Genomic DNA, 72089 nt, shown 5'->3' on the forward strand with positions numbered 1-72089 from the left:
ACTAACCACTTCCCACAGCCCAGACTTGAAGCCTCTGTACTTACTCTCATCCCTATGGCAGGTATGGCAATTACTGCACTTAAACAACTTGTCTGCCTCCCACAGTAATTTCCTTGAAGGCAGAGACTTTGTCATATTCTTCATTGTGTTTTGAGCATCCTGCATAATCCTAGTGGTGAGTAAGTGCTCAGATTAGCTGTTGAATGACTATTGAGTCTGCAAGTTAACTATGTTTATGTACATAGACAAGTTTAAATTTTTTAAACTTCTTTTATGTTTTACAACTAACAGAGGATAGTACTGTTCAGAATCTGCTTTTAATTGTAGGCTGGACTTTAAGCTTTTTTTCCCCTAAAGTGGCTTCATCCTTGATATGTATTCTCTCATTTTCCTCTTATAGGTGTTATACATACCTGAGTAGAAAAAAGAGCTATTAATGAGGTACAATAGGGATTAAAGCTTCAAATAAAAGTCAATTTACATTTCTTAGGAATTTCTAGGCTAGCTATTTTGATACCCAACAAAATCATCTCAGATCATTTCATTACACATTCACATGAATTGTCAGTTTGAGATTTGCTTTAGATACTTTTACTCTTCAGAAATAATCTTAGGATGAGAGATTTTTTAAAATGATAAAATGACACAAAGTATATTACACACATAAAATTAAGTGGAAATTTTGAATAGAAATTTAAATTATTATCCTCTTTATTTTTATGTCCCTGTACAAAGCACCTGTTGAGTTTGAAATTAGCATCTTCTTTATAGGCAAGATGTAAGCAACTAAGATTGAACCCTGATGTTGCAGTTAACGGCATTTATCTCTGTTCATGGTTAAGTTTTTCACATACTCTGATATTTAAAGGAAAGATACTGAAGGTAATACGTTAAACTATATATGGCATTTTAAAGAATTGCAACTGCACATCACGGAAGAGTGCATCTCAAAACACAATGTGGCTATTTACAATCAGAGCCTAATGTGGAATGTGATGGCCCATAAAATATAAATACAAATCTTAGTGGATAAATGTGCAATCTCTTCAGTACTAAATTTCCACTCTGAAAAATTAGTGGCTGTTCAGAAAACTGGTTCTCTTCCAGGAGTGGGAGTTTTCAGTTATTAGAGGATAGATCAAATCCTGTGATAATTTAGCATCAGCACATTTCTGATTGAAGGGTCTCTCCCATAAAGCATCTGACAAGGTCAAGAGGTTTCGTTCTGTGCTGTTTACTCACAATTGATTTCTTCCCTCACTTCGCATTTTCAAGCAATTAATATTTTTCCTGCACTAAATGTATTCTACTCCCCATTGTTCCCCTATCAAATTCTCTATTTCATGAGTGAAGAAGAAAGAGAAAAGAAAAAAAAAGGAAATGGCAGGCTTAATATGTTGAAGTGGAAAAAAACATGAAGCTTCTGTTTAAGGAAAATACTTTTGTATATCTAAGTTAGTCAGGCAATGTTGTTTTAAAATTACTTAAGCAATTTCTTCAGTTCTCCTAATTAATTTGGGTATATGTTCTCATGTTTTAATTACCTAAAGACTTTCTGAGTTATAACTTTAAAGCAACCTTAAATCTTGTGTTTGTGCATTTTATTACTTAAAAAATCCTTTAAAGATCATGCACCCTTAAACTCTAACAAGCATTAATGTCTGGAGGTGAAAGATCTACAGGATGAAACACTTATGAGAAAAATTTCAAGGACATGTAATTAAGTAATTAATAGGGGATTGGTGGTTTTCATTGTGTCTGTTCTATAAATAGATCTAGAGAGAGAGAGGGAAATTGAGAGAGAGAAATATTTTTAACTGAACCCATCGGTCAAAGCGTATAGAAATTTTGTCTAGGACTTCCCTGGTGGCTCAGTGGTTAAGAATCGGCCTGCCAATGCAGGGGACACGGGTTTGAGCCCTGGTCTGGGAAGATCCCACATGCCATGGAGCAGCTAAGCCCGTGCGCCACAACTACTGAGCCTGCACTCTAGAGCCCGCGAACCACAACTACTGAGCCTGCGTGCCACAACTACTGAAGCCCGCATGCCTAGAGCCCATGCGCCGCAACAAGAGAAGCCATTGCAATGAGAAGCCCGCGCACCACAACGAAGAGTAGCCCCCGCTCACTGCAACTAGAGAAAGCCCCCGCTAAGTAACGAAGACCCAAGGCAGCCAAAAAATAAATAAATTTATTTTTTAAAAAAAAGAAATTTTGACTAGAAAAGAAGTTACCTGTAATCTGCTCACCCATATTTTAATCTCAGAGACTGATTTTTGTTCATTATGATGAGAAATCTCAGGATATCAAATCTTTTACAAATGACAGAAAGCAAGTAGGTTATCTTGTCCTGATATTTTCCCCTATAAGAGAGTGTTAGAAATATAGCCAATGTATGACAGTCTCTGTTCGTTCTGATGTTTTTCCATGAAAAGCCCTGTGATAAACTGACGACAGAGCAGATTATGGAAAGGTTTTTCGTAAATGTTTTATGTTGTGAAATTGATTTCCATAATTAAAAAAACACTAAATATTTAAAATTTTCTTTTTGAAGGAATGTTTTCTTCCAGACATTCATGCTATTATATAATACATTCAATGTTTATATCAAATTTTGATTAAATATGAAAAATTAGTTACAAAAATTTAATTACATTTTATTCAAGATGGTGACCCACTTGAATAGCCAATTATTTTCATTTTGGAACAAAGTACATTTTTAAAAAAATTATGCAGCCCCTTTCACCATGTGAGGATAACAACAGACGTGTGCAGTCTGGAAGAGAGCCCTCACCCAATCATGCTGGCACCCTGACATCAGGCTTCCAGCCTCTAGAACTATGAGAAATAAATGTCTGTTTTATATAAGCTTAAATAGATAGATAGATAGATAATTTATGACAGATTATTTCTGACACTTTAGTAGAATAGACTTGGCTCACTTCCGTCTTCTCCAGCATTTAGATGTGCTCCTGTCCCCAGATGAATTAGAGGAAATTTATATACTAAGGAAAAATATTTGAGCACTTGCTTTTGTGTTTCTTTATAATTGCCTTGTCCTTAGGTGTCAAAGTGTCTGTCAGTGAATCTTGACTTAATACTCTTAACCATTTTCATGGCAGTTCTGGTTATTTATCATCTAATGTGGTAGATCAATGAGAGACATGATAACAATTCTTTATGTTTTTACAGAGGTCAGGGTAGAAATCCTCTTCTTCTCACTGGAATCTATAGTGGTCACTCAAAGTCTCTGCTGTCATATTCCCAAATTCACCTAGACTAAACCCTCTTCCTCCATTCTGAGAATGACTATTCTTTTCATGGACTTAAATGCTCACCCTTGCTTATAAAATATCTATTGTTTATCATGGAAGTAGAGTTGAAAAACATTGATTGGTATATAATCAACAATGGGATAAAAAATAAAGTAAATCAGCAAAAGAAAACCACATACTATTCAACACACACACACACACACACACACACACACACACACCAGCATTCTCCTTTAACCCAACACCTAAAGGGCTTATGTGCCTTGGAAGTCCCACTATCCTGTAAAATCAGTAGGACTTCTGTGCTTGAATTAACGCTTCCAGGTCTGAGACAAGTGAAAAAACCACCCACATTTTTTCTGGATGCTTTTCTAGTATACAACTCTAACTGCTTCAGTACTGTCTTTTGCTGAATATAGCCCACCATTTCTTTTTCTTAGGATATCCCCATAAAAGAGAGAATACAAAGCATTTCTGAAGAAGACAGTGGGTGTTTCAGAAAGGAGGTAAGCAATTTCACAGAAGGTGGAAAATACTTAGGCAAGCAAATGATTGGATCAATGCCTGGGACTGTAAGGGCCCTGCTGGAGGTTAATATGAATGAGATGTTATGCTTCATTGACTAAGTTTACCTAATTCTTTTATACATCAATATTGCTTTTTATGATGCAGTTGCCTAACTTTGTTGCAAGTTGCTACCTAATCTATAATGCTATTATTACCCCAACAGTGATTGGGAAAGCAGCAGGAGAATGCTCTGATTAAACCTTAATTATTATACCGCCATTACTATATGTACAGTGAGAATGTATGATCTCTACCACCCCTATTACTCTCAGCTTCTTACTTCAAAGGAGCAGCTAAAGCCACCACATCTGTTTAAAAGCAAATCTGCTGTTAGTTTTTATAATGAACTGCAAAATCACAGAGGTTTTTTTATCCCCTCTTACCTTAGGCTCAAGAGAAACCCTTAGTTAACCACTAATATATTACACAATGTCATAGAAAGTAGAAGCTTCATAAATGCAAAATGTTCTGGTTTGTTTATTTTAAGATATAGCTAAAAGCTTGATTTTGTATTCTGTCAGTTTCTATAGTTAAAAGCTGTATTAATGTGGCTGAAATACTTTGAAGTAAGTAGAGCTAAAACAAATCAGCAGGTATTTAAACTGAGGGCTATGAGGTGGAAAAATCACCACTTTCCCTTCAGGTAGAGGCCTGAAAATATATCTTTTTTTTTTTTTTTTAAAGGAAAGCCAATTTTGGGGGAAGATGTGGAATTTTTTTTTTTTTTTTTAATTATTTTTGGCTGTGTTGGGTCTTCGTTTCTGTGCGAGGGCTTTCTCTAGTTGCGGCAAGCAGGGGCCACTCTTCATTGCGGTGCGCGGGCCTCTATCATAGCCTCTCTTGTTGCGGAGCACAGGCTTCAGACGCGCAGGCTCAGTTGTGGCACACAGGCTTAGTTGCTCCGCGGCATGTGGCATCTTCCCAGACCAGGGCTTGAACCCGTGTCCCCTCCATTAGCAGGCAGATTCTCAACCACTGCGCCACCAGGGAAGCCCTGAAAATATATCTTTCTTAATGAGGTTTCATGCTGTCCTACTGGATCCTTAATCATTTAAAATGCAAATTCCAAAGAATGAAGTAAGAGCTATCACATATATAAGAAGGTGGCTAAGTTTTTAATAAAAGATTATGCCATCTGCTTCCCTCATCATTCTACTGACTGTGAAACTCCACCTATGCAATTAAATGAACTTGTAAACTATAAACAGCATACCTCAGAAGTCAACAAATGGAATATCACTTTTCCTGGATTCCCTGCCTCCTCCCATAGTTTAGAGTTTGTTCATATTGTCAGGCACACAGGAGGGTAAGAATTACCTTTTCTGAACACTGGACATTCTGCTATTTATGATACTTATTATTTTTTAATCAGTAATTTCTGAATGAATTAGAAGAATTATTTCAAAGTGACCTACTTGAGATATCTTGAATACTTAGAAAGCCTAGCTGTGCCTGAAAAATTTTTCAGGTAATTTTGTATGAAATCAGGAATGCAGGAAGAGAACTTTCTGTTTTCAGAGGGGGATTTTTTTTTTTCTCAAGGAGAACTCGGGGTTGACTTACACTCCACTTTCAATGTCACCTGCCTCTAATGTACTTGACGAGTTTCTTTTTATTTCCTGTTTTCTTCTTTTGTTTTTTAATCCCACTCCTGACTCAATCCATGCTGCAATCTCCTTCTCTCTTGTTACCTTGCTCTTAACAGCTACTCTTGGGTCTGTTTTGAGTCTCCCCTTATCTCCCTGCTGCCCTCACCTTGAACTCTGGAACCACCATATTTTCATCCTCATTCTGACCCTAGCAAGGGCTGAGTAGGCTGTCTTTACTGTCATCGGCAAATCTCTTAATTCTTCTCAATATCACTAACACACATTCAACAACAAAGCAAAGCAATATGAAGCAAAGAAATAAACTAAGCAATAAAACCATTCTAGAGTTGAGAAGGAAATAAACACCAAGTCTTCACAAGACAATAGCTCTGGATGCATTCGATTTGTTATCTGACAACTAAGTACAAATTCTTTGTCCTCCTTAGAGACCTGGTTTCTTAAGAACTGTTTGTTTGGTCTTGGAATCCTAAAGGCTCACTTGTGCTTGAGTTATCGTATGTCTTTAATATGTATTTATAAAATAATTGAATGATTGAGTTTGCATTTAAATTTTTTATTATGCTTTGTCCCAACATAAAATGGTGAGGTTTTTAAAAAAATCTATCATAAGTTAATGTGTTAATGAACTCCCCAAGAGATATGTATTTTTGAACTGCTTAAATAAAATCAAAGAGGGAGTGTTGAAAATTGAAGCTGGGTAATGTAGGGTAAGACTGAGGTCATGAAAGGCCTTGTATTCCAGGATGAATTTGGAGTTTATTTTGATGAAAATGGACATTTATAAAAATACTTGATATAAGAAAAAGTCTATCACATTTGCAATATTGAATAATCACTTATAATGGCAGTAGCTGGGTGTAAGATAGGTTAGGAAGCTATTTGGGTCATACTGGTAAGAATAATGACCATCTGTTTATGACAATATGTGTTGGTGAGTGGGAGGATATCTTAAGGAAGCAGCTGAAGAGAGAAGATTTTGATTTAAAATTCTCAGAATGTAAGTAACAAGATTTTGCCTAACTTTTCAAATTAAGAAACACTCAAAAATGTCCCATATATGATGCTATCCTGCATATAATGTTCAGCTCCTAAGTCTCAGTCTAATACCTAAATAAGTGTTCAATCAAGGCAACTTCCGTTGTTTTCTTTTCTCTGGTATTTAAATCACATCATATTTGATTTCAGTGTTTCCCTGTCCAAACTGACTTTCAACATTCTGGGTAAATGTCAATAAAATAAATCTGATTCCCTCCCGAAGTTATATAGCTTTACATTATTTCAAATCTCCATATCATGCAATATAATTCAAAAACACTTATTATATATGTAGGCTATTATATGCAATTTAATATTATTATTTAAAATACAATGTTTCAAGTAATTTGCATAAACTAATAGTGTGTGTGTGTGTGTGTATGTGTATCTATGTGTGTATTGGTGGTCTATTTTACTTTTCATCAGTGTTCCTAAATTAAAATAGGATGGCCGGCTTTTTGTTTATTAACTTTTTAATTTGTCACAAGAAGTGTCTTGTCTTAAAAACTAATGTGATAGGGCTTCCCTGGTGGTGCAGTGGTTGAGAATCTGCCTGCCAATGCAGGGGATATGGGTTCGAGCCCTGGTCTGGGAAGATCCCACGTGCCGCGGAGCAACTAGGCCCGTAAGCTACAATTACTGAGCCTGCGCATCTGGAGCCTGTGCTCCGCAACAAGAGAGGCCGCGATAGTGAGAGGCCCGCACACCGCGATGAAGAGTGGCCCCCACTTGCCGCAACTAGAGAAAGCTCTCGCATAGAAACGAAGACCCAACACAGCCATAAATGAATAAATAAATAAATAAACCCAAAGTTAAAAAAAAAAAAGTCCTTTCCTACTTCAAGTTTAAAAATACATTCTTAAAAAAAAATGTGATAAATCTATTATAAATATGAAAAACAGTAACCTATTTTAAGTATTTCTAAGAAAAAGCAGATAAAAGGAATTAACACAAATGTACAATTATGTAGTGTATAAAATGGTATTTTAAAATCTGCTCATGCATTGATTTTGTCATATAATCCCCAATACAATTTTCTACATAAATCTGAAAACTTTAAACTCTGATTTATAATGAAAGCTCAGAATTCTATAAAGTAGATTATGTGAAGTAATAAGAAAAAGCCTATGGACGAATTATTTCTTAGATAGAAAATTGCAAAACTGCTTCAAGCTAGTCTCTGTAGAATGTCAGAGGTAAAAAAAAAAGTTAGAAAGAAGACTGAATATGACGTTGTTTTCATGTTTTTAATAAATAGAAAATAGTTTCTTTCTCTAGAATGATTCACGAATGTGTATTCAATCAATAATAATTTTGTGTCTACTCAGTCTATGTCACGATGCTAGCTAGCACTGTGGGGACACAAACATAAACACTGTCTCTCCTTCCTCAGCCTGTAGCATAGCAGGGGACACAAAATAATTATTAAACAAGAGAGATTGTCACATGCCATAAGAGACACTGAAATACGTCTTTAAAACTTCAGAGGAAAAATAAATCACTCCTGGTGAGGGTGATGGGGAAAGAAATCTAAAGGAGGTAACATTTGAGGTGATTTGTGAAGAATGAACAGGAGTCAACAGTGGGGAGATGGAGAAGAAAAGACATTGTAAAATAAACAACATAAGAAAATGTGTGTCAGTGAAAGAATATGGAGAAAAGAACTTTACAAACGCTATACGATGCCTAGGGCAATGGAAAGGTGATAGAATTGTGGTGACGAGGATGACCTTGAGTGATGAAGTAAAGAATTTGGACTAAATTTTTTAGTCAAAAGAAACTGGACTAAGGAAGTGGAGGGACTGATAGGGAGCCATTGAAAATAGTAAAAAGAGGAACATGGAAGTGAAAGAATTAGAATAATGTTTTAGGATGAATTAGTGAGCATTAAGGAGAGACGTTAGATAAGTTAAAAAGTCAGAAATTTACTGTATTATCTAGATGAGAGCTATTAAGGATATAAACAGCATAGGTGTTTATATTAATTTTTAATAAGAAAATATCACCTTTTGGAGGAATTACTTTGGTACGTAGAGTCTAAAATGAAGGAAATGTTGCCTTATATTTTATTTTGAAGAAAGCAATAGAAAAGAGAATGGCAAATCTATTGATGGCCCATATCTTATTGTGTACTGGGAGTTGCTAATTCATATTAAGTTTTGCTAGTGAATTATCTATGCAAACAGGCTTCTATGAAAAGTACTTCCTATTAAATTGCCGTGTATTCTGAGTGGAAAAGTCAAGCAAGTTTGGGGAAGATGCAACATTTATTCAACATTTTCAAATCATCCACTTTATTTAGCACGTTTCATATGAGATTTGAGATATATTATTTAAATATCAAAATCACCAAATTTGAAAATGACTGTTTCATATTTATCTAAAAGATTGCAGGTATTTTAAACTAATAAAAACAGATATTTTCTGAGCCCCATAATGTTATCAAGTAATGGCCAAATTAAAGTTTCTAGAAAAGAAATTACATGCTATTATATGCCATCCATATTTGTCATCTCATCTTAGTTTCTAGAGGCTCCAAATATCAGTGATAAAAAGAAAAGTATCCAATTTTTCCAGAAAACTATGCATATTTCTGGTGCTATTTGTATGCAACTCCCGGGATGTTTATTTTATATTGCTAGATGTAAAGTTCAGTTCTCTCCAGATAGATAGGTAGATAGATAATAGAGCGATAGATATAGATATGTAGATATAGATAGATAGAAAGATAAAGTTAGATATCTATATATATGTATCTCCTCATGTGTTAAAATATTATGAGTGGCTCTCTCAATCTCTATGTATCTTTTATTTGGAGGTTTTGGAATGCTGAAACCTACATTTTCTAAACTCCCTTGCAGCGAGAATTCTACATATGAATTAGTGCTCACCAATTAAGTGTGCTCCCATAAAATGTGAAAGTCAAAGTCCAGGAAGGCCCTCTTCCTTCAACTCTGGCTACACCTGCTATTTAGGAAATTCATGGCTGTCTTGCATGGGGTGCCCAGTGCTTATTCTTCAGCTTTCTGAAAGAGGCAGTAACCTCTTGATGTTACTGCTTACTCCTTGGGTTACAGCTTTGTGTGTCATTTCAGTTTTTTGCTATTCAGAGCTTCTCTGGAAGTAGAAAAGGCATTATGGCCCAACCTAGAGCAGCCTAGCTTCAAAAGCGGGCTGGTTCTAGATTCTTCTTTGTACCACCCTGGAACCCCAGCCTTGAACTGGCTCCTTTAGCCTTTTCAACAATTTTGTAAGCAACTAATTCTAATACTAAATTCTTTTTTCCTTAGAGTGAGTGGTTTCTGTTTTCTGTCTTGGGCACTACATGGTACAGCCAGTATTGTATTGAAATTATATAAGTATGATTATCTCCAACTTTACCTCTTGATATTTTCTGAATTTTTATAACAAATTTCTTCAAGTGAGTGCTATTCACCCCAGACTAAGTATCTATGGAATGGGGAAATATGCTTTGTAGGAATGCTTTGTCTGAAACAAGTTATCAAAGCTAAAAAAGGTATGGTTAATTCTATTGGGCATGTGTTTTTGTGTGGATGGCCATCCTTGTGTGTTCCTTGCTTTTGGACTTAGAGTTTGCTATGTTTTCTTTCCTTCTTTCCTGTGTTCCTCCTTTAAGCATTCTCGCTTCCTCTCTTCTGCCCTCTTCTTTTTTTATTACTCTGTTTTCTCATATTTCTATTATTTTTCAGTCAGTCTTTCCATCCCTGTCACAATTCTCCCTCACAGTAGTCCAATCAGTAATTTTTATTTTGCACTGAGAGAACAGGTTCTTTTGGTTCAAGGCCTGAAAGAGCTGTCAAAAATCACAGATATTCTCTAAATGTATCCTCAAATTTACTGATTTGTAGGGTGCCAGAATCATTGCTTTCTCTTAAGGTTCCTTTCCTCTAATAGAATAAAATTCTGAGATTGTGTTCAGTTTTTTCATTGTGTAAAAAAGAAGTTGATATGTGCACAAATAAAAATGGCAATAACGATTGCTTTAAAGAATGTGGGAAGAAGTAATATAGAAGCAGCTATCTAGACATAATTGAACTTTAGAAGCCTCATGAAAGATTTAAGATGGCTATTGAAATGATCTTGCTTGCTGCGGGAATTCACTGATTAGTTTTACGAGAGGGGTCAGGAAATTTTGGCCATTTTCTCATATTGCTACAGAAGACCTGTTGTGATTCAAAGGAAAGGGATAATTAGGTCAATGGGGAAACCTAACAACATATATTTGTCAGATGAAAGGAAGTGCCTTGAAGTTTCATAATATGCTTTCTAGATATATACTCAGTTCACAGAGTTAGAAAACTTACCATGTAAACTCAAGGCTTATGGAGAAAATCTTCCCTATAAATGTTGGCAATATAACGAACAAAACTCATAGACTTACCTTGCCATTGGTTTGTATAAAATATTTTTATTTTCATTACTAGAACTGTGCGTATCACAGTTATATTAAGCAGACATGAGAAAGAGTAGATACACGATTATGATAGTAAAATGACATGAAAAAGGATAACATGTGATGTACATCTTAATGAAAACAACCCTTATGAAACAGCTAAATAAGGCTTTTTCTGATTTAATTGTGCAAAATTTGTCTGTTCATACCAATGTGATCAATCTAGTATTTGAGATATGTTCATGATTATTATTTTATTTTCTGAAAGTTTTCTTTGACATTTAATTAAAATCCTCAGTGCAATTAGCAAGAAATTGATCAACACGGTGATGGTTAATTTTATGTGTCAACTTGACTGGGCTAAGAGACACACATAGCTGGTGAAACATTATTTCTGGGTGAGTCTGTGAGAGTGTTTCTGGAAGAGACTAGCATTTGAATTGGTAGAGTGACAAAAGAAGTTCGCCTTTACCAATACAGGTGGGCATCATCCAATCCATTGAGGGCCTGAACAGAATAAAAAGGTAGAACAAGGCTCTCTTTGCTTTTTTTCACTTGAGCTGGGACACTGATTTTCTGCTCTTCGACATTGGTGCTCCTGGTTCTCAGGCTTTTGGACTTGGAATGAGACTTACACTAGCAGCCTCCCCAATTCTTGGGCCTTTGAACTTGGACTGAATTACACCACCAGCTTTCCGGTTCGCCAGCTTGCAGATGGCAGATTGTGGGACTTCTCAAGTCTCCATAATCTGTTCATGATAATTTTAATTCTCAGTACCTGTTTTATCAATGAGTTAATAATTATCCTAATTGCTAACATAGATTATATTATTTCTAATAGGGGAAAATAATTCTATGTATTGAGTATTTTTAATTTAAAAATCATGTAAAAGTTGGGAAAAAAGCTATATCATATATCTCTGCATGGAACAACATCTGGCAAACACATGATGGTAATATTCCTTTAGTCCTAGACATCACATGCAGGTTCAAACCTTTAGCGTAAATTCTCTGGAGCAAGAACACAGAAGAAAATGTTAATGGGATTATTGCATCTAACTGGACATTTTCCTTTCTCCCCATTCCTTTCTCTTGTTACCTATAATGAGACACTGGAGCTCACCGCAGTTCTTAAGGCTACATGGTTTACAGTCCTCAGAGCTGGTTCAGCCATTTGCCCATAGGAAGCCTCTGCACTTCCAGCTGGAAACTATCATGCTAATGATGACACTAAGTACTAATTAAACTAGTCCATGGCTTTTTTCCTCTTCTTCTTTCAACTGTCTTTGTGATGCCTCCTGATGAACAGAATTTCTTAAAATTAAGAGGTTATTTTTTTAAATATATTATTGGCAAGCAATAAAGCGTACCTATTTAAAGTATAAAATTTAAAAAAATTACATATGTATACACGGAGAAACCATCAACAAAATTAAGGTAATTAACATATTAATCACCCTAAATTTTCTTCATGCCCTTGGTAGTTCCCCAGGAAAACACTGATCTAATTTCTCTCATTAGAGATTAGGTTTCATTTTGTAGAAATGAACAATATATAAAGAGACTAATAGAGTAAGTCTCCTTTTTTCCTTTTTTTTGGTTTGGTTTCTATTTTTAAATTTTTGTTTATTTTTAACATCTTTATTGGAGTATAATTGCTTTACAATGGTGTGTTAGTTTCTGCTTTATAACAAAGTGAATCAGCAATACATATACATATATATCCCCATATCTCCTCCCTTTTGCGTCTCCTTCTCACCCTCCCTATTCCAGCTGTCTAGGTGGTCACAAAGCACTGAGCTGATCTCCCAGTGCTATGCGTCTGCTTCCCACTAGCTATCTATTTTACTTCTGGTAGTATATATAAGTCCATGTCACTCTCTCACTTCGTCCCAGCTTACCCTTCCCCCTCCCTGTGTCCTCAAGTCGATTCTCTACGTCTGCATCTTTATTCCTGTCCTGCCCCTAGGTTCTTCAGAACCATCTCTTTTTTTTTTTTTTTTTAAATTCCATATATATGTGTTAGCATACAGTATTTGTTTTTCTCTTTCTGACTTACTACACTCTGTATGACAATCTCTAGTTCCATCCATCTCACTACAAATAACTCAGTTTCGTTTCTTTTTATGGCTGAGTAATATTCCATTGTGTATATGTGCCACATCTTCGTTATCCATTCATCTGTCAATGGACATTTAGGTTGCTTCCATGTCCTGGCTATTGTAAAAAGAGTTGCAGTGAACATTGTGGTACATGACTCTTTTTGAATTATGGTTTTCTCAGGGTATATGCCCAGCAGTGGGATTGCTGAGTCATATGGTATTTTTAGTTTTTTAAGGAACCTCCATACTGTTCTCCACAGAGGCTGTATCAATTTACATTCCCACCAACAGTGCAAGAGGGTTCCCTTTTCTCCACATCCTCTCCAGCATTTATTGTTTGTAGATTTTTTGATGATGGCCATTCTGACTGGTGTGAGGTGGTACCTCATTGTAGTTGTGATTTGCGTTTCTCTAATGATTAGTGATGTTGAGCATCCCTTCGTGTGTTTGTTGGCAATCTGTATCTCTTCTTTGGAGAAATGTCTATTTAGATCTGCTGCCCATTTTTGGATTGGGTTGTTTGTTTTACTGATATTGAGCTGCATGAGCTGCTTGTAAATTTTGGAGATTAATCCTATCTCAGTTGCTTCATTTGCAAATATTTTCTCCCGTTCTGAGGGTTGTCTTTTCATCTTGTTTATGGTTTCCTTTGCTGTGCAAATGCTTTTAAGTTTTACCAAGTCCCATTTGTTTATTTTCGTTTTTATTTCCATTTCTCTAGGAGGTGGGTCAAAAAGGATGTTGCTCTGATTTACATCATAGAGTGTTCTGCCTATGTTTTCCTCTAAGAGTTTTATAGTGTCTGGCCTTACATTTAGATGTTTAATCCATTTTGAGTTTATTTTTGTGTATGTGTTAAGGAGTGTTCTAATTTCATTCTTTTACATGCAGCTGTCCAGTTTTCCCAGCACCACTTATTGAAGAGCCTGTCTTTTCTCCATTGTATATTTTTGCCTCCTTTGTCAAAGATAAGGTGACCATATGTGCATGGGTTTATCTCTGGGCTTTCTATCCTGTTCCATTGATTCATATTTCTGTTTTTGTGCCACTACCATACTGTCTTGATTACTGTAGCTTTGTAGTATAGTCTGAAAGCTGGGAGCCTGATTCCTCCAGCTCCATTCTTCTTTCTCAAGATTGCTTTGGCTATTCAGTGTCTTTTGTGTTTCAAACAAGTTGTGAACTTTTTTGTTCTAGTTCTGTGAACAATGCCATTGGTTGTTTGATAGGGATTGCGTTGAATCTGTAGATTGCTTTGGGTAGTATAGTCATTTTCACAATATTGATTCTTCCAATCTAAGAACATGGTATATCTCTACATCTGTTTGTATCATCTTTGTTTTCTTTCACCAGTGCCTTATAGATTTCTGCATACAGGTCTTTTGTCTACTTAGGTAGTTTTATTCCTAGGTATTTTATTCTTTTTATTGTATTAGTAAATGGGAGTGTTTCCTTAATTTCTCTTTCAGATTTTTCATCATTAGTGTATAGGAATGCAAGAGGTTTCTGTGCATTAATTTTGTATTCTGCTACTTTACCAAATTCATTGATTGGCTTTAGTAGTTTTCTGGTAGCATCTTTACGATTCTCTGTATATAGTATCATGTCATCTGCAAACAGTGACAGTTTTACTTCTTCTTTTCCAATTTGGCTTCCTTTTATTTCTTTTTCTTCTCTGATTGCTGTGGCTAAAACTTCCAAAACTATGTTGGATAATAGTGGTGAGAGTGGGCAACCTTGTCTTTTTCCTGATCTTAGAGGAAATGGTTTCTGTTTTTCACCATTGAGAACGATGTTGGCTGTGGGTTTGTCATATATGGCCTGTATTATGTTGAGGTAAGTTCCCTCTGTGCCTACTTTCTGGAGGGTTTTTATCATAAATAGGTATTGAAATTTGTTGAAAGCTTTTTCTGCAGTATTGAGATGATCATATGGTTTTTCTCCTTCAATTGGTTAATATGGTTTATCACATTGATTGATTTGCATATGTTGAAGAATCCTTGCATTCCTGGGATAAACCCCACTTGATCATAGTATATGATCCTTTCAATGTGCTGTTGGATTCTGTTTGCTAGTATTTTGTTGAGGATTTTTGCATCTATGTTCATCAGTGATATTGGCCTGTAGTTTTCTTTCTTTGTGACATCTTTGTCTGGTTTTGGTATTGGGGTGATAGTTGCCTTGAGAATGATTTTGGGAGTGTTCCTCCCTCTGCTATATTTTGGAAGAGTTTGAGAAGGATAGGTGTTAGTTCTTCTCTAAATGTTTGATAGAATTCTCCTGTGAAGCCATCTGGTCCTGGGGTTTTGTTTGTTGGAGGATTTTTAATCACAGTATCAATTTCAGTGCTTGTGATTATTCTGTTTATATTTTCTATTTCTTCCTGGTTCAGGCTCGGAAAGTTGTGCTTTTCTAAGAATTTGTCCATTTCTTGCAGGTTGTCCATTTTATTGGCATTGAGTTGCTTGTAGTAGTCTCTTAGGATGCTTTGTATTTCTGTGGTGTCAGTTGTCACTTCTCCTTTTTCTTTTCTAATTCTACTGATTTGAGTCTTCTCCCTTTTTTTCTTGGTGAGTCTGGCTAATGGTTTATAAATTTTGTTTATCTTCTCAAAGAACCAGCTTTTAGTTTTATTGATCTTTGCTATCGTTTCCTTCATTTCTTTTTCACTTATTTCTCATCTGATCTTTATGATTTCTTTCCTTCTGCTAACTTTGGGGTTTTTTTGTTCTTTTTCCTCTAATTGATTTAGGTGTAATTTAGGTTGTTTATTTGAGATGTTTCTTGTTTCTTGAGGTAGGATTATATTGCTATAAACTTCCCTCTTAGAACTGCTTTTGCTGCATCCCATAGGTTTTGGGTCATTGTGTTTTCATTGTCATTTGTTTCTAGGTGTTTGTTGATTACCTCTTTGATTTCTTCAGTGATCTCTTGGTTATTAAGTACTGTATTTTTAGCCTCCATGTGTTTCTATTTTTTTACAGATTTTTTCCTTTAGTTGATATCTAGTCTTATAGCATTGTGGTCAGAAAAGATGCTTGATAGGATTCAGTTTTCCTAAATTTACTGAGACTTGATTTGTGACACAAGATGTGATCTATCCTGGAGAATGTTCCGTGAGCACTTGAGAAGAAAGTGTGATCTGCTGTTTTTGGATAGAATGTCCTAAAAATATCAATTAAGTCTATCCGGTCTATTGTGTCATTTAAAGCTTCTGTTTCCTTATTTATTTTCATTTTGGATGATCTGTCCATTGGTGAAAGTGGGGTGTTAAAGTCCTCTACTATGATTGTGGTACTGTTGATTTCCCCTTTTATGGCTGTTAGCATTTGCCTTATGTATTGAGGTGCTCCTATGTTGGGTGCCTAAATATTTACAATTGTTATATCTTCTTCTTGGATCGATCCCTTGATCATTATGTAGTGTCTTTCTTTGTGTCTTGTAATTGTCTTTATTTTGAAGTCTATATTGTCTGATACGAGAATTGCTACTCCAGCTTTCTTTTTATTTCTGTTGGCAGGGAATATCTTTTTCCATCCCCTCACTTTCAGCCTGTATGTGTCCCTTGGTCTGAAGTGGGTCTCTTGTAGACAGCATAGATATGGATCTTGTTTTTGTATCCATTCAGATTGTCTGTGTCTTTTGGTTGGAGCATTCAATCCATTTACATTTAAGGTAGCTATTGATATGTATGGTCCTATTACCATTTTCTTAATTGTTTTTGGTTTGTTATTATAGGTCTTTTCCTTCTCTTGTGTTTCCTGCCTAGAGAAGTTCCTTTAGCATTTGTTGTGAGGCTTGTTTGGTGGTGCTGAATTCTCTTAGCTTTTGCTTGTCTGTCAAGGTTTTAATTTCTCTGTCGAATCTGAATGAGATCCTTGCTGGGTAGAGTAATCTTGGTTGTAGGTTTTTCCCGTTCATCACTTTAAGTATGTCTTGCCACTCCCTTCTGGCTTGCAGAGTTTCTTCTGAAAGATCAGCTGTTAACCTTATGGGGATTCCCTTGTGTGTTATTTGTTGTTTTTCCCTTGCTGCTTTTAATATGTTTTCTTTATATTTAATTTTTGACAGTTTGATTAATATGGGTCTTGGCGTGTTCCTCCTTGGATTTATCCTGTATGGGACTCTCTGTGCTTCCAGGACTTGATTAACTATTTCCTTTCCCATATTAGGGAAGTTTTCCACTATAATCTCTTCAAATATTTTCTCAGTCCCTTTCTTTTTCTCTTCTTCTTCTGGGACTCCTATAATTCGAATGTTGGTGTGTTTAATGTTGTCCCAGAGGTCTCTGAGACTGTCCTCAGTTCTTTTCATTCTTTTTTCTTTATCCTGCTCTGTAGTAGTTATTTCCACCATTTTATCTTCCAGGTCACTTATCCGTTCTTCTGCCTCAGTTATTCTGCTATTGATCCCATCTAGAGTATTTTTAATTTCATTTATTGTGTTTTTCATCGTTGCTTGGTTCCTCTTTAGTTCTTCTACGTCCTTGTTAAATGTTTCTTGCATTTTGTCTATTCTATTTCCAAGATTTTGGATCATCCTTACTATCATTATTCTGAATTCTTTTTCAGGTAGACTACCTATTTCCTCTTCATTTGTTAAGTCTGATGTGTTTTGACCCTGCTCCTTCATCTGCTGTGTGTTTTTCTGTCGTCTCATTTTGCTTATCTTACTGTGTTTGCTGTCTCCTTTTCACAGGCCGCAGGTTTGTAGTTCCTGTTGTTTTTGGTATCTGTCCCCAGTGGCTAAGGTTGGTTCAGTGGGTTGTGTAGGCTTCCTGGTGGAGGGAACTAGTGCCTGTGTTCTTGTGGATGAGGCTGGATCTTGTCTTTCCGGTGGGCACGTCCACATCTGGTGGTGTATTTTGGGGTGTCTGTGGCCTTATTATGATTTTAGGCAGCCTCTCTACTAATGGATGGGGCTGTGTTCCTGTCTTGCTAGTTGTTTAGCATAGGGTGTCCAGCACTGTAGCTTGCTGGTTGTTGAGTGAAGCTGGGTCTTGATGTTGAGATGGAGATCTCTGAGAGATTTTCGCTGTTTGGTATTACGTGGAGCTGGGAGGTCTCTTGTGGACCAGTGTCCTGAAGTTGGCTCTCCCACCTCAGAGGCACGGCCCTGATGCCTGGCTGGAGCACCAAGAGCCTTTCATCCACACGGCTCAGAGTAAAAGGGAGAAAAAATAGAAAGAAAGAGGATAAAATATAGTGAAGTAAAATAAAGCTATCATAAAGCAAAGCTATACAGACAAAATCTCACCCAGAAGCATATACATATACACTCACAAAAAAAGGAAAAGGGGAAAAATTAATATATCCTGCTCCCAAAGTCCACCTCCTGAATTTGGGATGATTTGTTGTCTATTCAGGTATTCAACAGATGCAGGCACATCAAGTTGTTTGTGGAGTTTTAATCCGCTGCTTCTGAGGCTGCTGGGAGAGATTTCCCTTTCTCTTCTTTGTTCGCACAGCTCCCAGGGTTCAGCTTTGGATTTGGACCCGCCTCTGCTTGTAGGTCGCCTGAGGGTGTCTGTTCCCCGCTCTGACGGAGGGGTATGGATGCGGGGCGAGCCTGCGGGTGGCAGAGGCCGGCGTGACGTTGCACCAACCGGATGCGCGCCGTGCGTTCTCCCGGGGAAGTTGTCCCTGGATCACGGGAGCCTGGCCGTGGCGGGCTGCACCGGCTCCCGGGAGGGGCGGCGTGGAGAGTGACCTGTGCTCGCACACAGGCTTCTTGGTGGCGGCAGCAGCAGCCTTAGCATCTCATGCCCATCTCTGGGGTCCGCGCTGATCGCCGCGGCTCGCGCCCGTCTCTGAAGTTCGTTTAGGCGGCGCTCTGAGTCCCGTCTCCTTGCGCGCTGCGAAACAAAGAGGGAAGAAAAAGTCTCTTGCCTCTTAGGCAGCTGCAGACTTTTTCCCAGACTCCCTCCCAGCCAGCTGTGGTGCGCTAACCCCTTCAGGCTGTGTTCACGCCGCCAACCCCAGTCCTCTCCCTGCGATCCAACCGAGGCCCGAGCCTCAGCTCCCAGCCCCAGCCCGCCCCGGCGGGTGAGCAGACAAGCCTCTCGGGCTGGTGAGTGCTGGTCAGCACCAATCCTCTGTGCTGGAATCTCTCCGCTTTTCCCTCTGCGCCCCTGTTGCTGTGGGGTCCGCGCTGATTGCCGCGGCTCGCACCCGTCTCTGGAGCTCGTTTAGGCGGCGCTCTGAATCCCCTCTCCTCGTGCACCAGGAAACAAAGAGGGAAGAAAAAGTCTCTTGCCTCTTCGACAGCTGCAGACTTTTTCCGGACTCCCTCCCGGCTAGCTGTGGTGCACTAACCCTTTCAGGCTGTGTTCACACCGCCAACCCCAGTCCTCTCCCTGCGACCGAAGCCCGAGCCTCAGCTCCCAGTCCCGCCCGCCCCGGCAGGTGAGCAGACAAGCCTCTCGGGCTGGTGAGTGCTGCTCGGCGCCGATCCTCTGTGCGAGAGTCTCTCCGCTTTGCCCTCCGCACCCCTGTGGCTGCGCTCTCCTCCGTGGCTCCGAAGCTTCCCCCCTCTGCCACCCGCAGTCTCCGCCTGTGAAGGGGCTTCGTAGTGGTGGAAACCTTTCCTCCTTCACGGCTCCCTCCCACTGGTGCAGGTCCCGTCCCTATTCTTTTGTCTCTGTTATTTCTTTTTTCTTTTGCCCTACCCAAGTACGTGGGGAGTTTCTTGCCTTTTGGGAGGTCTGATGTTTTCTGCCAGCGTTCAGTGGGTGTTCTGTAGGAGCAGTTCCACGTGTAGATGTATTTCTAATGTACCTGTGGGAAGGAAGTTGATCTCCACGTCTTACTCTTCCGCCATCTTCTTCTCGATTGGATCAAGAGTGAAGTTTGATAATGTTGAACTCATAACCTTATTTGTTTTCCATCTCTTCTCCCATAAATAATTGAGAGAGGGCTATTGAAATACCTGCTTATATATTTTGATTTATATATTTCTCCTTGCAGTTATATCAGTTTTTGCTTTATATATTTTGAAGCTCTGCTGTTAGGTGCACAAACACTTAATATCTGTTGTACTCTTGATAAATTAGCAGAGTTATTGCTATGAAGGAGTCTTCTTTAACCTCAGTAATATTCTTTGCTCTGAAATCAAGTTTGTCTTACATTAACATAGCTACTCCTGCTTTCTTTTGACCAGTGTTAGTATATTTTCTCTATTTAATCTATTTGAGTCTTTATAATTAGAGTGTATTTCATTTAATTTATTTTCTTTTTATTGTGGTAAGAACACAACATGAGATCAACAATCTTAACAATTTTTAAGTGCACAATACAGTATTGTTACCTATAGGTATAATGTTGTATAGCAGAGCTCTAGTTCTTATTCATCTTAGGTAACTGAATAGCACCTCTCATTTCTTTCTCCCTCAGCCCCTGGAAACCACCATTCTACTCTCTGTTCCTATGAGTTTGACTAATTTATATACCTTATATAAGTGGAATCATGCAGTGTTTGTCCTTCTGTGACTGGCTTACTGCACTTAACATAATGTCCTCCAGGCTTATCCATGTTGCCCCATATGGCAGGATTTCCTTCTTTTTAAAGACTGAATAATAATATTCCATTATATGTATATACCATATTTTCTTTAGCCATCATTCATTGATGGAAATTTATGTTGCTTCCACATCTTGGCTGTTATGAATAATGCTGCAGTATTCATGGGAATGCAGCTATCTCTTCAAATCATGATTTCAGTTCTTTTGAATATATACCCAGAAGTAGAATTGCTGGATCATGTATTCATCCTATTTTTAATCTTTTGAGGAATTTTCATACTGTTCTCTGTAGCGGCCACACCATTTTATATTCCCACCAATAGTGTACAAGGGCTCTGATTTCTCCACATCCTCTACAAGAACTTATTATCTTTTGTTCTTTGGATAATGGTCATCCTAACTGGTGTGAGGTGTTATCTCTTTGTGGTTTAGATTTGAATTTCCCTGATGAGTAGCAGTGTTGATCATCTTTTCATATACCTGTTGGCCACTTGTATGTCTTCTTTGGAGAAATATATATTCAAGCCCTTTGTCCAGTTTTAATTGGATCATTTATATTTTTTGCTATTGAGTAGTTTTAGTTCCTTATATATTTTGGATATTAACCCCTTTTCAGTTATGTGGTTTGCAAATATTTTCTGCTATCCAATTTTTTTTTTACATAAATAGTAAAAATAATCCTGAAATGCATATAGAAGCATGAAAGACCCTGAATAGTCAATGCAGTCTTGAAACAGAAGAGCAAAGCTAGAGGCATTGCAAAATATATTACAAATCCACAGTAATTAAGACAGTATGGTACTGGCATAAAAACAGACATATAGAACAAAGGAACAGGATAAGAATCCAAGAAATAAATTCATACGTATATGTTCAACTGATCTTTGACAAAGGTTTCAAGAATACACAACGGGGGAAGAATAGTCTCTTTAACAAATGACATCTGCATGTCAAAAGAAAATTGACATCTGCATGCAAAATAATGAAATTGGATCCTTATCTTACACAGTACACAGATATCAACTGAAAATAGATTAAAGATTTAAACATAAGATATGAAACTATAAAACTTTTACAGAAAACATAGGAGAAAATTTTCATGACATTGGTGTTAGCAGTGATTTCTTAAATATTACAACAAAAGCACAAGCAACAACAGCAAAAATGGACAAGTTAGAGTACATCAAACTAAAAAGCTCTGCATAACAAAGAAACCATATGCAGAGTAAAAAAAATCTATGAAATGGAAGAAAATATTTACAATTGTGTATATGATAAGGGGTTAGTATCTAAAGCGTGTTTCATGTAGGCAGCATATAGTTGAGTCCTGGTTTATTGTCCAGTCTGAAAATCTGTCCCTCATAATTGGTGTGCTTAGACCATTTGCATTTTACTTTTTGGTTATTATTTATGTGATTAATTTTAAATGTACTATCTACATCTTACTTGTTTACCACCTTTCCAATCTATTTTTGCTACTTTTTCCTCCTTTTCTCTATTTTTTGAATTAATTAATTTGTTATTCCATTTTATTTCCTTTTTTGACTTACTAATTATACTGTTTTGTTATTTTAGAGGTTTCTTCAGAGGATATATATATATGATATATACATATATATATCATATATATACAAGAGAGATTTTATATATATAGGAAAATATGTGTATACAAATATATAAAATCTTTATGTTTACAGGCATACTTTGTCCTATTGCGCTTTGCTTTATTGCACTTCACAGTTGGGTTTTTTACAAATTGAAAGTTTGTGGCAACCCTGCATCAAGCAAGTCTATCGGCACCATTTTTCCAACAGAATTTTCTCACTTCGAGCCTCTGTGTCACATTTTGGTAATTCTCACAATATTTTAAACTTTTATTGTTATTGTATTTGTTACAGTGATCTGTGATCAGTGATCTTTGATGTTACTATTGCAAAAAGATTACAACTCACAGAAGGCTGAGATGATGGTTAGCATTTTTTTAGGAATAAAGTACTTTTTAATTAAGGTATATACATTGCTTTTTTAGACATAATGCTATTACTCACTTAATAGACTACAGTATCGTATAAATACTCAAAGGGGAAACTCTCCAGATTCCTGGAATTTTCTCTCTGTTCTCTTCCCTTCTATCTGTAGTCTTTCCTGTGGACAATAGCTATCTTATTCTTTCTGTAATCTCAGCTCTGTCTCTATAATTCAGGGAATACATTGGAGTCTGTCTGATTTCTTGCTCTTTGGACCACACCTGTAAACCATCTACATCTATAAGTTTTAATGTCCACAGAGCTCATCTTATTTTCTCATCTCTCAGGGATCACTAAACATACCTAAAGTCCAGTGACTTTAAAACCATTGTTTCATGTTGTCTGTTTTTTTGTTGTTTAAGCAGGAAGGTAAATCTGATCCTTGTTACTCCATCTTGAACAGAAGTAGAACTGCTATCCATAGGTTTTTGACCTTAGTGATTTTCAAAATCAGAATATATTGGAAACAATGGCATTTTTCTTATCTCCTCAACGTTCAACTGTTTTCTGTTCTAACTCATTTTGAACCATGAGTTACATTTCTGGAGGACATGTTTAACCTCAAAAGTGATTGCTCAGCCCTTAAGTTAACAGGCTATTTTCCAGATATATCATTATCATTATTAATTACTATCAATGCTATTGCAATGGCAACACCATCGACCTCATTAGGCATGTCAGTAAGCTAGGTGTCAGCATTGACATCTCCTTTCCGTCATCCTTTTTCATTTATTACCAAGTTCAGTCAATTTACATCATAAATTTTTCTAAAATCTTTGACTCCTATCAATATCCACAACCAAAATCTACCACCATCTGTAGGCTGATGTATTGCAATCATTTGATAATTGGCCTCTCCTCAGCCACTCTTAGACTCTTTTTAGCTGTTTTCTCAGGCTGTGATCAGGGCAACTTTCTGACACAAATATTTGATCATATTAACACTTTATTTTAAACAAATTATTGACCTCTCTTGCTTTTAGGAAAATTATTAAGATCCTTAATAAGACCTATAAAACTCCTGTTTTAAAGTTAACTTAATTTTAACTTTAGTATAAAGACTCAGTTCCTTAACATGATGTATTTCTCCTTAACACTAATCACAACTGTAATTTTTTACAGTACTTTGTATGATTATTTGATTGATATTTACCTCCCCCACAGGCTTATAAACAAAGTATTTGCTTATTTTCAAATTCCCAGAACTTAGTACAGTGCTTGAAACATTTTAGCAATAAATAAAGATGTGTTGATTTAAACATACAACTTAGTTATTACATTAATGCAATTATAAATATATGTAATATTACTATAATAAAGCTATTTTGAATACTTTAAAAGGCATTATGCTAAATAATTTACATAAAGCATCTCATTTTGTACTTAAATTCACCCACTGTGCTGTTATTTAAACTATATATAAAGAGGAAAAAGGTTCAGAGATTAAGACACTTGCTCAGTGTCAAACAGCCAGTAGAAAGCAGAATGCAATTTAAATGAAGATTTGTCCAACTCAAATATACACCAGCTCCAACACTATTATACATTGTTAATTTCTCCTCTATAAAATCTGAATAAACTGACAACCAGCTTTTATAAATAAAAATCTTTGCCACAGATTTCTAGTTCATCTATGGGCAAAGTTCTTTTTTTTTTTTTTTTGAATTTTATTTTATTTATATTTTTATACAGCACATTTTTATTAGTCATCAGTTTGATACACATCAGTGTATACATGTCAGTCTCAATTGCCCAATTCATCACACCACCACCCCCACCCCCCTGCGCCTTTCCCCCCTTGGTGTCCATACGTTTGTTCTCTACATCTGAGTCTCTAATTCTGCCCTGCAAACCGGTTCATCTGTACCATTTTTCTAGGTTGCACATATATGCATTAATGTACGATATTTGTTTTTCTCTTTCTGACTTACTTTGTATGACAGTCTCTAGATCCATCCACGTCTCAATAAATGACCCAATATCATTCCTTTTCATGGCTAGTAATATTCCATTGTATATATGTACCACATCTTCTTTATCCATTCATCTGTCCATGGGCATTTAGGTTGCTTCCATGACCTGGCTATTGTAAATGGTGCTGCAATGAACATTGGGGTGCATGTGTCTTTTTGAATTATGGTTTTCTCTGGGTATATGCCCAGTAGTGGGATTGCTGGATCATATGGTAATTCTATTTTTAGTTTTTTAAGGAACCTCCATACTGTTCTCCATCGTGGATGTATCAATTTACATTCCCACCAACAGTGCAAGAGGGTTCCCTTTTCTCCACACCCTCTCCAGCATTTGTTGTTTGTAGATTTCCTGATGATTCCCATTCTGACTGGTGTGAGGTGATACCTCATTGTAGTTTTGATTTGCATTTCTCTAATAATTAGTGATGTTGAGCAGCTTTTCATGTGCTTCTTGGCCATCTGTATATCTTCTTTGGAGAAATGTCTGGGTCTTCTGCCCATTTTTGGATTGGGTTGTTTGTTTTTTTTAATATTGAGCTGCATGAGCTGTTTGTATATTTTGGAGATTAATCCTTTGTCCGTTGATTCACTTGCAAATATTTTCTCCCATTCTGAGGGTTGTCTTTTCATCTTGTTTATGGTTTCCTTTGCTGTGCAAAAGCTTTGAAGTTTCATTAGGTCCCATTTGTTTATTTTTGGTTTTTTTTCCATTACTATAGAAGGTGGATCAAAAAAGATCTTGCTGTGATTTATGTCAAAGAGTGTTCTTCCTATGTTTTCCTCTAAGAGTTCTGTAGTGTCCGGTGTTACATTTAGGTCTCGAATCCATTTTGAGTTTATTTTTGTGTGTGGACTTAGGGAGTGTTCTAATTTCATTCTTTTACATGTAGCTGTCCAGTTTTCCCAGCACCACTTATTGAAGAGACTGCCTTTCTCCATTGTATATTCTTGCCTCCTTTGTCATAGATTAGTTGACCATAGGTGTGTGGGTTTATCTCTGGGCTTTCTATCTTGTTCCATTGATCTATGTTTCTGCTTTTTTGCCAGTACCATATTGTCTTGATTACTGTAGCTTTGTAGTATAGTCTGAAGTCAGGGATTCTGATTCCTCCAGCTCCACTTTTTTTCCCTCAAGACTGCTTTGGCTATTCGGGGTCTTTTGTGTCTCCATACAAATTTTAAGAATTTTTTGTTCTAGTTCCATTGGTAATTTGATAGGGATTGCATTGAATCTGTAGATTGCTTTGGGTAGTATAGTCTTTTTCACAATATTGATTCTTCAAATCCAAGAACATGGTATATCTCTCCATCTGTTGGTATCATCTTTAATTTCTTTCATCAGTATCTTATAGTTTTCTGCATACACGTCTTTTGTCTTCCTATGTAGGTTTATTCCTAGGTATTTAATTCTTTTTGTTGCAGTGGTAAATGTGAGTGTATCCTTAAATTCTCTTTCAGATTTTTCATCATTAGTGTATAAGGATGCAGGAGATTTCTGTGCATTAATTTTGTGTCCTGCCACTTTACCAAATTCATTGATTAGCTCTAGTAGTTTTCTGGTGGCAGTTTTAGGATTCTCTATGTATAGCATCATGTCATCTGCAAACAGTGACAGTTTTACTTCTTCTTTTCCAATGTGTGTTCCTTTTATTTCTTTTTCTTCTCTGATTGCCATGGCTAGGACTTCCAAAACTATGTTGAATAATAGTGGTGAGAGTCGACGTCTTTGTCTTTTTCCTGATCTTAGAGGAAATGCTTTCAGTTTTTCACCATTGAGAATGATGTTTGCTGTGGGTTTGTCGTATATGGCCTTTATTATGTTGAGGTACGTTCCCTGTATGCCCACTTTCTGGACAGTCTTTATCATAAACGGGTGTTAAATTTTGTCAGAAGCTTTTTCTGCATCTATTGAGATGATCATATGGTTTTTATTCTTCAATTTGTTAATATGGTGTATCACATTGATTGATTTGCGTATATTGAAGAATCCTCGCATCCCTGGGATAAATCCCACTTGATCATGGTGTATGATCCTTTTAAAGTGTTGTTGGATTCTGTTTGCTAGTATTTTGTTGAGGATTCTTGCATCTATATTCATCAGTGATATTGGTCTGTAATTTTCTTTTTTTGTAGTGTCTTTGTCTGGTTTTGGTATCAGGGTGATGGTGGCCTCATAGAATGAGTTTGGGAGTGTTCCTTCCTCCACAATTTTTTGGAAGAGTTTGAGAAGGATGGGTGTTAGCTCTTCTCTAAATGTTTGATAGAATTCACCTGTGAAGCCATCTGGTCCTGGACTTTTGTTTGTTGGAAGACTTATAATCACAGTTTCAATTTCATTACTTGTGATTGGTCTGTTCATATTTTCTATTTCTTCCTGGTTCAGTCTTGGAAGGCTATACCTTTCTAAGAATTTGTCCATTTCTTCCAGGTTGTCCATTTTATTGGCATAGAGTTGCTTGTAGTAGTCTCTTAGGATGCTTTGTATTTCTGTGGTGTCTGTTGTAACTTCTCCTTTCTCATACCGAATTTTATTGATTTGAGTCCTCTCCCTCTTTTTCTTGATGAGTCCGGCTGATAGTTTATCAATTTTGTTTATCTTGTCAAAGAACCAGTTTTTAGTTTTATTGATCTTTGCTATTGTTTTCTTTGTTTCTACTTCTTTTATTTCTGCTCTGATCTTTATGATTTCTTTCCTTCTGCTAACTTTGGGTTTTGTTTGTTCTTCTTTCTCTAGTTCCTTTAGGTGAAGGTTAGATTGTTTATTTGAGATTTTTCTTGTTTCTTGAGGTAGGCTTGTATAGCTGTAAACTTCCCTCTTAGAATTGCTTTTGCTGCATCCCATAGGTGTTGGATCATCGTGTTTTCATTGTCATTTGTCTCTAGGTATTTTTTGATTTCCTCCTTGATTTCTTCAGTGATCTCTTGGTTATTTAGTAACATATTGTTTAGCCTCCATGTGTTTGTGTTTTTTACGTTTTCTTCCCTGTAATTCATTTCTAATCTCATAGCATTGTGGTCAGAAAAGATGCTTGATAGGATTTCAGTTTTCTTAAATTTACTGAGGCTTGATTTGTGACCCAAGAGGTGATCTATCCTGGAGAATGTTCCGTGAGCACTTGAGAAGAAAGTGTAATCTTCTGTTTTTAGATGGAATGTCCTATAAATATCAATTAAATCTGTCTGGTCTATTGTGTCATTTAAAGCTTCTGTTTCCTTATTTATTTTCATTTTGGATGATCTGTCCATTGGTGTAAGTGAGGTGTTAAAGTCCCCCACTATTATTGTGTTAATGTTGATTTCCTCTTTTAGAGCTGTTAGCAGTTGCCTTATGTATTGAGGTGCTCCTATGTTGGGTGCATATATATTTATAATTGTTATATCTTCTTCTTGGATTGATCTCTTGATCATTATGTAGTGTCCTTCCTTGTCTCTGGTAACATTCTTTATTTTAAAGTCTATTTTATCTGATATGAGTATTGCTACTCCAGCTTTCTTTTGATTTCCATTTGCATGGAATATCTTTTTCCATCCCCTCACTTTCAGTCTGTATGTGTCCCTAGGTCTGAAGTGGGTCTCTTGTAGACAGCATATATATGGGTCTAGTTTTTGTATCCATTCAGACAGTCTATGTCTTTTGGTTGGAGCATTTAATCCATTCACGTTTAAGGTAATTGTTGATATGTTTGTTCCTATGACCATTTTCTTAATTGTTTTGGTTTTGTTTTTTTAAGTCCTTTTCTTCTCTTGTGTTTCCCACTTAGAGAAGTTCCTTTAGCATTTGTTGTAGAGCTGGTTTAGTGGTGCTGAATTCTCTTAGCTTTTGCTTTATCTGTAAAGCTTTTGATTTCTCCATGGAATCTGAATGAGATCCTTGCTGGGTAGAGGAATCTTGGTTGTAGGTTCTTCCCTTTCATCCCTTTAAGTATATCATGCTACTCCCTTCTGGCTTGTAGAGTTTCTGCTGAGAAATCGGCTGTTAACCTTATGGGAGTTCACTTGTATGTTATTTCTCGTTTTTCCCTTGCTGCTTTCAATAATTTTTCTTTGTCTTTAATTTTTGACAATTTGATATCTATGTGTCTTGGTGTGTTTCTCCTTGGGTTTATTCTGTATGGGACTCTCTGCGCTTTTTGGACTTGGATGGCTATTTCCTTTCCCAATGTAGGGAGTTTTCGACTATAATGTCTTCAAATATTTTCTCTGGTCCTTCCTCTCTCTCTTCTTTTGGGACCCCTATAATGCAAATGTTGTTGCGTTTAATGTTGTCCCATAGGTCTCTTAGGCTGTCTTCATTTCTTTTCATTCTTTTTTCTTTATTCTCTTCCGCAGCAGTAAATTCCACCATTCTGTCTTCCAGGTCACTTATCTGTTCTTCTGCCTCAGTTATTCTGCTATTGATTCCTTCTAGTGTAGTTTTCATTTCAGTTATTGTATTGTTCATCTCTGTTTGTTTGTTCTTTAATTCTTCTAAGTCTTTGTTAATATTTCTTGCATCTTCTCGTCTTTGCCTCCATTCTTTTTCTGAGGTCCTGGATCATCTTCACTATCATTATTCTGAATTCTTTTTCTGGAAGGTTGCCTATCTCCACTTCACTTAGTTGTTTTTCTGGGGTTTTATCTTGTTCCTTCATCTGGTACATAGCCCTCTGCCTTTTCATCTTGTCTGTCTTTCTGTGAATGTGGTTTTTGTTCCACAGGCTGCAGGATTGTAGTTCTTCTTGCTTCTGCTGTCTGCCCTCTGGTGTATGAGGCTATCTAAGAGGTTTGTGCAGGTTTCTTAATGGGAGGCACTGGTGGTAGGTAGAGCTGACTGTTGCTCTGGTGGGCAGAGCTCAGTAAAACTTTAATCCGTTTTACTGCTGATGGGTAGGGCTGGGTACCCTCCCTGTTGGTTGTTTGGCCTTAGGCAACCCAACACTGGAGCCTTCCTGGGCTCTTTTGTGGGGCTAATGGCAGACTCTGAGAGGGCTCACGCCAAGGAGTGTTTCCCAGAACTTCTGCTGCCAGTGTCCTTGTCCCCACGGTGAGCCACTGCCCCCCCCCACCTCTGCAGGAGACCTTCCAACACTAGCAGTTAGGTCTGGTTCAGTCTCCCCTGGGGTCACTGCTCCTTCCCCTGTGTCCCGAAGCGCACACTAATTTGTGTGTGCCCTCCAAGAGTGGAGTCTCTGTTTCCCCCGGTCCTGCCAAAGTCCTGCAATCAAATCCCACTAGCCTTCAAAGTCTGATTCTCTAGGAATTCCTCCTCCCGTTGCCGGACCCCCAGGTTGGGAAGCTTGACGTGGGGCTCAGAACCTTCACTCCAGTGGGTGGACTTCTGTGGTATAAGTGTTCGCCAGTCTGTGAGTCACCTACCCAGCAGTTATGGGATTTTATTTTACTGCGATTGCACCCCTCCTACCATCTCATTATGGCTTCTCCTTTGTCTTTGGATGTGGGGTATCTTTTTTGCTGAGTTCCAGTGTCTTCCTGTTGATGATTGTCCAGCAGCTAGTTGTGATTCTGGTGTTCTCACAAGAAGGAGTGAGAGCACGTCCTTCTACTCCGTCATCTTGTTTCCGATCTCTCCAGTTTTAAGTGTACACTTTCCTTCTGGCTATTAGGAATTGTATGTTAAGAAGTCCAAGACTGGACTTCAGAAGAAACTGAATCAGGCACTCTCTGCCCCTCAATCAGAGTTTGGGACTAGAGCTGTGTCCCAACCACCTTCTGCTACTAACTGGTTGTTAGCAGTGACTGTGGGCAAGTTGAACTGCCTTGGGCGAAGTTCTTATGTGCACATATTCTGCTATCATTCTGTAAATTATAATTCACCCACTGAAAGATATTTAGAAATCATGTAATGTGACATTTCTGCCAGTTTTCCCAATGTACAACAAATTACAGTATAATGAGGGAATGATGAGAATGGGATACCTGATTAAAAATTCAAGGCCTGTGTCCAGCTATAAATATATGCAGACCTCCAGAATTTTAAATGTAAGAAGTAAAGAGCAACTTGGAATCATTCATGGTCAACATAGTATAAGGAAAAGGGAAACTATGGGATGTGGTTCTCCTAGATGAGTCACTTATTAAATAAATAGCCTTTATATTAACAGAATATTGCCTCTCCTCTTTCATTCACAAAGTTAGGTGTATCAAATTGTGAATAAAATAATCTTTAGGAAAATGTTCTATTGTTACTCTTGTGTTCTAATTTTTATTGTACTATCCTTAGGGAAAATAAATCACAAACACAGAGTAGGGTCATTTGAGAAAAAAATCTCTAAATGACTACATCTTATTTTACTAGTAATAATTCTAGTGGTTTACATAAGTTCTTTCCTATTAATTTTTCTGATAAACTCAAAGATTTCTTTAACTTGCCCATAAAGTACTGTGCCTGCTAGGATGATCCGAATCTGGGTGTACTGTTGAAATCCAATTCTCTAACCTATGACTTCAGGAAATTAAGTGTTGTTTGTATCTTGTGGCTTGTTAGTGAACTTTGTTGCTAACACAGCCTGCTAAAACCATGGCAGTTCATGGAGCTGAGGCTCTGACTGCCTGCGTCTTCCTGCTCTTTCTCAGAGCAAACTCTATGACCACTGCCATTAATGCAGATCTTAGAGTATTATCCAAGCAGTAACAGGTTTGAGGTACCACTTAACTCTCCCCTCCTTTGGTCTCCTTCCAATACAGGACATGTAACCAAAGAAAATAGTTAAATGGAAAACATTGTGTCAAAAATGTGCAAGATTCTGATTTCCCAGTAGAAAGATATAGTATAATAAAAACTAGATTAGAAAACATGGCTTTTAGTTGATACTAAAGTGGGGTCTCCTGCTTCTTACTCTAAAATAAAATTTGGATTCATTTGCTCAGGTGTGCCTATATATTATGAGATAAAACTAGCTCTTCTTGGCATATTCCAAGGCTGACCAGCTACATAGAAGACTACATTACTTACCTTGCTTCAGAAGAAAAAGAAAGTACTTGGAACATAGCCAAATATGGCAATATAGGCCAGACCAGGTATGCTTTGTCACATAGAAGTAAAGAACTTAAAGTCAATAAAAGGATATGATATGTATTAGCTTCATTGACATTTCATGTATTAATAGGATTCTTGCACACTAGTGAGAGGGAACTCAGTCAGGCTTTCATCAATAACAGCAGCCCCCATAATGGAGAGGGATAAATAAGATTAAAAAAGGTATTTCTCCCAAATCTTATGTATGGTCAGATGGTCATCTGTGGGCCAGGACTGCAATGTGTGTATATTGAAAGGAGCACAACTGTTTCTCCCTATACCATTACAGAGTTGATTACTTGAGAGAGTTTCTTCCCTCTAACTACATTTAGTCTGGAATATTTGATTGTAAAACTTCCTAGTGGGGGGGGGGGGCGGTGCTCAAAGTTTATAGCACTAGAGAAGTGATTTTTTTGAATTCACATACAGAGAGTTATTACCCCTAAAGTGCAGGTAGTTGGGCTGTATTTGCTTCTAGAGTCAGTTATATGCAATGCCAGAAACACTCTATTTGACAACTTGAGATCCAGTGCTAAATTAAGAACAATATAGTGCCTAGGCTATCCCATCTCCTAAATAACTGTACTAACTAGAGTACATTTATTTTTAAATGGTACATAAATCTGTTCTTATAATCCATCTTGGGACTGGCATGTGGGCACAGTGTGAGGTGGCATGATCATTATCAAGGTCTTATACATTTGCCCTCAAGAGTAATCTCTACCCATCTTACGTTTGAATGATGAGATATATTGAAATGCTATTAGCAGCTAACACGTTAAACACTGTGTTTTGTCAAACATTCTGTGAACGTGCTAGCATGCATTATCTCATTTAATCTTCACAACAAACGTAAGAGTTCAAATATAATTCTTATGGATGGGCATGATGGTTAATTTTGCTGTCAACTTGACTGGGCTTTGGGATATCTAGAGAGCAGGTAAAATATTTGTGGGTGTGTCTGTGAGGGTGTTTCTGGAAGAGATTAATGTTTGAATTGGTAGGCTGAGGAAAGAAGACCACTCTCATCAATGCAGGTGGGCATCATCCAATTCACTGAGGACATAAGTAGAAGGATGAATTTGTTCTCTTGCTTTCACTGGGACACTCATATTCTCCTGACTTCAGACACTGGTGCAATTTTGGACTCAGACTGGGACTTATTATTGGCTCCCCTGCTTCTCAGCCCTTCAGGTTTGGACTGGAACTACACCACCAGCTTCCTTGGGCCTCCAGCTTGTAGACAGATCATGGGACTTCTCAGTCTCCATAATTGTGTGAACTAGTCTCTTACAATAAACATCTTTCTATATAAATCTATATATAGCCTATTGGTCCTGTTTCCCTGGAGAACCCTAATACAATGGGGTAACTAAAGCTTAGAGAAAATGAACAATTTGGCCAAAATAATACACCTAATAAGCAATGGACCCAGAACTGAAACTGTAGCTCCAAGGGCAACTGATAATATTTAGCTGCATCAGGAGCACTGATGCCTTAACTGGGCATGAATGAAACCAATTCCACCTACCAACAGTTTGTAATTCTAAATTCCTCGTCAAATAATTTTTAAAAGGTCCTCTTATAGTTACAATATTATAAAATAATCATATATATATAACATATATAATTACAATATTATAAAATAATCATATATATCATATATATTATATATATATATATAACACAGAGCTAATTGTAAATGTACATATATTACTTTGGGCACTAAGTGGTTATAGCTGACAAGAAACTTGCTTTTTGTTTTTTCCCGTTTAAAAACGTTGTGTTCCATTTTCCAAAATAGAAGATTATATACATGCTTGGTTTTTCTTGCTTTAGACCTGGAACTGATTTTAAGGATGTGACAATTGGATCTCACAGCTTGAAATTTTCTGTGTCTAGCATTAGATATAAAGATCTTGAAGGGAATTTATTGCCCAAGAAAACTGTAATAAATGGGCTGTTGCAAAAGATGCAAGTTGATATATTAGAGGGAGTAGTAACTTCTCTCATTGAAAAAGAAGAATTGGTGGAATATTACGATGGTATAGGTATTATTTTTATTTTAAATATTTTATTTGGGGTTTGAGTAATATCAGAATCCCTGATACAACATCAGACTACTTTTCCTTAAATGAAGTGTAGGTAAACACTAAGGGGCAAGCTTGGGTATCACATATAAAACAATAAACAAAATTGTCCTTCAAGGGTAGGTTTGACTGCTAGAGAGAACTGTCATAATGTGTCAAGCAGGAGAGAGCCCCCATCCTGAATGAGAAAGTTACTTGTCTATATGTTTGTCCACTCCAATAACTCACAAAACTAAATGTGGTTATACTGTACAACATTGATGAATGGCTAACATTATAAAAGCCTAAGAATTAACATAGAGTTAAGAAGTTCAAAGATTTAATAATGGGGTGGCTTCAATCATATGCCTTATTGAGTGCCAGGTATTATTCTAAGCACTATCTGAATTAATGCATGCAAAGCTCTGGTAGCACAAAGTCCACATATTTGTGCTAAAAATGTGGCTAATCTACTAATGCCTTTTTTGATATGAAAGTGTCTTTGCCAGGAGTGAACAAACTGAAATGGCTACATGCCAAGCTTATGGAGTTGAATAAAGGATGCAAGTTAATATTTAACACAGAAAAGCACCAATGTTAAAGTCAGAGTTTCAGTAGACAAAGACTGGAGCATAAACCTTAGTCTTTGTTTTCTCTTGCCTCCATTTTAGTAAATGTTGTGCTCTCAGACCCAGTGACTCATGAGTAAGACTCCTTTAGGACAACTTGTCTGGATGGTGTGTCAAACTATTGTTGGAAGCCCAAAGAGTTATGGGAACTTAGACATCTCTATCCCAGCTGGAGGAAATACCAGCTCTGAGGTGAATGCAATTACCCACATAATGAATTACAGATATTGTTTCAAGAAACTAAACAGACACGACTGATACAGCTTGAGACAGAGAGCCTTGTGAAAGATCCTGTAGAGACCATGAATTAAATTCATTTAGAAATGCTATTTCCACTAAGAGATGATCATTAAACCTGTCTGAGATAAGAATTGGCATTGGCAGGTTAACGACTGGATTCTTTAAAATTTTAAATTGCCATTTTCACCACTAAATCTTTAAATATAAAAACTTCTTTCTTGTTAGTATAAATAATGTTATCCCTGAAGAAGAACACCAGAGCAATGGTTCTATTTTTCTTTTTTAAGAATACATTTGGAAAATTTTATTTGAGCCAAATTTGAGGATTGTAACCCAGGAAGAGCATCTCAGAAAGCTCTGAGAACTGTTTCGCCCGTTAGAAATCAAGGCACAGTTATGTAAGTTTTTTGAGGTAGAGAGTTGTACATCAAATGACATATTATTGACAGTTTACATAATCCAGATCTAAGCATGATAGTGGTGGGTCATGTGACCCCTTAAAGATCAAGAAGGAATGTTATCTTTTAAGGAGTTGTCTTGTTGATGCTAGGAAAGTGTTACTCTTTATGGTTGAGTAGACCCCGTTCCCTAAAAACCAAGTCCCCCTAAAACTGAGTTCCTCTCCCAAGTTTATGATTAACATCTCTATCCAAGACGATGGTTCCCTTTTCTTGTCCAACATCTATTCTCCTCAAGATGGAGGAGTATCAAAGAAAAGGGGGGATTGATACTGCACAGGGCCCTGTGGGACTCCTGGGCACAAAGACTTTCTGTGTCCCCCATTTATTTGATTATAGGAAACAGCCTTCATTCAGCCTCCATGATCTTCCCTGGGTTCCAATGGGCAGATTCAAGCAGTTGTTAATTAGGGAAGGGAGGGGACGTGAGACCTGGGAGAAACAGTCAAGAGCAGCCTTGGGGCAAGGTCCTGTTTCCCCATTAACAATACACACAACAATATCTTTGAGCTGTTTTGCAGATGTTGAAACCCCCTCCAGGTGGGAGAAGTTAAGGATGGTATGCTGCCCCGAGCAATGGTTCTTAACCAAGGGCAATTTCTCCCCCAAGGGATATCTGTCAAGGTCTGGAGACATTTTTGGTTGTCACAGCTGTGGAGTGGGTGCTACTAGCATATACTGGGTAGAGGATAGAGTTAGTGCTGAATACTCTACAGTGCACAGTACAGCCCCTCCCACAAGAGCACTATTCAGCCCAAAACACCAGTAGTACCTAGGTTGAGAAACCATGCACTAAAGTAAAATTTATAATATGTAAATGAGTCACTACTGCTATGATCCATTTCATATTTAACTATTTGTTGGCATCCTTTAGGTAGATAATAGTTAATGTGGTAAAATAAGCTGCTTTGTAAACGTTTTGGAAATGTTTTATGTCAATTTATAAAACTCTCCCTCTCTCTCACTTTCTCTCTCCCTCTACACACACACTTATGTATATCAATACTGGGATCAATGTTTAAAAATTAATTTTATTTTCTATCAAGCCCATTAGATTATAAGCTCTTAAATGTTTGAGCCATGTTGTTTATATTCCCAAGTCCTAACAAAAGTCTTTTCTTTCCCAATGATGAAGTATGTGCAAGATAGACAAACAAATGACGGGTTTACATTTTGTGCATGTTGTGTTCAGAAAGAAATAAACTGATAAGAAACTAATGAAATAAATAATATAGCATGATGGTTCTGATTATGATTTATACCTCTTCGGTTTAATCTTATTTCCTTTACCAGCAGCATAACATTGGCCAAGTTGTGTAATGCCTCAATGCCTCAATTTGCTAACATATAAAATGGATCTATTATACAAGATTGTTATAAGAATTAAATAAGAAATATATTTTAAAAACTCACAGCAATGCCTGGGCATATAAAACATAATTATTTCTTGCCATCTGTATCCATTCTTCTTCCCAAATTCTTTTATAAGGTGGTGAAATTAGGCAGAACCCAGATCATTCATCTGACCTCAGCATTTCTCCCTGTACCTCTATAAGAAAAAATAGACATGGTACCTTCTTCTTCTTTGTATGGAGTATAAGAATAGGGTCTACAGTGGGTGAGAGATTGTGCTTTGCTTCCAGATCCCAGGCAAATAATGAGGACCTCAAGACTCCCTGAAGGCTCAGCATGCAGAATCCAGTAAATTCCATCAGAAAGGGGCTATGCCTACCATTGGCTGGGTGTTATCTTGGGAGGACCTACTAGAACCTGCTGACTCCATTTGATTTATTGGTAAACAGCTCTTGTATGTTGATTGTCACTAGGCTTACTGCTTGGAGGAGGACTTTTGACACATACCAGGAAGACTTGAGATATGAAATTCCTCCACGTGCATTCACAATGGAATAAATCTCTACCAGCTTTTTCTCTGCCTGCTCCCTAGAGAAGAATCCTCCACATCTTCTAGTCATTCATTCACCAGTGAGAAAGGAATCCTGAAAGAATACATTAGGGCTTATTGAACTCAAAATCATGATCAAGAAGAGAAAATAATTACAGCTCAATAAAGGATGTGTTAGCATGAACAATGAAGATGGATGTTCAGGGTAGACATTCAGAACAAAAGTCTCTCCTTGAAGTACATTAAATGAAAAAGACAGGATTTCATTGTGAAAAAGTTAACAAAAATAATAGTAATGAGAAAGCCCACAAATAGGCACAATGATTTTCTGAAACAAAAGAAATCCCAAGGTTTTCAAATTTTAAATTTGTAGATTAACTGAAAAACAGGATTTTAACTATTATGAATAGAAATATTATTGAGGAAGATCAAATAATATATAAATATAAATTGTGACTTTTCTCTCTGTCTGTAATATATATGGAAATGAAATTCATGAGGGAAAATAACAGGCATGTAGAACAGGTAAAGGAAATCTCATATGCAAATAAAAGAAATTATATAACAGAAAAATATTGCAGAGATGGTTATTGAACATAAGAGAATTTCCCTAAATTGAAGAAAATCTTTATTTTAAAAAATTCCTAGAAAAATTAATTTTAAAGACTTATTCTAAGGCACAACAGTAATATTTCTACATTCTCAGGATAAATGGATATTTTACCGACCTTCAGACCCAAATAAATCCTACTTACAGTTATGTTATCTGCTATACTAGAAGATAAGGACATTGGAAGAACATCTATAGACTGAGAGAATATGACAGAAAGCCAGAGTCCTCTATCCAGCCAATCTGTCTCTTTACTGTCAACATCAAGTATGACATATTTAGACATATGAGAACTCAGAAAATATTCACTCCTATATGTACTCTAACGAAATATCAATTGCATCAGTACAGATATTTAAAGATGTTAAAGATACATTAGGCAAACCGTGGCGGGTGAAAAACCTTACACTATCTATGCTTAAATTCAGATGGTAATATCATAACTATAGGTAAAAATAAGTAATTAAGTAATGATTATTGAGGCAGAAGATAAAGTGTGTAAGGAAAAATATATAATAACCCAGAACTAAGGCATTTTATATTTTGGCAATATAATCAGAGATAAAATCAGGCAAGTAAAATAATTCTAAATTAAGCTTTCATGTTGTAGAAGAATGAAGTAGCAAAGCGAAAGTATTCAAAATGTTTCAGTCTGATGGAAAAGCTGTTGGTGAATAAATCATCTGGGTGAGAGCATAATTTGAAAGACTAAAGAAATATGGGTCTACTTATTATTGATAAGAAAGGGAAGGATCAGGCAAAATTGAAAAGCAGAACTGAATTTAAGAACTAGGAAAGGTGAAAGATAAATGAGCAGAAACATAATCAGATAATAGGTACCAATGAGAGGAATACAATCAAATGTCAGTTATTACACTACATGTGGATTGGCTGACTCCTTTATCAAAATACAGATGTTGTCAGATTGGGTGTCAGCCCATAAGATTCGTACAGTTGCCCTTTATTATCCTCGGGCTATTGGTTCCAGGACATGCCCCCTCCCTCGCTGATACCAAAATCCGTGGATGCTCAATTAAGTTCCTTATATAAAACAGAGTAGTACAGGAGGTGCTTGGTCTTTCCTAGTTCCACATCCGTGAATTTGATCTGATGTCGATGTGGAGGGCCGACTGTATATTAAAAAAAAGTCAATAAGGTAGATATCATTTATAACAAACTAGCCTAAAAATGAAAACTAAGGCTTAAACAAATATATGCCAAGCAAGTGAAAATGAAAAAATCATAGATAGCAAATAAATATCAAATTGGAGCTAAGGGTCAAAAGCATTCTATAGGAGAAAGAGGAACATGTACATACTAAATTTAAAATCCACAAAGATAGCAGACACTTATAAACAAATGACAAAAAGCCAAATAAATAAAAACTAATTTGAAATGCAGAGCAACTTAACAAAAGCACAAGTTTAGTGGATGATTTAATATACCCTTTTGAGAATGTAAGAAGCCAGTTATACAGAAAACCAAATATATAGCAATAATATAAAAGATTTAAATAATGCATCATCAAAAGCTTAAATGTTTGTGTGTACAGATGTTACATGTGTGCAATTTTCATCTCTATAGATAATGCACATTTTTCTTTTAGCCATACTTCCCTTACAAAAACCTATCATATACTTTATTACAAAGATACTCCTATTTAGTTGCAAAAGAGTAGCTACTTTATGTTATAATTTGATGAAACTTATTAAGAATAGAAGCATGATCAAAGGAGATATATACTTTTTTTTTTTCCCACAGGAAAGTAGGATTTATTGGTTGGCACGAGTAAGGAGGGGACAGTACCAAGGCTCTCATGAGTGCAGGGCCCGCCATTTGTCCAGAGGGCCACAGTTAAGGATGTAGTTGACCCCACAGCCTTCCAAGATGAACTGCTTTTCTGCCATCATGTTTTCAAATTCATCTGCATTAAACTTAGTAAATCCCCACTTCCTGGAGACATGGATCTTCTGACGGCCATGGAACTTGAACTTGGCCCTGCAGAGGGCCTTAATCACATGCTCCTTGTTCTGCAGCTTGGTGCTGATGGACATTATGACTTGGCCACTGTGGACCCTGGCCACTGTGTCCTGGGGCTTTCCAAAGGCACCGGGCATACCTGTCTGGAGCCTGGATTGGGAACAGCATGCCAGTCATGAATGTCCACTGGAAAGGGCTGTCTCTAAGGTCCCTTGGGGCAACCCATGCAGGTAACAGGCTGCATACACTACCGAGGAGGCTGCTGTTTGCAGCCATTGCACACTGGGCCCACATGGGGAGAGATTTATACTTTTAAAAATTAAGAAACATTCTTCAAAATAACCACAGGATACTAGATAATATTAAATATTCTCTAGTAAGTAATTGCAAAAGAAAATGATTGCAAATAAACCAGAAAATAATGAAAAGGAGAGCAATTCAGTAAACCTATGGGAATCAAGCAAGAATGTATTTAGACAAATAATTATTACTGCAAACATATTATAAAAAGATTAAATAAATTAAATATTTAATAAATTAACACTAAAAAATAAACCACAGAATTGGGAAATTAAATTATTACTAATGAAATATGACAAAAGGGAAAATAATAGAACTGAACAATAAAATTCTTTTTTTAAAAAAAGAACAATAAATCTTTTGTAGCTTAATTTATGTAAAAAAGAGAGAGACAAAATTTACAGCAATTTCTGTTATTGTTTAAGGCTCTGTTAATTTCCTATTCATAATCATTCTGCCCATTTTGTTGCTTATAAAACAAATTATTTTTTACTGTCCTGCAGGTGATCAAGGTCTTCAGGAGAACCCAGATTCTCAATTTTGATGGATCTAAACAAACACAGATAAACTAAATCATCCTACAGAGAATTTGCTTTAGTTATGGACATATAGCAAAATTCTCAAAAATAAAAAGAGAGGGAAAGGCAACTCGCTGGCTTATGAAAAAAAGTTTCTAAAATGAGACACTAGATAGGGATATTTTATTTTCTGTCTAAGGATGCTGAAATCTGTATTAAATTACTGAAAAGTTTCCACTCATTTAGCGGGCCATGAGGGGAGTCAGTAAGATTACTTCTTAAATTATGGTGCACCCAGCAGCATCAACGTTACCTGGAAACAAGTTAGAAAAACAAAATCTTGACCCACTCCAGCCCAGAGCTACTAAAGTAGAAACCCTGTGCTGTAACAAGCTCTCCAGGTGATTCTGACACAGGTTAAAGTTTGAAAACCACTGCTTTCAAAGGAAAAGCAACATCCTAAAGATGGATGAGGGGAAATATTGAAGATAGTTGGGTCTCAATAATGTTGTTAAGCTGCTGATTTAATGAGACCTGGTACTGTCCTATCTCCAGAATTCTCTCTCCTCCTCTTCCCTCTCTTCTCCTTTCCTTTCCTTTCCTTTCCTTGTCTTTCTTTCTCTTATTTTTGTAAAGCAATACAATGAGGTTTAATGCATTGTGTGGCAGTTAGATTATTAAATCCATGGTTTGGTAAGACCAAAATTACCTTTATAGAGACTCTTGTTTTTGCCAACCAGGAGAGCCAACCACAGAGAAAACTGCTTGGCTTGGCCCCAAGAGATCCAAAAAAGAAAATGATGACTAATAGTAAAACCCTGACTGAGGACACAGAGGTCTATGCACAACTATGAAGCTTTGACACCTTTACACCTTTTTAATTTTTCAACTTATCTTTTTCCTTCGTATCTTTCATTAAAATGTTTTTATCACATTGTATCCATGTCTTTTTTCACAACTAGGTACATAGTTATTAATAAACAGTGTTAAAATTTTAATTAATGTGACATCTCGTGTTGTTTATAGAGGTCGTTTGATTATCCAGATTTGTTTATTTTACTTGTTGCCTAAAGCATCTTAACTTAAACTCATAAATAGAAAAAGAGAAACAAATCTAACAATGAAAAAACTAAAATTAGAATATGACATGCAATGCAATCACAATACTTGAGAAAATCTTGAGAAAATTGATTATTTTCCAGCATAATATAAAGTAACAGTTTTACACAGGAGAAGTTAAAAAAATTGAACAGGCAAATACTAATGAAGAAATCAGAAAGGCAATTAAAACTCCATCTTTAAAAGAAAGATATGGAACGCCAATGTTTTCTATTTTGTTTATGTTTCTAAACAAAAGGTAATTTCTTTATTCTTTAGATTATAAAAACAATTGGAACTTAGTATAAACTTAATATTCTAACAAATAAAGATAATCCAAATTTATAGTCACTTGTAAATACAAATAGAACATGCAGAATTTTATATGGATCCAGCAATTCATAAAAACAACATAATATGATCAGTCAGCTTTTAAACCAGAAAATTCATTGCAAGGGAAAAAAATAAAGAAGGAAAACAAATAATTTAACAATAGATTCTAGAAAGCCAAGTGATAAAAAATATCAGTCATTCATAGTAAAATTCTAAGTAAGATAGAAATAGAAACTAGTTAAACAGGATAGAGTTAATTTTCAAAGCACAGTAGACAACATTAGATGACATGATGAAATATTGAAGTCTTTTAAATTCAGGAATAAAAGAGGAATGCTTTTCCTCACTATATAATTCATGATCAGGGAAAATTGATACATATTTTGGAAAGAAATGCCAAGATTGTATATTTTTTTTAAATGATAGGATTATAAACTTGAGTCTCCAGTTAGTGAAATAAGTGAGAATTTTTAAGATAGTTGGATAAAAAGATAAACACAAAAAATAGTTTTTCTCTAACTCAAGCAAGAGCTATATACAGATAGAAATAAACACACATACATAAATATATATTCAAAATAGTGATCAAAGATATAAGAACCTGAGGAATAAATGTAATAAGGAATGTATAGGATTTATATGAGGGAAACACCAATTTTTAAGGACAATGAAACTGTAAGAAAAAAATGGAGAGTTATACTGTGTTCTTAATGAGAAGATTTAATTTCAAGAAAGAAACAATTCTCCAAAAATAATATGTAAGTATAATGAAATTCCACTGACAATACATGAGGATAGTTTTCTAGATTCTAATAAGGAAGTCTACAGTTCCATTAAACAAGAAAATATAAGAAAAAAGAATTATGGAGAACACAGTTTACAAGCTATTGAATTTTTCTATAAAACCATTGTAATTATAACATGATATTATCACAGGAATAGTGAATTAGATCAGTGTAACAGAATACACAGTCCATAAAGTTTAATATAAAAATGTTTACATTTCAATTCAGTGAGGAAAGGAGGTTTATTTATAAATGATCTCATCTTAATTGATTATCCATCTGAAAGCAAAAAACACATTTTCTAATTTTTCATTTCACTCCTATAAATAGATAATTCCCAACATATCAGAGATTTATATGCAAAAAAATATTAAATGACAATGAAAATTAGGAAAATACTTGAGAAAACATGAAATGTATATCCCCAAGAAAAAAGAAAACTCATGATCATAAGGGAAAGATACACGTATTTAGCAATATGAAAATATTTTTAAATGGCAAAACATACAGAGTGAAAATGCAAATGATGGGCTGTTAAAAATACTTTTAACATTTATGAAGTAAAATTTCTAATAATTCTGATTTTTAAAAGAGATAAATAAGAGAAATAAGGTCTGGAGAAAAATCTGAAAAGAAAATGAATAAAAAATTCACCACAAAAGTTAAAATGTGCTCATCTTTAGCATCAGTAAAGAAAATACAAATGTAAATAACATCAGATTGACAAAGGGAATGCCTTCCATTGCTAACGGGAATGTTGGCACTCTCATATGTTGCTGAGCACTTTTTTATTACCATGCCATATTTGGAAAAATATAGTATGTACTAGCATTTTAAAATATGCATAATCTTCAATTTCATTATATGAAAATTTGAGATGTTAGACTGTAGAAATTAATTCACTTTTTATAAATATACATATATATGTATATTTTGTGCAAATATATGTGTATATATATAAATGTACAGAACCATAGATATATATATATATATAAATGTACAGTACTATTTTTATGGGCCAAAACTGAAAATATTTACTTTCTTGAACAATAGATAACTATCTTGGTGTTATCATGCTATATTATATAGGATTAGTTCATCTTTGTTGCATAATATTTTATAGTTCTTAAATAATTTACTCAACCCAACAGTCCTCCAAAGTATTATCATTTCAGAGTTCCAGCACAGTAATATCACAAATTTGATTATTGTGTTAACCACTGGATCTTCTATGACTGATAAAATTAGAGTGTAATATCCTCATTTTCATCATTTCTGTAAATTTAAAATTCCCCCCATAATGTTGATATACAAGTTTTTTCTTGACTGAATTAGTGATTATTTTTAATATGAATATACTTCAGCAACTAATTTACATTGAGAATATGTTTAGTACACTTTCAGAGAGTATATTAAGATTAATAAAATTATATATTGGAGACAATGAAAATATTTTCTGAGATTCAAATTTTAGCTATATATTTTTATAAGATTAGTATGTATTAATTTACCATATCAAATAGTTAATTTACCATATCAAATAGTTCAGTTGTTTACTACAAATAGTTAATCCAGATTGCCACACAAGTGATTTGGCAAAGTCAAATACGTATATTTTAATCTCATTGATACTGTTATACCATTCTGTTAAAAAAAAATTCTCACACTAAGTGACTCATGTAATCATAACTGTATCTCCTTTGATTAGGTTAATAGAGTGTCTGAAATTGTGTATATCAGAAAGCTATTGAGATAATCTCAATATGCTTAAACTTCTGCTAATTTATCCCTTTCATCTCAACATTTTCCAATTAAGCTATGCTCCCACAAATCTCTTGAAAATAACACAGACAAATAAACAAGCAAAAAAACAAATGGAGCTGTTTTATGGTATCAACATTTTGAAGCTGGAAGAGACATTAGAACACATCTCTTTTGAACCTATTACTTTATAAAGTAAGATACTCAACTGTAGTACCAAGCAAGAAGTCCTTCTAAACATAATGGACACCATAAAAATTCTGCTAAGGTTAATTTTAAAAAGATACATACGAAGTCAAATAGATAATTAACAGGAGAGCTCGGAATCTAAATTATATTTTTCTATTCCAAAGTCCAGTTTGCCTGTTGTTCCTCAAATGTGAATTCGTTAAAATGCATGTTCCTAAACTCCTTTACTGGAGACTTCAAATGATTCTGCAAGTTTGTGTACCTGGCTATTAATGTGATCAAGGAAATTTGGGAAGAGCTGTACAATAGGGTTACTGTCAATAGACTAAGATATTGCCAAACCTCAAATTTAACCGAATGGGTATAAATATTAGTTGCATCTACTCTGTAGTATTCTCTCCTCCACTCATTCTTTCTCTGTAAAGAATAATCAAGTCAGAAATTCCTGCCTTTTCCTTCCCTTCCCTTCTCTTCCCTTCCCTTTTCCTTTCTTTTCTTTTTTTTGACAAGTCAGGGAACACTATGAACAGTAGACTTTCCCCTCTGACTGCACTCAGTTAATATCCATATCTCCTCCTATAGGATTCTTAAAACTCCAATTAAACAAAAAACTCACTTCTGCTGCTTAGTAGGTTGGACACACTTTAACTAATAGGCATATATGAACATTGTATTTAATATATATATGAAATGTTTATTGACCCATAGATATAACAAAACTTTGAGTCTATTAAAGTCATAAAGCCTATCAACAAATAATTAAGAAAATATCCAATAAATATACGTTAACTTATCCATAATTTATCTCCATTTATTAATGAAAACTTGTCTGACTTTTATTAGCACAGTAAGAGAACCCTGTGCTGTTACTGATATTTATTTTTATTTTTCAGTACAATATCAATATAGGGTAAGGAAATTGTGCAGCCAGAGTGAATTCAAATTTTGCCACAACTGGTAAGGTGGTTGAACTAAATAATCAGGGCAGGCAAGAACCAAAGACAACTGAATCACCACACTAGTGCATATCAACTTCAGATAAGTATCTGCCAGGTACAAGAAACAGAGAACACAGTAGTTATACAGATGGTTGCAATTCAGTGAGAAATGGGTATTAGCATTATAAATACTTGGGTTCAATCATACTTCTCATTATGTCGAAGAATTTTTGTTAAAGATAATTAATCTCTGTAGGATCCAAGTGTCTTATCTATAAACAAGGTGAAAAGACATTTGTTTTGAAGATTTACTATGAAAATTAAACAATATTTTTCTTCTGAGCTAGTGACCCATAGTTGTGGCTCAAGCTCCAACTGTCTACACAACTCAATCTCAAGCTACAACTGTTCATACATTCTTTTAGAGTCTCAGACTCAACTGTCCCAAACTATTGAACCTATTATAATATCTTTTATTGATAGAGTATCTGTTACAGTTATTAGTACTAATTATCACAAAGATCAGTTAGAATTATCACAAATAATAACTTAGACCACACAAAATGGGGATGACTAATTCAGTAGTGTTAGAGAAAGTTTCAAAGAGAAGATATACAAGTTTAGCTATGACAATAGATAATTAATTGTTAAACATTGAGTGGAAACTATGATTCTGGTGGGATGGAGGCAAATGGCTATACAAGCTTCCTCAATTATACTGAATGTTGTCTGTGTCTTATTCTTGGTTGTGTTTATAGAGCTTATCACAGTGCTCAATAGCTTTTGTTTTAAATGTTGTTCATGTGCCTGTGCATGTATATGAGAGAAAGAGGGAGAGAGAAACAGAGAGGAAACAGTTTAACACTGTTCTTTGATGAGTAGTCACCAAATGATTACTAATTTTTTCCTCCTTATATCTCTTTTCAGTTTTTTTCATTCCTTACTTAATTTCTTTCCATATCTTGGTATTCACTATCCCTCATTTTTTTTTTTTTAAACCTCAGTAGCTGCCTTTTCCTGCTCTAAGTCACTCCTGTAATCACTAAGTGGATGGATGCCCTAGGAGTAACATGTTAAAGTATAAATTATGACATCATGTTGAATCTCCTGGAGGACCTGGAGGACATCCTGTGCTAAATTCCTAAGGATCTGTTTTGAATAAAGCATAACACTTAGAGATAAATGAAGGATTTATAATATAGCAAAGTTATTTATCCATCTCTACTCTTGATTAATAGCCAAATAGTTTATTGCATGTTATTCAGACAAGCACTTGATATGGCCCTCAACACATAGAAATCTAAATCAGTATTCTTATGGCAACTCACATCTACTATAAATATTGAGTTAAAATGAGATGTTTCACAATCTAGCACGTACTTGATCCTCTGAACTGAAAGCAAGAAAATAGAAAATTAGTAAACATATATACTTCCAACTGCATGGGGTTAATATTGACAAATTTCAAACTGGTCTTTCCGAATTAAAAATATGTATATCCTTGACATTCAAATGGATTGATTAGTCTCATCATTGTATAAGACTTTCCCTTGGTTTTTCCTAAATTAAAGGTGTAAAAGGAATACAAGCTCTTAATTGTGAAGAAAATAGAGAGCTGGGATCAACAAGAAGGGAAGCTTTATTAAGAAGAGTTGAAAGTTGGTTGGGCTCTCAGGACTCCAGCTCAAGCATGCCTACTATTAATTTCAACTCAGAGGCTCTGAACTACCATGGCTGATGGTACTGATATATCTTCAACTATAAAAAAGAATAGATTATTAAAAATTTTATGTATCTCTATCTCTGTGTCTATATCCTCTATCTATTTATGAAAGGGTAAAGGGACTGTTTCATCACATACAGTTTTTACTAAGATTTTTTTTCTTCTTCTGGCTTATTTCCAACTGTGGGTATCAGATGACCTCTTCTGAATTGAGCAGATGGCTTAGCCTAGGAAGCCTCCACAACCTGAGGCAGCCTGTGGACATTCTTTGGAAGCCTATTGTATGTCTTCCCGGTTAATTTATATAAAAAGATTTATGTTAGTTTTCTCAATTTACTTTCTGCAGTAAAATCTATGTTGCTTCTTTTCACTGTGTCAATTTAGCTAAGCTAGAGCCATGTTTCACAGATTTTCTTCACTGCATGGTGTCAAGTTAGATTGGCCGTAAGAGAAGTTTGTGTGGAAGGAGAAGTGGCCCTATTTTTTATGCTCTGAAGTTTGGTGCAGGGCCAGGTGCTATTGCTGCTTCCACATATCCTCACTCATATGTGGGCTCAATAGTTGTTTGGGAACAGCAATCCTACTTGCAGTCTGTTCTGCTCCCACTGGATCTTCTCCTTCAGTTTTGAATCCTGGGCCAGGGGTGTGCAGATCCACAGTGAAGAGCTGCAGGCTATCCTGCAGGTGGCCCTTATCATAAAGGTTGGAGGTGGTAAGAGACAGATATGGCTTCCAGTTAGTCCTTGTTCTTCCCCTGCTATGCATCTTTCCTTTTCAACCCCTATAGACCTGAATTCAGTCCTAAAACTAGATGCAGAGCCATAACCACTAGACTACTGAACTAGCTCCCACAGATGCATAAGGTCTAATTCTGGTAAAATATTCCTTTTTATGTATCACGGAGTGCTTCTTCTTTTCATATCAAATCTTAGCTAATATAAAAGCTTTTATATCAGGATGTTTGGCTACCAGTCACACAAAGACATTTGTTTTTCTCTCATCTGTATTAAAATATGGAATATTTCATGATCCAACTTTACATTACAGCTAGATGCATAAATAAAATGAAAGACAATGCAGATACTGAGAGGATCTTTTTTTTTTTCTCCTGTGCTGAGGGATACTCCCTCAAAGCTATGTAAAGAGGATTATCCTCTCTTGGAGAAGTAATCCAGATACACACTAGGACCACACCTTTGGAAAAGCTTAGGAAGAAACACTCTCCACAGAACATGGAAGAATATTGATTTGTTTTTGTGGAACGTAAATCTCATTGGATCATACTACTCTATATTATTAAGGAAACAATTTTTACTTTCTCGTGGGAGAAAACTTTGTTATTCGGGGTCTCAGAGGGTTTTGCACAGCAAAAGGGACAGAGTATTGGGTTGACATTCTGTCAGCACTTTTGTTGTTGATTATTCCAGTCTGAGTCATGAAACTGCTATTCTATAGATGACCCTCTCCCCACCCTTAGTCCACCTTGATGGGTCTGTCAAGTAACTCAAGGATTTGTCACATACACAGAACAGCTGCTAGTCCGTGAATGCCTTTGTAGGAATTAGGAAAGACATCTCTCCATGCCAGAGAACACCTACATGATGGCTTTGCATGTCTGTTTGTTTAACATTCAGTGATAATCTTGAAGATCTTTAGCATCTTCCATAACAAAGAAGCTCTTTGTTGGGCTTCAGAGTGCCCATCATTTGGAAACACTTTCTAATATTAGTGTACAGTAAGTCCCCTACATACGAACCTTCAAGTTGTGAACTTTCAAAGATGTGAACATGTACTGTTCATCCAACCTATAGACCAGGGAGTTATAGCTACTTTCAAGAAATATTATTTACATCACACTTTTCATCAGGCAGTAAAGATGACTGATGAATCAGGAAAAACCTTGTGACAATTTTGGAAGGACTATAACATCTACAAGGCCATAAAAAAACATCGCCTTTGCTTGGCCTGTGGTTATGGCCGTCCCCATGAATGGGGTTTGGAAGAACCTTCGCCCACAGTTTGTTCACAATTTTCGTGGACCTGAGAAGGTGGATGAGGAGTCCAAAGAGGTCTCCAGCAGCTTAGTGACCCTCAGCAAGAAGCTGGAGTTAGATCTGCAAGAGGACGACTTCACTGAACTCCTTGCTGTGCCACACGAGGAGCTTACTAATGAAAACCTGATGGAATTGGAGGCCCAGAGAAAGGATAAAGAGAGGCAAGAGGAAGAAGAAGTGAGTGAGGAACCGAAGAGATTCACAACGCAGGCAATAGCAAGGGAATTTTTCTTTATTGTGGAGGCACTGTTAGTTTTTGAGGCACAGGACCCAAACGTAGAACGGTACATGAAGGTTGCAGCAGCCATTCAGAATGCAATCCATTGCCACCGTGTCATCTATGATGAGAAGAAATGAGCTACTACCCAGGGATGTCATTTTTTCAAGAGGGTAGATAGAATTGAATCCAGCAAGGAACCAGAACCTGTGCCATCAATGTCAGATGTGAATGAAATTGTAGTTTGCCCTCCATCTCTTATTGTTGATAATCCTTCAGCTCTATGATCTCCCACCTCCTCTCCTTCCTCCAGTCAGTAACTCTTCTTGCCTGTTCACTTGATGCCAGCCCCTGTATGCCAGCTGTTGTACTGTACTACTGTACTTTTCAAGGTGCTGAAAGGTACCTCCTCCCGTCATGCCCTTTCCTGCCTGCCTCCTTCCCTCCTTCTCTCTCTCTCCCTTCCTCTCTTTCTTCCTTCTGTCTGCCTGTCGCTGATTTCTTCCCTCTTCATAAGTTAAAAAAAGCTTAACCATGATGGATTTTTTTTAATGAAAAACGTTTTTTCTAATTTTAATCTCAAAGTCTGTTTGAACTATCTATATTAGTAAATTTCCTGATTCTATCCAAATTTCTTAATGATGCAATTGGCTTCCTATTGAAATAGAAGATTGTTTAAACCCTCAAGATAAAGTACTATAAGATGTTATAGATCTAGAAGAGCATACTAATTTATAATTAGTATGGTAATTAGTATCTTTCTTTTCAGTAAACTTATTTGTATATTAGTTTCCTCACTTACAAAATGGGGATAAAATTTGAGGACACATTTAAAAAGATACCTAGGAAATTGCCACTACATTACTTGTGAATGGAAAAGAAATGGTGTAATTATACTGTGGCCTAAAGATATTAAGAGCTTATTTATAGCTTCTACCATTTTTCTGACTGAAATGTAAAAAGTTCTAATCACAGAGGTCTGTTGGTTGACTTGTGAGCAAAGCACTCAACAATTTAATATTAGCCATTTGTTATCCATTCAGGTTCTTTCTAGTTACCTTTGATTCACAGAAGGCAGGAATTTAATAAATCAATAAATTTTAAGTGTACTTTATATTTTCCTTTCATATTTTTAAGCATTTATATTTTCAAAGATAATAGACCTAAAGTATGTTGAAAGATCTTTCTCCTTGAAACTCCAAATTTATCTTAGTGCTTTATGAATATAGTGTATATTAGTAATTTAGTGAAACAGATGAGTCACTTAAATTAGAAAGAACAGATTTTTCAGGATCTCCAAACATATCTCTCAATATATAACAGTGGAAAAAGTATATGAAAAAATTTTAGAAATAAATTTTGGAGGTATTCTGATTTGCCTTTGCAACTAACACTTACTTGAAATCAGCAATCTACTCTGATACTGAATTAATCTTTCTTTCATTGTATAACTCATTCAATTAATAATATAGAAATGAAATGTGCTTATATCCTGGATCTACTTTCCATTTAGATAGGCCAATATAATGATGATATCATCCTGAGAAAGATATACACTTTCTTTTCTTTCCATTATTTTCCCTTTAAGTAACAATTTAGCCCATAAGCAGAGACATTGAACTAATTTTCCCCATAGTTAACCCAGGAGTATCACTGTCTCCTATCTCCACTGTCAGTAGTTCTCATTAATTACTGTTTAAAAAAGGATTGACTCAGAAACCAATTATTTTACTGGAAAAAAATTTGCCACAGAAAGTCATTTTTCATTTGAGACCTATTCTTCATGTCATGCTCATTATCAAAACATTGGTATTTCTTAAAACTGCTATGTTAATTTGGTTATGGAAAGATTTCCCATGTTTCAGAGTTGATGGATTTTTCTTCCTTGTCTACTTTTATACCCCCAAATTAAACAAATTTTTCTATATTTTTAGATACTTGGCTCGTTTATGAATTTTGCTTAGATTAATGTTGTTTATGAAATAAAATATCCCTGGAATTTGTCTTGCACTGAATAAATTAGTTTATTCATAATCAAAATAAACGTAATTTTCTCTTACCACTTAGCTTCTGTTGAAAGCAGGTTTTCTTTCCACTACTTCATTTCTGGCTAGTGTCTATGAAAATCATGTGTCTGCTGAGGTTTCTTTTTATTCATATACTAGAAAAATAAATGTTTACTGGGTTTTCCAACATTTCCAGCTCTATGCTTTTAATATGTTATTTTTGCCTTCTAGGCCACCCAAAGGTATGTTAGATATTGCATAATTCATTAATCATAAGTTTTTCATCATAAGTAATTAGAAATATAAATAGTTAAAAAGGCTGATAAGAAGAAAAATATCAAGAATCATGTGTCTGTTTTGCCCAAAAAAGAATACTATAAAAACATGAAAAGTTGGCAGCAAGTTTTTTTTTTTTTCTTTTAATATCTTCACTGAGTTCAAAATAAGAAGTAGCTACAGATGACAGGATATGTGAGGTACAAGAAGACATTTCCATCCCAAATCAGTATCTTCTTGCACATGACCTTATGTTAGCTACAGCTACTCAGCTTTCCAGTTCTCATTTTCATGTTAGTGACATTTCAGAAAAAAATGGCATTTGATTTATTTTTGTCTTGTATCCTGTTTTCTCTTTATTTTTAATGGTCCTTTGTGGGTTACTTTTGCTTCTTGTTCCTTGAAACCCAACCAGTCTCCAGCACGAATGATAATGATGAAAACATTTGGATTAGTACATTTTGCGATGTTTTTATCATGGGATTCTGGAAGGAAACAGAAATTATCCTCTCTGGACTCTTTTCATTAAGAAATAGGCTCGAAGAAGTAGGTTGTCTTGCCCAAGGCTATTCAGGTGTTAACGGCAGAGGCAGGTTCAGAACGTAGCCGGTCCTTTTTCGATTACAACATGCTACTCAGTTTCCCGTAATTACAAGAGGGTGTTCCTCTTCTTGGCCAGAATTCTCTTTGGCATTGGGGGCGGTGCTTTGCCTGATTAGCTTTCAGTCAGCTGTCAGGGTTCAGCAACCATCTCAAAATATATTCATCTCATCATTTTTGTGCTTGTTAGCAGCTGCATTTTCCCTTTTACTCTGTCATAATATTTCAGGTCCTTTACAGTATTCTCTCTAGGGTGACACACAGAGATAGTTTCATGCTATGGGAGAAATCCTGAGAGGAAAAGTTCATGGTTTAGTATGTGACCCAAAGAGAGATTTGTCCCAAGCAGTCAAACAAACAGCTTTACTTAGATCTAAGGCACAGGGACTAAAAGCTCAATTGAATAGGTAGGTAACTTGGCTTTCTAGAAAAGAGTTGTGACACTCCAGGCTGGAGATATTTGTGGAAAGGTATGAGCCTTTGTCAGGAAGCTATTCTTGTTTGCTCTAAACCCTACTAATCACCTCTGATGTGTGCTGCCCATCGACTTCAAAGAATCTGTGGCCTGGGTAGGTAGGAAGTGTGCTGAGGAAAAGGAAAAAGAAGTCCATGGTGGTTCAAAGTCACATTAATCCTCCTTGATGATTCAGGTAGCCAAGTAAAAGGACAAAAAACAACAAGGAGAGATGCTTTAAAATAAATGGAAATAAATGTAGAAATAAAAGAGAGACATGAAATGAAAAAAAAAAGTCTCTTTGGTCAGTGGTTTCTATTTTGTGAATTCTTGTCCTATTTTCAGTGTCTCATTTCTGAAGCTTAGTAAGTATTCTTTCTTTGAACTTCAAATAATACAGAAAGGGAAGGGCAAAAAAGTTTGTCCAACATAATACCTATGTGTGTTGTATCACCTACTCTGATTAGTTATATTGTATTGGCAAAATTGGTTCTTTGTTCTCCATAATTAGATTAAACAATTCTGCTTCTGTGTAGTTAATTTTTAGCTCACTTTATTTCTTTATGAATGCCTTAGTTAATTATAGTAATTGATATTAACTGCAGATATCTACTGAAAACATGAATAATTTTATACCTTTTATTTCCATATGTATGTATATATATATATATATATATATATATATATATATATATATAATTACTCTAACTGAAAGGAATTTCCCTTGTCAATAAAATGATTTATGTGTTTGGTACAGAGGAGATAGAATTTATATACATAGAATTATAGTATACTAAGTACTATATTATAATTTGTCATTAATATACATATACTGTCTTAGCATAGTATATAATATGTATTTTAAATTTAGATTGTAAGGAATTAGGATCCTATGATATATAGTAAATTAATCATAATTTAATTTCCCTGAGCAAGAATTTCCATTATCTTCCCATGTATCTCCCACATTAATTTTTTTTTAAAGGAATTCCTTTATTTTTATTATTTATTTATTTTATTTATTTAATTTTTGGCTGTGTTGGGTCTTCGTTTCTGCGCGAGGGCTTTCTCTAGTTGTAGCAAGCGGGGGCCACTCTTCATCACGGTGCGCGGGCCTCTCACTGTCACGGCCTCTCTTGTTGTGGAGCACAACCTCCAGACGCGCAGGCTCAGTAGTTGTGGCTCACGGGCCTAGTTGCTCCGCGGCATGTGGGATCTTCCCAGACCAGGGCTTGAACCCGTGTCCCCTGCATTGGCAGGCAGATTCTCAACCACTGCGCCTCCAGGGAAGCCCTAATTTTTTTTTTAAACAAATGGTTGCTGTTAAGACCCATTCTGAAAAAGGGGGAGTACAATGTTAATCACAATTTCTTCCCAATTCAGTTATCATGTTATCAATATGTTTGGTGGTCAGAGAACACAAAAATATTTAAAAACTGTTTGATTTAATATAAATATATGTGATGAAATATGTATTGCCATCCTTCATAATTATGCTATTATTGTAAGAAAAATCATCAGCACTTGATTGTAATCTTCAAGTTGCTAAAATCTTCCTCTTTATCTCTTTTTAAAAATTATTCTGTGACAAAAAATATGAATTTTTGTTTTTTCTCAGTGTAATAAAAAGGGAATCTTTTGTCTTTTATTTTTTCCCAGCATTACTGAGATATAATTGACATATAATATTGTGTAAGTATAAGGTGTACAATATGTGATTTGATACATGTATATATTGTGAAATAGTTACCACAATAAGGTTAGTTATTATCTCCATCACCTCACATAATTACGGGGTGTGTGTGTGTGTGTGTGTGTGTAGTGAGAATATTTAAAATCTAATCTCTTAGGAACTTTTATGTATAAAATACAGTATTGTTAACTATAGTCACCACACTGTACATTAGATCCCCAGAACTTATTCATCTTATAACTGGAAGTTTACCCTTTGATTAACATCTCTCCATTTCTCCCAAACCTCAGCCTCTGTCAACAACCATTCTTTTCTGTTTCCATGAGCTCAGCTTTTTTAGATTCTACATAAAAGTGAGGTTGTACAATATTTCTCTTTCCATGTCTGACTTATATCACTAAGCATAATGCCCTAAAGGTCCATCCACATTGTCATAAGTGGAAGAGTTTCCTAATTTCTCAGGCTGAGCAATATTCCATTGTATATATTTATACCAATCTTCTTTATCCATTCATCTGTAGGTAGATACTTATGTTGTTTCCGTATCTTATATTGTGAATAATGCTGCCATGAATGTGGGGTAAAGATATCGTTACATGATAGTGATTTCATTTCCTTTAGATATATACCCAGAAGTGGGATTGATGGATCATATGGTAGTTCTATTTTTAATTTTTTTGAGGAACTTCCATATTGTTTTGCAGAGTGGCTGTATTAATTTAGATTATCACCAACAGTACACAAATGTTTCCTTCTCTTCACATCCTTGCAATATTTAATTATTGTCTTTTTTATTTTGGGGTTTTTTTTTTTAAATTTTTAAAAATTTTTTAACATCTTTATTGGAGTATAACCGCTTTACAATGGTGTGTGAGTTTCTGCTTTATAACAAAGTGAATCAGCTATACATATACATATATCCCCATATCTCCTCCCTCTTGCATCTCCCTCCCACCCTCCCTATCCCACCCCTCTAGGTGGTCACAGATTTTTGTCTTTTTCATAATAGCTGTTCTAACCTAACAGGTGTAAAGTGATGTCTAATTGTGATTTTAATTTATATTTACCTGATGATTAGTGATGTTGAGCACCTTTCCCTGTACCTATTGGCCATTTGTGTGTCTCCTTTGGAAAAATGTCTATTTAGATCCTCTGCCCATTTTTAATTTGGATTTTTTTTGTTATTGAGTTATATGAGTTCCTTATATAGTTTGGATATTAACCTTTATCAGATAGATGTTTTGCAAGAAAATTTTTCCCATTCTGTAGGTTTCCTTTTCATGTTGTTGGTTATTATTATTATTATTATTATTTGCCATGCAGAGCTTTTTAGTTTGATGTTGTCCCACTTCTTTACTTTTGATTTTGTTGCTTGTGCTTTTGGTGTCATATCCAAGAAACATCATTGCCAAGACTAAAGTCAGGGAACTCTTACCCTATGCTTGCTTCTAGGAGTTTTATGGTTTCAGGTCTTATGTTTAAGTTTTTAATACATTTTGAGTTCATTTTTGTGAGTGGTGTGAGGTAGATCCAATTTCATTCTTTAGAATGTTATTACCCTGTTTTCCCAACATCATTTATTGAAGAAACTATTCTTTCCCACTGTGTGTTCTTGGTTCCCTTGTTCTTGGTTGACTGTATACATAAGGACTTACTTCTGGGCTCTTGATTCTGTTCCATTCAGCTATGTGCCTGTTTTTATGCCAGTGCCACACTGTTTTGATTACTATACCTTTGTAATATAGTTTGAAATCAGGAAGTGTGATGCCTCTAACTTTGTTCTTCTTCTCAGGACTACTTCAGCTATTTAGGGTCTTTTGTGGTTCCATATGAATTTTAGGATTACTTTTTCTATTTCTGTAGGAAATGCCGCTGGAATTGTAATTGGGATTGCACTGACTCTATAGATGGCTTTGAGTAGTATGGGCATTTTAACAATATTAATAATTCTGATCCATGAACACAGGACATCTTTCCATTTTTTGTGGAAAAGTTCATTCTTCAATTCTTTTCATCAAAGTCTCATTGTTTCCAGTATACAGATATTTCACCTCCTTGGTTAAATTTATTCCTAATGTGTTTTTTTTTTTTGTTTTTTGTTTTTTTTTTTGATGCTATTGTAAGTGGGATTGCTTCTTTATTTCTTTTTCAGATACTTCATTTGTTAGTGTATTGACATGAAACTGGTTTATGTATATTGGTTTTGTATCCCATAACTTTACTGCAGTTGTTTATTAGTTTTAACAGTTTTTTTGTGAAGCCTTTAAATTTTTGTATACATAAGATCAAATTATCTGAAAACAGAGATAATTTTACTTCTTTCTTTCTAATTTGCATGCATGCCTTTTATTTCTTTATCTTGCCTGATTGCACAGGGTAGAACTTTCAGTAACATATTGAGTAGAAGTATTGAGAGTGAATACCCTACCCTTGCCTTGTTTCTGATTTTAGAGGGAAACTTTCATCTTTCACTGTCAAATATGATGTTAACTGTGGGCTTGTCCTATATCGCTTTTATTATCTTGAGTTATGTTCCTTCTACACCCAATTTGCTGAACATCTTTACTGTGAAAGGATATTGTATTTTGTCAAATTCCTTTTCTTTTTTAAAAAATTTTTTATTGGAGTATAGTTGATTTACAGTGTTGTGTTAGTTTCAGGTGTACAGCAAAGTGAATCAGTTATACATATATCCGCACTTTTTCTAGATTCTTTTCCCAGATAGGTCATTACAGAGTATTGAGTACAGTTCCCTGTGCTATACAGTAGGTCCTTATTAGTTATCTATTTTATATGTAACAGTGTGTATATGTCAATCCCAATCTCCCAGTTTATTCCTCCCTCCCCATCATGCCCTGGTAACCATAAGTTTGTCTTCTACATCTGTGACTCTACTTCTGTTTTGTAAATAAGCTTTTCTTCTGTGTCTATTAAATGATCATATGATTTTTATCTTTCATTTTATTAATGTGGTGTGTCATATTTATTGATTTGCATATGTTGAACCATTAATGTGTCCAAGGGGTGAATCCCATTTGATCATAATGTATGAGCCTTTTAATGTGCTATGAATTTGATTTTCTAGTATTTTGTTGAGAACTTTTGCATCTATATTTATCAGGGATATTGGCCTATAGTTTTCTTTCCTTATAGTATCCTTATCTGGCTTTGGTATCAGGGTGATGCTGGCCTTGTAAAGTGAGTTTAGAAGTGTTATCCCCTTTTCTATTTTTTGAAAGAGTTTGAGAAGTCTTGATGTTAATTCTTCAAATGTTTCGTAGAATTCACCAGTGAGGCTGTTTGGTCCAGGGCTTTTCTTTGTTGGGAGGTTTTTGATTACTGATTTAATCTCCTTAATCATTATTGGTCTGTTCATATTTTCCATTTCTTTGTGAGTCAGTCCTGATAGGGTTTATGTTTCTAGGAATTTATCCAGTTCTTCTAGGTGACCCAATTTGTTGACAGTGTCCCTTTTGCTTTCCCTAGGGTGGTGCTGTATGCTCAAGTTTGTGGTTTATCCCAGGTGCTCAGATTCAGGACAGCTTTCTGCACATGCTCATTAGCAGTCTGCAAAAGCTCATTATGCTGTTGGGAACATGCATAGGGAGCTGGCCAAGGAGTGGGTGTTGTGTGGGTAAGGCCTGTGGAGCACTGGGGGTGCCATGGGCCCAGCAGCTCATGGGTGGGCCTTCAATGGAGTCTATGACAAGATTTGTAGGATCCTTGTCCCTTTGATATGTTCCTCTTGAGCATTCACTGCTGTTTTCCTAGCCGCTCACTAACCCTCAGTCATACTCAGTACTCTTGATGGGGTGAGAGAGAAACTGGTCTCATGGGCAGCAGCCCACACAGCTAGGAAAGCCAGGCACTTTCCCTTGTGGGAGAATACAAAGGCTAAGAGGCGCTCTCCTGGCACTGAGCTGTGTAGCCTTGGGAGAGGGTGATGTGGGTTAAGTCAAATAGTTCCTCTTACCCTCTTCAAAGCATCCCAGTTTGTTTTTCTGTTTTGTTTTGTTTTTGATACAGTGGTGTACTGGAACTTCTCCACTTGACTCCTGGACTTCCACAAAGACTCTCTTATCTGTGGGTTAGAGTCTAGATCAGTGTTCTCCAGAGGTTTCTGAACCATGGCCAAGAAGGGCTAGAACTGGCTCAAGGGCCATTTCAGGGTCCACAGCTAGGACTGAGGTCTGTATGCCTATTTCCCAACGTGTGGGTTGGCAAGACTCTTCCCAGGTCCCTTAGCATATGGTGCTTATGACAGAACCAAAGCCAAATGGAGCTGTAGCTGAGTTTTAAAGAGTATGGAGCTCTTTCTGGGTCTATGGTTAGGATCTGGGTGGATGAGTTAGCAGCCTGTGTGTGAGCCTGTCTTCTCAAAATGGTTTTCCTTGTTTTGTTTTTGGACTGCACCAGGGTTTCATAAAGTTCTTCCTGGATCCCGCAGCTCCCAGAAAGGCACATTTGTCCATGGATAGATGCCAAATTATTCTTAAGCAGAGGATATGAACTAGGGACATCTTATTTGACTATCTTGTTGACATCACTCGTTAAGGAATTTTTTAAATGTGGTGACTTGAAGTTAAAGTGAATTGTAAGAATATACTCTGAGTATAGGCAAAGGATTTCTGAACCTGAATGAGCACTTACTTGGTTGGGCTAATTGTTAATTTGTTTATAATTAGTTTAATGTCATACATGAATTCTAAATGCTCATTGAGTAAAATCTTAGTTAAATTATAATGAATTCCTGATTTTTCTAACATTAGCTAGGATGTATTCCTAAATTTTTGTTCTATCATGTTTATATGAAATATTATTCATTAATAATTATAATCATAGTATTTGAAGTATTTTTGATGTCAAGTAAAATACCTAGAATTTAGTATCTAGTTGTACTCAGAAATGTTAAGCTATAATTATCACAATCATCCTTATTATTGCAAAAGAAGTAGAGAAAGTCTATTGGACTTTTTAGCCTCAGTTTCCATAAATATTACGACCTTTGTATATTAGATTTTTTAAAATTGGTTTTTATTGGAGTATAGTTGCTTTACAATGTTGTGTTAGTTTCTACTGTACAGTAAGATGAATCAGCTATATATATACATATATGCCCTCTTTTTGGATTTCCTTCCCATTTAGGTCACCACAGTGCATTAAGTAGAGATCCTTGTGCCATACAGTATGTTCTCATTATTTATTTATTTTATACGTAGTATCAATAGTGTATATATGTCAAACCCAATCTCTCAATTCCCCCTACCTTCCCTCTTGGTATCCATACATTTGTTCTCTATGTCTGTGTCTCTATTTCTGCCTTGCAAATAAGATCATCTACGATACAAAATGATTAGTCAGTGTTGTACTGGAGTTTAGAAGAATGAACCCTGAACTAGTGTTTAGACTACTCAGAAATCACATTCCTGTTCTTTGAATCTACCACCACAGTAGTTAAAATAGAATCTTTTCTAAAATGTTAAAGCAATAATTCAATCCTATTTAAAAACAAAAACAAGCTAATGATTCAATCCAAGAATCAGAATTATATGATATAAAACAGACTAGTATAATGAGGAACTGTTTTATTTTTCTGTTGTTGTAGAAGTATTGGTGCCAGTATTAATCACTTTATCTTCTAGTTCAGATTAATCATTTTGGTTCATTTCTGAATAAAAATAAAAATAATTTTAAAAGAGCTTATAATATGAAAAAATCCTTAGAGACTAATAATATAAAATTATAGGATACAGGCCACAAACCTTAAAACTTTTAGTTGCTAATATATTACTTTTCAGAAATATTTACACACCTTTTATTTATAATTATACTTTTTGAGAAAATTGCAGAGCCACATGTAGTTATAAAAATAATACAGAGATATTGTGTATACCCTTTACCCACTTTCCCCCAAAGGTAATGTCTCACAAAACTATATAGTATATAATTTCTAACCAGAATATTGACATTGATGCAGCACATTTCCATCACCACAAAAATCCCTAGTGTTGCCCTTTTATGGCCACACCTGCTTCTCCCTCCTTAACCCATAGAAACCACTAATTTCTTCTTTATTCCTGTAACTTTTGTCATTTCAAGGGTGCTACATAAGTTTTATATTATGTAACCTTCTGGGATTGTCTATTTTTCATTCAGCAAAATTCTCTGGAGATTCATCCAGGTTGTTGCAATTATGAATCATTTATTCCTCTTATTAACAACTAGCATAGTTGTACCATAATTTGTTGAACCATTCATCCATTGAAGAATACATGGGTTGTTTCCAGTTTTTGGCCATTATGAGTAAAACTGCTATGAACAATTATGTATAAATTTTGTCTAGTCTGAAGTTTTCATTTTTCTGGATAAATGTAGTTGTATAGGTATGTGTATATTTAGGGGTTTTGTTGTTGTTGTTGTTGCTTGTTTTTTGTTTTTTAGACACAGACAAACTGCTTTGAGAGTGTCTGTATAATCATGACATCCATTTCTTTGTGTCCTCACCAGCATTTTTATTTTAGCTATTCTGAAACTATCACATTGTAATTTTAATTTGCATCTCCCTAAAAGCTAACAGTGTTTAACATCTTTCTATGTGCTTATTTGGTGTCTGTATATTTTCTTCAGTAAAATGTCTGCTCATGTCTTTTGACCATTTTCTAATTGGGTCATTGGATCTTTGCTTTTTGGTTTTTTACTTTTCAATTTTGAGTTCTTTACATATTCAAGATACTAATCCTTTGTTGAACATGTGTTTTGCAAATATTTTCTGCAAGCCTGTAGCTTGTCCTTTCATTCCCTTTAGGTCTTTCAAAGAGCAGGTTTGATGAAGTCTGATTTATCAACTTTTTTTCTTGCAAGGATTTTGCTTTTGATGTCAAGTGTAACAATTCCATGCCTAGCCCTAGAACCAAAAGAGTTACTCTTATATATTTTCTAAAGGATTTTTGCTTTATATTACATTTAAGGCTGTAATCTGTTTTGAGTTAACTTTTATAGGAGGTGTGATACTTAGGTCAATTTTTATATTTTACCTATCGATATACAATTATTACAGCATTTGTTAAAAGGGCCATCTTTCCTCACTGAATTGGCAAAAATCAGTTGAATATATTGGTGTGGATCTATTTCTGGACTCTGAATTCTGTTGCATTTATCTATACATAAATCTCTTTTCCAATACTACCAGTCTTGATTACTGTGACTATATAATTGAAATTGGATAGATTCCTACTGTGTTATTCTTCTTTTTCAAAATTGCTTTCAGCAATTAAATTCCCTTGACATTCTATACAAATTTTAGAGTGATCTTATCTACATCTAAAAACTATCTTTCTGTTTTTTTGACAGGAAATGTGACAAATCTTTATATCAGTTTTTCCCAAATTAATCTTTACTTTGATGAAACTTCCAATTTATGAATACAGTATGTCTCTTCATTTATCTGATATTTTAATTATTTCATAAACACTTTGTATTTTTAAGCATAAAAGTGCAGCATATGTTTTGTTAGATTCATACTACATATTTCATTTTAAAAAAATTGCCAATATTTCTATTTCAGTGTCTACGTCTTCACTGCTGGTAAATAGAATTACAATGCATTTTTAAAAGATTTATTTATTTATTCTTTATTTAATTTATTTTTGGCTGCGTCAGGTCTTAGTTGTGGCACATGGGATCTTCATTGCGGCATGCAGGGTCTTTCATTGTGGCATGCGAGCTTCTCTCTAGTTGTGGTGCAAGGGTTTTCCCTTCTCTAGTTATGGAGCGCAGGCTCCAGGGCGCAGGGGCTCTGTAGTTTGTGGCATACAGGCTCTCTAGTTGAGGCACATGAGCTCAGTAGTTGTGTCGCGCCGGCTTAGTTGCCCTGTGGCATATGGGATCTTAGTTCCCTGGTCAGGGATGGAACCCGCGTCCCCTGCATTGTAAGGTGGATTCTTTACCACTCGACCACCAGGGTAGTCCCTACAATACATTTTTGTATGTGTATCTTCTACGCTGTTTCCTTGATGAACTTACTTAGTTATATGAAATTTGTGTGTGTGTGTGTGTGTGTGTGTGTGTGTGTGTGTGTGTGTACTCTTTGAAATGTCCTAAAGAGCCAACATATCTTCTGCAAGTCGGGTCAGTTTTAGTCCTTCCTTTCCAGTCTCTATACCTTTTATTTTCTTATCTTGATTTATTACATTGGCTAGAACTTCCAGCTCTATGTTGAGTAAGAGTAGTGATAATGAACATCCTTGCCTTCTTTCTGATTTTAGGGGGGAAAATTCATTTATTCACCATTAAGTGTAATGTTCTTATTTTCTTCCTTCTGCTTGTTTTGGACTTGTTTTTCTTGTCTTCTGCTAATTTCTTGAGGAAGTACCTTAGATTAATGACTTCAGATTTTTCCTATTTTCTAATGTATGTGTTTAGTATTCTAAATTTCTCTCTCAGTACTGCTTAATTGTACCTCACAAATTTTGATTTGTTATATTTTCATTTTAATTCAGTTCCATGTATTTTTTTTATATAAATTTATTTATTTATTTATTTTATTTTTGTCTGTGTTCGGTCTTCGTTTCTGTGCAAGGGCTTTCTCTAGTTGCGGCAAGCAGGGGCCACTCTTCATTGCAGTGCACGGGCCTTTCACTGTCGTGGCCTCTCTTATTGCGGGGCACAGGCTCCAGACGCGCAGGCTCAGTAGTTGTGGCTCACGGGCCTAGCTGCTCCGCGGCATATGGGATCTTCCCAGACCAGGGCTCGAACCCGTGTCCCCTGCATTGGCAGGCAGATTCTCAACCACTGTGCCACCAGGGAAGCCCCAGTTCCATGTATTTTTAAAATTTCTCTTGATACTTTCTCTTTGACCAATGGATTATTTGTAGTCCATGCGTGCTGGATTATAAATAATCCATATGTGATATTTAATTTCAGAGTGTTTGGAGATTTTCCTGTTAGATGTAATGTTGTTGATTTCTATTTTGATTCCAATGTGGTCTGAAAGCATCTTCTGTTTGATTTCAGTTAAATTTGTTGAGGTTTATTTTATGACCCATGATATTGTCCCTCTTGGTGTATTTTTCATAGACACTGGAAAGTATGTGTATTTTGCTCTTGTTAATTAGAGTGTTCTATAAATGTCAGTTATGTTGACTGATAATGTTTTGAGTTCTATTTCCTTGATATTTTCCTCTCCCTTTGATTATCACTTGTTTAGAAAAGGTTGTTAGAGGTTTGTTGTTGATTAATCTTTGCTTTATATATTTTTCAGGGTTGCTATTTGGTGAATACACATGTAAGATTGCTATACCTTTCCTGTGGATTCACACTTTTGTGTTTATATACTATTCCTCTCTCTCTGGTAATTTTCTTTTCTTTGAAGTCTACTGTTTATGATCGTATGGCCATTCTTGCTTTATTTTGATTGTTTTGTAATATATCTTTTCCTTTTTTTATTTTCAATATGCTAATGATATCATTACATTTGAAGTGAGTTTTTTACAGACAACATATGGTTGGGTCATATTTTTTAATCCACTCTGCCAATCTTTGTGTTTTAAATGGTGCATTTAGTTCATTTGACATAATTAAATGATGTATTTAGATATGTTAGAGATTATGTTGGCCATTTTGTTTGTTCTCTGATTTTTTGATTATCTGTATACTTTTTCCTGCCTTTCTGTAGTGTACTAGAACATTTTTAGAATTCCATTTTGATTTATTTATAGAGTTTCCAAGTATATCTCTTTGTATAACTTGCTTCGTTATTGCTCCAGCTACTCTGTTGTATAAAGATAATTTATCACAGTCTACTAGGATGATTAATTTTCCAGTTCTATTTTCCAGTGTAGAAAACTTACTTCCGTTTATGTCTCCTTAACTTCTGTTTATGGTATAATTGATTTAATTTTTTAACATACATTTAGAATGAAATCAGTGTCATAATTTTTGCTTCAATCATCAAACGTAATTTAGAAGATACAATAGAAGGAAAGACAATTGTATTTATCCACATTTTTGCTTACTGTATTCTTTCTTACTTCTTGATATTCCAAGGCTTTTTTCTTTGTTTCCTTTCTGTTTAGAGAACTTCCTTTAGCCATTCTAGTAGAATGGGTCTGTTAGCAACACATTCTCTTAGTTTTACTTCATCTGGGAATGTTTGATTTCTATTTCATTCCTAAAGAATCTTTATGCTGAATATTGGATACTGGGTTGGTGGTTCTTTCTCTTTTGCACAGGAAACATCATGTGCCACTTCCTATTGGCCTTCATGGTTTCTGATAAATCCATTGTCATTTGAAATATTTTTTCCCATAGAGGTAAGGTGATTCTCTCTTTCTGTTTTACTCTTGATTCTCTTTCAAGATTTTTTTCCTTAGTCTTTAGTTTTCAGAAATTTGACAATCACTATGACTCTGTCTTGATGTGGATTTCTTCCAGTTATTTTATTTGATGTTCACTTTGTCATTTGTCAAATTTGTTCATGTTTCAGTTATTAATTTTTAAGCCTCACCTTCTTTCTCTTCTTCTAAGACTCTAATGACATGAAGTTTTGATATTTTGTTTTAGTCCCACAAGTTCTAGAGGCTCTGTTCATTTCTTTTTCAGTCTATTTCTTTTTCTGTTCACAAGACAGTATAATTTTTATCAATCTTTATCCAATTTCACTGATCCTTTCTTCTGTTTCCTTTATTGTGCTCTTGAACCATGCATTGAGTGTTTTTAATCTCAGTTATTGTATTTTTCAGTTCTAACATTTCCACTTCATTCTTCTTTATTTTTTTTATTTCTTTGTTCAACTTTTTTTTATTTCTAAGGTGTTCTGTATTTCTTTTGTCTCAAGTGTGTTTAAAATTGCTCTTTGAAGCTTTTTTATGTCAACTGCTTTAAAATCTTTGTCAGCTAATCTTAGCAATTCTGTCATCTTGGTGTTGACACCTATTCACTGTCTTTTTATTCATTCAGTTTTAGATCTTTCTGGTTCTTGATATAAGTGATTTTTTTAAAATTGAAACTTGGACACTTTGAATATTATGTTATGAGGCTAGAGTTCTTACTTAAACCTCTGTTTTACTGGCTTCCTTTGATACCTTTCTGACACAGAAAGGATGGGGGCACTGCCTCATTACTGCCAGATGGATGTAGAAGTCTAGGTTCCTCAATAAAAATCCATTAACACCTGAGGAGAAGGCTCCTTATTACTGCTAGGCATGTGAGGGAGTTCTATCTCCCACTAGGCCTACAGTGGTATCTCTCTGGATGGGATGGGTGGAAACGCCTCCTCACTGATCCTCATGTAGTTGTCACTGACACCAGAGTGTGTCAGTGGCCTTATTACTGGGTGGTGGTACTGAAAGTTCTGACGCTCCACAAAACCTTCTCTGACACTACCTCAGAGGGGAGCAGAAGGTGCAACTTGCTATTACCTAATGGTGCTGGTGTCCAGGTTTCCTTTGTTATCTACACTGACATCATAGGAAAGGTGCTGCTTACTGCCTTGTGGAGATGAAAGTCCTGACTCCCTAATTGGCCTATTCTGACACCACCCTGGTGCAAGGAGGAGGAGTTGGGGTGCTATATTAGTCAGGATTTTCCAGAGAAACATAACCAATAGGATGTGTGTGTGTGTGTGTGTGTGTGTGTGTGTGTGTGTATACAGTAAGTCCCCTACGTATGAACAAGTTTCATTCTGAGAGCGCATTCATATACAGGGGCTGGAATCGAGTGAACAGGCAAGAAGAGTTACTGACTGGAGGAGGGAGAGGAGGTGGGAGATCGTAGAGCTGAAGGATCATCAGCAATAGGAGATGGAGGGCAAGCTGCAGTTTCACTCACACCTGACCTTGATGGCACAGGTTCTGGTTCCTTGCTGGATTCAATTCTATCTACCCTCTTGAAAAAATGACATCCCTGGGTAGTAGCTGTTTTTTTCTCAACATCTGTGACACGGTGGCACTGGATTGCATTCTGAATGGCTGCTGCAACCTTCATGTACCGTTCTACATTCAGGTCCTATACCTCAAAAACTAGCAGTACCTCCTCAAATAAAGAAAAATCCCCTCTCTATTTCCTGCACTGTGAATCTCTTCCGTTCCTCACTCACTTCTTCTTCCTCTTGTCTCTCTTTATCCTTTCTCTGGGCCTCCAATTCCATCAGGTCTCCATTAGTAAGCTCCTCGTGTAGCACAGCAAGGAGTGCAATGAAGTCATCCGCTTGCAGATTTAGCTCCAACTTCTCACTGAGGGACACTAAGTTGCTGAAGACCTCTTTGGACTCCTCATCCACCTTCTCAAATCCACGAAAATTGTGAACAAACTGTGGGCAAAGATTCTTCCAAACCCCGTTCATGGTGATGGCTGTAACCTCAGGCCAAGCAAAGTCAATGTTTTTTATGGCCTTGTAGATGTTACAGTCCTTCCAAAATTGTCACAAGGTTGTTCCTGATTCATCACTCACCTTTACTGCCTGACAAAAAGTGTGACATAAATAATATTTCTTGAAAGTAGCTATAACTTCCTGGTCCATAGGATGGATGAGCGATGCATGTTCACACCTTTGAAAGTTCACAAATTGAAGGTTCATATGTAGGGGACTTACTGTGTGTGTGTATATATATAATGTAATTATGTATATATATTTGTTTATATAATGCAATTATATATATATATTTGTTTATATACATATATATTTCCTTGAGAAGCATCTATATATATAAAGAAATTTATTATAATGTGTTGGCTCACATAATTATGTAGGCTGAAATGTTTCAAGATTTACAGTCAGCAATATGGAGATCCAAGAGATCCAATGGTGTAGTTCCAATCTGAGCCTCAGGACATGAGGATCAAGAGAGTTAATGATGTAGTTCCTGTTCTGTTGCAGTCAGGCTTGTGACTCAGGACAAGCCCATGTTAAAGTTTAAGTCTGAAGGCATGAAAAAACTGGTGCACCACTTCAAATGCTGTCAGCCAGAAGATGTTCCCTCTTATTCATGGGAGGGTCAGGCTTTTTGTTCTATACAGACTTTCAATTGCCAGTATGAGACCCATCCACACTGGGGAGGGCAATCTGCTTTACACAGTCTGCCATTTCAAATATTAAGATTATCCAAAAACACCTTCACAAACCAGACACACCCAGAAAAATGCTGGACCGAGTGTCTGAGCACCACATGGCTCAGTCAAGTTGACAAAATTAACTTTCAAAGGTGCCTTGTTATAACTTGGCAGGGATTGAAGTCTTAGATTCCCACTTGGCCTTTGATTACATGAGTGGAGATGGGGCCACTGATTTTTTTTTAAAAATGTGGTGTTTGGCTATAGGAAAGCAGTTATTGTCTAAAAGTTTTTCTATGCTTCTAGGCTGCCCACTCCCATTCTTTAGGCCAAAGAGAGAAGGCTTTTGCTGGGGCTTTTATTATCTGTGGCTGTTAGTATTTCTGGGGGGTTGCTTCTTCAGCTCCAAGTCCGAAATATATGAAACAAAAATATGAAAAAAAAAAAAAAAAGCCTGAGGGAATCTACCACTGCATCATTTTTTGGGTTTTGAGTTTCCTATCCAGTCTGCCTTTTTTCTCTACTTTTGAAAGTCCACGTTTGTTTTATACATAATGTTGAGGTTTTAAGGTTTACTTAGTTGGAATAATAAGAAAAAGTAAATCTCATCCATCTTCCTGAAAGCAGAACCCATGAGAAATAAATTTTTAAATGCCTTGGTCTGGGGTCTGATCTATGTATCACAAGGTCAAGAAACAGCTTGATCATCACGCACAAGCTTCTGAGTTGGCATTATATCCTAAATTTTGGCTTTGCTTTTGATTATATTAACTAGATAGTCATCAACTTATTAATTCATATTGTACTTTGTAGACACATTCTTTAAAAATAACTTTAAATATGTGAATGCTGGTCTCCAGTATTCATGGACTGTAGCAATTTATTTTCTCATCTTTGTTCCTATGAGGCATATGAAAACATATTTGAAGTCAATTGCAGAAGGTTGTTCTGCTTACATTTAAAAGCCATTCAAGAAATAGACCTTATGCGAATTGAAGTGATCCAGGCTATGCTGTTTAAAGCCTTAGGGGGGAAAGTGTTTCTATGCTTTCATTTAAAAACCTTGAAATAAATGAAAATGTTTCAAGCATAATTTTTTCTACATAGATTCACTCCTTTTGGAATGTTTGTGTGCCTTCCAGATTGTCTCTTAGCTACAATTTTCTCTGTGACAGTGCTGACTATATTTTTAAAAAGGGCAGAAGAATATAGTTATCAAATGAATAGTTTAACTGAGCCCAAAGATTTAGAACGCCATTCACAAATATTTAACTTCTATATCCAGTTGTAATTTAAATTAGGATGCACTTTACAGCAGTGTTATCCTTCAGTATATTTCAAAAGGGTGAATTCATAATAAAACATTTAAAATAAAATACTTTAAAATATAATACATAAGACTTTTATAATATATGATGAGAGGATGATTTTAAAATACATGCATGCTCTATTATAAGGTGACCATTTTATTTTAATGTTCATATTTCATTGAGCCATATATAATCAAGATGTCATAAAATGCTAAATTAAAGTTTAATAAATAGGAAAGTATCAGAAGATTAACTTTCTGTTCTGGATATAGCCAAATATTACTTCCTCTTAAATGCCTACTGCTGGAGATAAGAATCATGGAACATAAACTTCTGTTTATATTTATCACTGAGACATGCCTAAAATAGCATTTGGTAAATATCATTAAAAGCCACTTAGATTTTATTGTATATGTGTCACTCTGTTAGAAATTTCTTTCTAGCATTTGGGAAAGGAATCAGGTTTATAATTTCTTTTTAGTTTGGAATTTCCCTTCATTTACTGAGAACTTACTCTAAGTTAGACACTTTGTCATTTAATCCTTACAACGCCCAAATACACGTATCATTTGTAGACAAAGAAACTAGAGCTTTGAATTAAGACATTTTTCTTCTAAAATTCTCTCATGCCATGGCTCATAGTCATTTCAATTAGCTTTTATTAACATTTTTACCCTGAATTTTGTATTCTAAATTATATTTTCTTACACTGTCTGAGTTGTAATAATTAAAATTTTTTGAACATAAAGCTTCTACTTTTCTTTTTATATTGCAAATATTTTTGTTATTTTCATTTTTAAAAATTATTACTAGCTTTCATGTGTTCAGATTGTTCTTTCCTCCTCAATTCTCATAAAGTAGTGTGTGACTAGTTCATGAATTTTCCACATTGTATAGAAGTATTTGCTTTCTTTATCCAGTGTTTAGTAACAAAGACTTTTATTCCTCCATTAATATATATATAGTTATTATATATATAGTCATTATACATATAGTTATATAATTATAAAGCATAGTTATACAGATGATTATATATATTTATATATGCACATACTTATTACATTTTTTAACAGTGGGGTAGAAAATAAAAGATCTGTTTTAGCAAATTCTTTAGAGGTATTATATGGAGAATTTATTGTAACAGCAATGACTAATACTGGACTAGATAATCTCACTTTGAATTCAGGTTAGGTATTATTTGCCTAGAACTCCAGGGGAATCACAAACTCTTACCCTGTGAAAATAGCTGAGTGTTTATCTACATACTTCATTTCTCTTCAAGCTTGATTTTGAGTTGATCTTCCTATGTTTCTTGATTCATCTGAAATGTAGAAATATTTACCATTCTCTGGGTAAGAATCCTTAATATGTGAGTAATTTTTTCAAGTGACACAAACACATTTTCTTTCATTTGTCTACAGCGATTTTACTTGCCCCTTTGTAATTTATGGCCATATTTATATTGTCAGACTTTTAAATTACATAAATTATTAATAAACATGCAGGACTTGATAATTCATCCAATGAGTTTCTTTCTCATCATTAAAGTCAGGTGGTTTCCACAGACCTTCTTTTTCAAAGCTCATTTTGTTTTCCTTTATTTTGTTTTGACAGGACAAAACATGCCTTTCTGTGATATAGATTTTCTGACTTTACAACACTGCTTATGTTTTTCTTTTGCAAATGGATAGCATCTGGAGATTCTAATATTACTGGACATTCCATTTCAATTATAAACTCTCCCTTTAAAATAAATTGGTTTTCCAGCATGGACTGTATGCTTAAAAGCCATTGAGTAGTAATTTCTTGGCAAGTTTCTAAAATGGGGAGGACATTGGGGATTATCTCCTGTTCTTTACTGTTTTTATATTTTATATTTTTACATTTGATACTGTAGTCTTTCTTCCTCTGTATTTAATTATACTGAAAGCTGTAGACTTGAATTCTTCTGATTCACAGCTGCTTACAAGGTGTTGTGCAGGTAATTTTATACTTGTTTTAGAGTAACAAACCCTAAATTTTCCACAATTTGATATTGAAAATATGATAACTATAAAGTAATAACACTGTGATATTACCAGTATCCAAATATTTTCTAAAATCCAGAACAACTGAAAAATGAAAAAAGTTTGTCATTAGAGAAAAGCAATCCTAGTGGTTACTATCAATAAATAGTATTGGATATTGGGGAATGTGTAATAACTTCTACTTACTTCTCAACCTCTGTATCAATTAAGAAATGAGTGGTCAAACTTATAGTGTGATTAGAAAATATGGCATAAACCTACAGTCAGATATTTCCTAATATACATCCCCCTCACCCCCCTTTTGCTCTCTTGAATTATGTTATTATCCCCAATCAGAGGCATCCCCAGAGGAACAGGGAGCTTACTGAATTCAAGAGAAAGAAAATATGTGCATCCTGAGGACAAGTGGTTCTGCAAGATTCAGCGAGAAAGCCCAGAAGGGTTGATATACATATGTGCAGTTTATTCCCCCATATTTAATTATACCTCAGTTGCTGAACAGGGAGCAGTAAGCCACCCAAACGTGTTCCTTCCATGTTTTTCCTCCTATGGGAAATGGAGGCATGAGCAATAATGTATTCTAGTAAATAATATTTTAGGAATACAATTAAAGTTTAAAAGGACATTGATTATATTTAAGCCCTTAATATAACTTCAGAAATATGTGTTATCTCTTCCTAGCTAATGTAATTTGCATTTTAAGATGGCTTTTTTGACAATGACTTCTCAACTGTAGGGCAGCCAGGGTGCTGTGGGTACTGCTGTATATTTGCACTGTACAAAGGCATCTGGCCAAGAGGAGAGTAGAGAGGTAAAATCTAGCACTTCCTGTGCTTGTTAAACCCTTTGCTCTCTTTTGAGGCTGAGTCAGCCTGTAGGAAGGGCTGTCTTGTATTAATATGACTAAAAGTGCTGCTTGTTTTGCAATATGCACAAAGACTCTTTATAGAAGGTAGTAGAGGCCCTTTTTGACAAAAAAGGGGTTAAAGATGGCCATCTAAGAAACTGTTTTAAATATATAGCTATCATTTTGGAGTAGATGAGACTTTTAGAGGCCTATAAATAATATCTCACAGGCCACTCTGTTGCTGCTTAATAGTGGCCTTGACTGTAAAGAACAGTGCAGCATTTTAAGTTTAAAAAAAAAATTTTTTTTTTTCTATTGGGGGCCTTGGGTTATAAACAATCTTGAATGTAGTTGCTATATGTTTCAGTATTGAAACATTTTATGAATACAAGTGTTCTGATAGGTATAAAAGGGACAGCTCCTTGCTAGAATAAAACACATGTTTCCTTCTGAGACATCTCCACCCTATCCATGTAGCATAATGAT

General features: G+C 35.6%; 1 pseudogene; it reads right to left on the reverse strand.

Moving 5' to 3' along the window:
- Positions 1 to 39621: 39621 nt before the first annotated feature.
- Positions 39622 to 39775, reverse strand: LOC137764476 (small nucleolar RNA SNORA70; annotated as a pseudogene).
- Between the last annotated feature and the right edge of the window lie 32314 nt (positions 39776 to 72089).

The sequence above is a fragment of the Eschrichtius robustus genome, chromosome 4 (genome assembly GCF_028021215.1).
Source record: "Eschrichtius robustus isolate mEscRob2 chromosome 4, mEscRob2.pri, whole genome shotgun sequence".
Classification (NCBI taxonomy): Eukaryota; Metazoa; Chordata; class Mammalia; order Artiodactyla; family Eschrichtiidae; genus Eschrichtius; species Eschrichtius robustus.